Below are 72,089 nucleotides of genomic sequence, written 5' to 3'. Positions count from 1 at the left end.
TGTATGAAATTTGTATGACAAAATATATGATGTGAAATAAAAGTGTTTGTTTTAGAAAATACCAAAACGATCGTGCGTGTTTTTCTTTATTGCATCATGCTTGGTGTTACACTGCACACCCAGGAGCGATTTAATCCTTTCATTGGCCCCTAGGTTTGGCTAAGCCCATTAGCCCTTTTGCTGCCCGAAACCACATATCCACTACCATAACGAACCGATTTACCTCTGCACATAGTGATACTGCTAAGCCAAGCCTCTCCACAACAAAGATACTTTACATGATTTCATTTCATTTAAATATCTTTCAAATACTACAAACATCTCTCCAACAGTATGACATGTCACACTTTGCAATTTCAGTTCACCTGGAAAAATTATCAATATTTCTACAACACTGCAAACAATACCATCAATACCACAGACCACACCAGATGAATTGCAAGGAGCATAAACATTCTTGCATATTAATGCCATAGTAACATTAGTATTGATATTCCAGACTATACTTACCCTTAGAAGTGTCTATGACTGGTTTCCTTGAAGCAACATTCTTGATTAACTCCCTAAAGTCCAGTTTCTTTACAATGTCACTCTTCTTCAAAACTGGCATTTTGCAATAGGTAGATCTGCATGTCGACTTCTTGGCTAACGCCACTGTCTTGAGACACCATGCTAACATCAGCGCTAGCCACCGCATAGTTGTTGAATAGCTGAGTTGCAGGACACAACTGCCACTACATTGCTTTCAGCCTCTCCCAACATTTCACTTTCGAGCACCGCTGTAGTGTCTCCAAAATTCCACCATGGCTGGGTATTTTTTCAATTGAGAGGCTCATAATGCCCAGGCTTATATAACGCCAAACTGACCAAACAGTGTCAACAAATACCCCCCTTGGCAACAAACTGGCTAATAAGATTAAATGAGGTGAGAAAACACATATATGCTCTCATACTCACGCAACAGTCGGCAGCCCTAGTGTTGGTGATGGAAGTGTTGAGTGATTGAAAAGAATCAGAGAGAGGGAGTGGGGGAGATGACAGTGTGTTGTTGCTTAAGACTAATAATGCCAATATTCCTCTGTCACCAACAGAACAGAAGGAGAAGATTTGATTGAACTGTGGTGAAACTGTGCTTCCTGGTCCTTTGGATTCATGATCCATGAGACTAAGGCTGTTAAGAATGTGTTTACGGATACATAAGTGCTACCTTTATTATTACTTCTGCTGATAAAACCAAAATTATTACAACTACTATTTCTATACATTTGGTAATGGCACTATTGCTTCTACTACTACTACTTCTTCTACAGCAACTGAAACTACGATTGGGTTAGGGTTTTGCTATTACTACCCCAACTACTATTTTAACGCGATTACTACTATATCACAACTATTAAAATTGATAATAATACCACTGACAATACTTACTGCTATTATAACTATTGGCACTACTACTACAACAACTACTACTGCGACTGCTTCTAAACATCGAACAAAAAGTTCGGAAATTAGTGTTTGGTAGATTATTTCTCTGTTGTAACAATGCTTCTTGGCAATACATTTTATTCTGTTGGAAAGCCTGTTTATTTCCCTTTTAAACGGTGCCCCATTTGTAAGGAACATGCATTTCTGGGATGAGCAGCACAGCTGTGGGTTGCGTCCATGAAAAATTTGACAAATCTTCTCTGCCAATGCCAAACAGCTTATTCTGCTGTTGCTATTGACCGTCGGGTCCGTTTGCGCTGGTGTCGGCAACACCTGTACTGGAACCTGAACATGTGGAGGAACGTTATGTTCAGCGATGAGTCCAGATTCTGCCTAGGGAAGTTGGATCGTAGGGTCAAAGTGTGGAGAAGACGGGGAGAACGCTATGCTGATTGCTGCACCGATAGAGTAACACCTTTTGGTGGAGACAGTGTGATGGTGTGGGGCGGCATCTCCCTCACTGGAAAAACGAGGCTTGTCTTCATTGGAGGCAATCTCAATGCAGAGAGATATCGAGATGAGATTCTGCAACCAGTGGAAATCCTATTTCTCCACAGTCTGGGACGGAACTCCATCCTCCAAGATGACAACGCTCTCCCCCACAGAGCGGGGTTTATCAGAGACTACCTCCAGAATTTGGGAGTGGAGAGAATGGAATAGCCTGCCAACAGTCCTGACTTCAACCCAATTGAACACTTGTGGGATCAGCTTGGGCGTGCTGTTCGTGCCAGAGTGACCAACACAACCACGTTGGCTGACTTGCGACAAATCCTGCTTGAGGAGTGGAATGCCACCCCACAGCAGTGTGTGACCAGCATGAGGAGGAGGTGCCAGGCTGTTGTGGCTGTGTATGGTTCTTCCAAACGCTACTGAGGCTCCTGACTGTTTGTTAAATGAATAAATTGTAAAATTGCCAATATGTCTTGTTCCTTCCTTGTTACTGATAGACTTCAATCATCCAATCCACCAAACAAGAGTCAATAGCAACAGCAGAATAAGCTGTTTGGCATTGGCAGAGAAGATTTGGCAAATTTTTCATGGCCGCAACCCACATACTCGGCTCTGCTGCTCATCCCACAAATGCATGTTCCTTACAAATGGGGCACCGTTTGAAAGGTAAATAAACAGGCTTTCCAACGGTATAAGATTTATTGCCAAGAAGCATTGTTACAATAGAGAAATAATCTACCAAACACTAATTTCCGAACTTTTTGTTCGACGTTTATCACTACACTATTAGCGCAATTAGTAGTAGCAATCCCACTACTATTACCAATGTACAACTTTTAGTAGTATGATCCATGATTACTTCTCATAGTGCTACTGTTGATAACAAAAATGTCACTATAACTACAGTATACTACGTGTACCAATAAAGTATATACACATAATAAACCATTTTCTCTCCGGGAAAGTAATTGAGATCCTACAGTGTTTGAGTGTGTGTGTGTGCACCAGAGAGATTAATTGCAAGGGGATTTTAATGAGCTTGGCTGTTTTATGACATTAGGATTCAGTTGCAGCTACCTATGTACATTCATTCCAGTTGTAGAGAGAAAGCAGAGAAAAAGAGGACAGGAAAAAAAGAGGAGGAACGTCTCATATAAGCTCTGCTCCAATTGCAAATAACAAAACCTCTCACAAATGAAACATTTGAAACTTTTTTTTATCTTGCAACCAATCTAGTATCAACAACATTTTCCCAGCCACCATCCTCTCACTCATATTCATCCCTTCCCTCTTCGTCCCTCCATCTGTTTGTGGTTAAAAGAAACATGCTCCCTTCAGGGCCAGAAACCTGGAGTATTTCCTGCCTTGCCAGAGAGCAAGGGGGAGAGAGGCAAGAGTGGAGGAGGAGACAAAGGGGAGAACAGAGAGGCACTGAGCATGAGGAGGAAACCTACATAGAGAAAAAGAAACAGAGAAGTTGATAGAGGGAGGGAAGGGGAAAGGAGGTTGAATGGAAGCCTCGTGCTCATACATCTGGTTTTGATTAGCCAGACAGAGAGGGTGATGGTAAGAGAGAGGAGAAAGAGGGGCTTTTATTTTTTACACTTTTGGGGATGACCTATTTTTTCTCCTCTATCGTTTTTGTTCTTTTTTTTTTACTCCTACACAGTTCATCCACATTTCAAATCCCTGGATTCAACTTTCTTTAGTCTCCAGTCTCCGTAAACAAAGCAGCACAAAGGCAATTCAAGATTTATTTTCTTTTTCCCCTGCTCCACCTGCTTAACTTTACTTTACATGCCATGTCTTTACTCAGGATTGAAATTGAAGGAGCCAGCCAGAACCAGCCACAAATCCGTACTTCATCATTAACCATGTCTCGCTTATTTGTAGCTACTTTACAATCTCTGAGGATAGGAGTTTATTTAAAATACAGTATGAAAATATTTTTTTTAGGGCCCGAGCACTGACAATGTCGGAGCGGAGGACCTATTGTTCTTCTAATGTTTATTAGGGCCCGAGCACCGACGTCGGGCCGCGAGGTCCCTATTGAAACTGTAGGAATTATTATTTATTATTAGGGCCCGAACACCGACAACGTCAGGCCGCGAGGTCCCTATTGAAACTATAGTGATTATTATTATTCTGCAAGTGAATCGCCTTTTAGGGGGCTTTATCATGTCCGAAAACTCACCAAAGTCGGCATGAATATCAGGACTGGTGAAAAATTTGATATTTTATGGGTCCCACGCTCGAATATGAAAAAATTGCTTGCTGGCGACCCCTAGAATTTAGCCCCCTCATCCCGTATGTCCAATTAACTTGAAATTTTACACAGGCAAATGAGGTCTACAAAAAAGCCTCTTGGACCCCTAAGCTCCGCCTACCAAAATTTTCTGCCATTTCAAATTTTTTGAAAAACACATTTTAGCAAACTCCTCCTACACTGTAAAATGTAATAGTTGTCCAGACTTACATTTAATTAGTTAACTTTACTTTGTCATCCAAAATATGACTTCTTACTAGATTTTACTAAGTCAGCGTTAATTGTGGGTGGAAAAAAACTATTTACTTTATTGTTTGGAGTTAAGCTAACTTCAAACACTCAAGTAACAAAAAACGGCTGAGGTCTGAGCATGCGCAGAAGCCCACATTCAGTCCATGTGTGCGCTCAAGATGGTGGATCGGCGGACTCGGTAGCTGAGGCAAGAAAGACAAACCACTTGGCTTTTGTGAAGATTAATTTTGTCTTTTGGAGAATATTAAGGTAAGTCATCAAGCAAACAGTAACTGTGTGTAAAATGTTTATGTTTCTGACTGCTGTCAATGTTAGCTAGCGTGAGCTAACGCTTGCTAATCGTTAACTAGCCGACGCTAGCTGACTTAGCTAACACTCACTGCACATTTCGTCTATTAGCTAGACTTATTCAGGCGTGTCTTGGCGGTAGCCTAAAGACTAGCTTTTCCCACCACTGCCCCAGGTTCGCCTGCAAACATATTTTAATTGTTAACTAGCCAACGCTAGCTGACTTAGCTAACAGTCACTGCACATTAGCTTAGCTAAACTTGTTCAGGCATGTTTTAGCGGTAGCCTGAAGACTAACGTTAGCTGTTCCCACCACTGCTCCAGGTTCGCATGAAAACATATTTTAATTTTTCCATAACGAAAGTGGAAAGTCCGATGTACATTTTAATTGTTCGGTTTTCTTCGAGTTGAGACAGCCAACGTGGAAATTCCGAGTTACAAGTGAATGCAGCATGAACCGTGCTTTGAGAGCGACGTTAAACACGGTGTTGTTGAAACGTGCAGTTTGCAGCCGCGTTAGGTAGACAACTAGAAGACTATTTAACAGTACTGTTTGTTTCGTTCGCGGTGGAGTTATATTATTTTACGTCACGTGATGGGTGTATGACGTTAGCGGACATGTTTTTATATATCATGCAAAGTGTGGTTGAAGGAAACGATAATATCACGGGAGTGAACGCAACAGTTAGGTTAGACTATGCTACGTCTGTGTATTTAATGACTAGTGCCGTTGTAACAGTCTTTCCAACACACCCATAGTTTTTCACATGGACGCGAGTAGCCACCGGCTTCATTCAACGTTAATTCGATTCCAGTGAAAGTGCTTAAAAGCTGCAGCTGCGCGCGCACACCGCTCTTTAGCCTCACTGAATGCGCAAATTAACGACCTTTCCTTCCCCCTCTCGAGCTGTTAGCTACATTAAGCTGTCAGTGACTGATAATGAAGGAGAAATCATCTCAATCTCCATTTTATGGTAACTTAAAACAAAAAAATCCCACAATTATATCGAGGAGGCTTGTATACGTTATGACCCAGTCATTTATTTTGTCTGTCAGGGATATTGGTGGTCTGAGCTAGCTTCTTTGACCTGTGTCAAAAAGATTAGTTTAACAAAATCAAATGTTTATTCCTGTGATGCCGGTAAAGCATGCATTTATCAAGGGATTTGTCTCTAAATAACAACATAAGTACAACTTCCTTTTAACTTAAATATTCTTTGTCCTTTTCAGAAGAAGTGCTCACGGTAACTGCCTGAGGGCTCTTAAAGAGCTGCTTCGTCAACACTGGATGCCGGTTCACTAAAGGTGAGATGCCAGTAGCCTATAATTTGGAGGATATTTAGGCTTAAGGAGTTATAATCAGCGGTAGAGCAGTTTTTGACAAAGCGTTAATGCTACAATTTTATTAGAATTAATAGACTAGCTCGCTGTAGCAAAAGTTAAATCAAAATCAATTTTCAATCAATACTTTGTCCTGTCACTCAGCCTGGTGACTAAATAGCAGTATGCTATTGATTTAAATTTGGCAATTGCAGTGATGTCAACAGTTGTGATGGTGTTTTTGTTTGCAGAATGGTTTTCAAAAATGTCCACATTGGTCCAAGCCGATTTAGTCACTCTATGTTTTTTTTTCTGTGTGTTCTAGGTGTTTGCAGAGTTTAACTGGAGCCACCACAAACCTGCAGAATGACTTTTTTGATGCTGTGGACCACTACAAAACACCGCACTTTGTCACAATCTTCAAGTCCAAGAACGGAAGTGTTGGAGAGACATCTGCTGAGTTTGTGCAGCAAATTGATTCACGGGTGAGTCCGTACTGTCAAACAAACATTCTGGTGACATTTGTTTCATTGACAAACATATTTGTATGGTCAGATTTGAATGTTACATAATCTTGAACTTTTTTTGTTAATTATCCACTTCTAGAAACCAGATGTGACAGCAATGTGCACCCTTGTACTCAGAGGCCTCCCTGTTCTACTTGGTGATGACCCCAGTCACTTCTACCACACCTGCTTTGTAAGTTCTCATAGTTACATCTTATCCTAGACATTTGTGTGAAATAGTCATAATTAGCATATGAATTATTGAGTTATGGCCAGAAATGTGTTTTGTGAGGTCACGGTGACCTGTGATCTTTCACCACCAAAAGTGGACCTTTGTTCCAAATTTGAAGAAATTCCCTCAAGGTGATCCTGAGATAAACATAATGCCTCAAGACGTATCACAGCAAGGCTGAGTCCCAACCACAGCGGCCGGAAGTTGATTTGGATGGAGGCCTTCGCTGCATGTCATCGCCTCTCTCATCCCTGCCTTTTCTGTCTCTCTACTGTTACTGTCTACTGTTAATGCAGAAATGCCCCCCAAAAATTTGTTACAATTTTTTTTTAATGCATATGGATAAAGGTGTGTTTTCCTGGCTTCACATGAGCTAGGCTGGTAGCATCACCCATAAGGTGAAGCAGCCATATATTGAACTAACTCCGTTCGCAGTCCATGCCACCGGGTTGCACTGCTCAGCTCAGCTCAACGGTGCTAAGCCTGCTTGCCATCTCCGGTTGTGTATAATGCACAAGAGGTAGATCATATCTCTCCCTCGAATACATTAGCTAATACAATCTAACGAGGATGGCAAAGAATATTTAGTGTGAGGAAGACTTCAATACTTAATTTCTTTCATCTTCTTTACTGGACATCTGTAAACTGGTCAAAACTGTTTTAGGCCCACTAATGTGGATACAACTACTAAATGCAGGTGTGTGTGAAAGGAAAACGTTATGGGCAAGGCTGGAAGGCAGCGTAGACGGGACATATGACACAGTGACAATTTATATTTCCTTGTTGTAATGTTGTTTCCGTTTGGTCTTACACAGGATTCTGACAGGGATGATGCCTGGGCACAAGTATCTGTTGGGGTGCTGACGAACATCAGTGAAGATGTCTCTCTCTCCAAATCAACTCCACCTTGACCCAGTGTCTACTTCCATCATTGTTGAGGAAGGTATTGTAATGGATGATCTCCTGAACCTACCTCAAGCACTTTGCCTCTTGTTTGGGTTGTCATTTTCTTTACACTTGGACTGAATACCCTAAAGCCATGAAAAACACTTTCAACTTCATTCAAAGAGTGACGCTTGGCACAAGACAAACTCCCACCAAAACTGCAAACTCTTAAAAATAGTTAGAACGTAAATTACTGTATAAAGGTGTTGACGTTTGGCATTGGATTCAGTTGCTTTTTGTTACGTTAACTATATTAAGGCACTCGTTTCAAATAGTTAGCCCATGGATTCATCAGCAAGTCATGTCCAGAGGCTGCCAGTGTGCCAGTGTATGTTAAAAAAGTGTGTGATCCAATGCCAGAGTCCTTTCTCTTTCATACTGTTCTGCTAACTGAATGAAGCCACTTTGTAGTTGTCAGCCCGTTGGTTCTTTACCAAGTTTGGTCTATCAACAACGTTTTATAGCTATTACAGTATTAACGGTGTTGTTTCAGGACTGTATGTTAGGTTAAAGATCAGGGTTGGATTTTTCTTTTTCAGTATTATAATTGCATTTATTTTTATAAAGCCCAATTTATAATACAGCTGGCAAGTATTGATGGCAGATAACTGTACCATCACTGATTTTGATGCTGGCATATGTAGGCTGATGGGGAAAAAAAGACAGTCCAGCAGACTCAATTGTTCACAATACTCCTATAGCAGTGTAACATAGCTGAGCATTTGGTGTTTTAAATTGCTATTGTGAAAAAGTTGTTCCTCTGTGAAATATAGAACCTCCAGTACATGTCTATTTGATGATCAAATTGTACATTTTACTAAATGTTTTTATCTGAACCAAATCCTAATGTTAAAATAAAAAAATCAGAACTTTGAACTGTGTCACTACCTTGATTTATTATGTGTAAATGTGATTGTTTGAAGACAATGGAACCTGTTTTTCATTATTGTTTAAAGGATGTTTGACATACTTAAGATAGACGAGTAACATGAACTTGGTTGTTTCAAGGCAATCGGTTTGCATGGTTTTACCAAGTAAATGATTTTAGTGTTCAAGTAAATACAACTGAGAAATATTAAGTAGCAGTAAATGTCACATAAGTTAGCCTGACTTAAATAAATGTGTTGCTTGGAATACACACAAAGTATATTTCACTTGAAATTATTTAGTTGTTTGAAATAGTAATTCTGAGTAGGCTTTACTAAGTCAAGAGTACATCTTAAGTAAAGTTTCAAGTACTCTTCACTTGTTTTTTTTAGTTACTGAAACTCGAGTGTAAGTATACTTATACTTGAATGAAATGAGTACCTTACTTTACTTGCTTTTTTCAAGGCAATCGGTTTGCATGTTTTTTTTAAGTAAGGTTAACTAATTAGATTTTACAGTGTACACGCCGAGTCCGATTGCTACTAAATTTGCTGTGGATCATTATTTGATCTATATAATACAATTTTATGTATTTCGTTTAGAAGATATGGACCTATGAACTTCATAGGGCGTGGCTTTGTTTTTCAATACTCATAACTTCAAAACCTATAATCGCAAAATTTGTCTCATATGTGCACATCGCATATTGTCAGGTACCCTACAATTCTCATTCCATTCAACCACTAGGGAGTGATACAGTAGTTAAGCCATTTTTGGCTTTTTTGTCAATTTTCATTGTTTTCAGGCGTTGTACTTTAATGAACTCCTCCCACAAAATTCATGCGATCGACTTCAAATTTGGTTTGGATGATCTAAAGATATTAATGATGAAAAGTTACTGAAATGGTCTACTGACATTCAACGACCTTCATTTTATGTGGCCCCCATTGCTGTGGCAACTCGTCATTCGCCATGAAAAAGGAAGCTTATTTTTCTGCAGCTTAGGATGCTTAACAAGCCTTGGATCTTTGCACAGGTGTCATAGGTGATGGACATAAATGTTTCATATGGGTTTTTGGCTTGACCGTTAAAGATTGCCTCGATAGCGCCCCCTACAAATATTCAAAAACGCAGCCTCAGCGCTACGTTTGATCTACGTGTATGAAATTTGGTAGGTCCATGTACGTATCACATAAAGACTTAAAAAAAAGTGTCTTGGGACAATTCTCAAAAAGTATCAGGAAGTCTGCCATTTTGATTTTTGTGTTAATTTTCCCTTGTTTTCTAGTCGCTATACGTTAACGAACTCCTCCTTGGCATTTTGTCAGATCCACTTCAAATTTAGTCAGTACAATATAAAGACCTTTGCAATTAAACATTCCTCAAAGCTTTACGTTTGATGGAATGGCGTAGCCGTGGCATGGCGGCCATTGTACATGATTCGCCATTAAACAACAAGCTGATGTAACTCCACTGGACTTGCTCAAATCTGTCCCAAACTTGCCATACTTGATAACAGTCATGGCCTGAGGATATCTGCAAGCCAATTTTCACTCAAAGTAATAGCGCCACCTACTGGCAACAGGAAGACAGCGTTATGTGACAAACAGAATCCGATTTACATGATGTGGACTATACTTGATATAGAGCAACATAATGCATGTTTGCGCGTGTTATCTATCGACACATAGTGGATACAGGAACTGGTAGAATATTTGCATTACATAATTTCCAGCATCACAGTCCACGCATTAATAATACGTCTTACTTGTGGGAACGCTGTCTGATGGTCGCAGATATTTATGGCCGCGTCTGCGGGCATACCGCCAGTACCCCCGATACACAGGAAGGTGCGAGGGCCCTATTGAAATCCAAAGAATTATTAGGGCCCGAGCACCGACGAAGTCCCTATTGAAATCCAAAGAATTATTAGGGCCCGAGCACCGACATAGTCGGAGCGGAGGACCTATTGTTGTTCTAATGTTTATTATTAGGGCCCGAGCACCGATGTAGTCGGAGCGGAGGACCTATTGTTATTCTAATGTTTATTATCATTATCGTACCAGTTTCATCAAAAAAAGGAGGTGATACTGGAAAACTTTAGAAATTTGGCACGCAAGCCAGAATTTGTGAAAATTGCAGTCTGATTGGGGTGTCCAGTATGAAATATTGGCCCGATAGAGCCCCCTATTGAGTAGCCACAACATTGGGTTTCAGCTAGCTGTATGAAATTTGGTAGGTAAAATCCTCTTGAAATTTTTCACTAAACCAAACAGGAAGTCGGCCATTTTGAATTTTATGACGTTTTTGGACCGTTTCAAGGCATCATACTTTAATGAACTCCTCCTAGAGATTTAACCCGATTGACTTCAGATTTGGTCAGTATGCTCTTGAGACCTTGGCAGTGAAAAGTTATCGAACTATGGATCCGTGGCGTGGCGTCAAAAAAACACCATTCACCGCGAAACAGGAAGTTGTTCCTCACAGATTAATCAGATCCCTCTAAAGTTTTGTCAGAAAAGCCTTAAGACCTTGATAATGTTTCATTGTGAAGATTGTAAGAAGTTGTTGAAGGGCGGGCGACGTGGCGGCTCGGCAAATTTCAATCCTTCGCCATGAACAAATAAACCGATGTAACTCAACTCCACATCATCAGATCTTTACCAGATTTCACGTTTGATTAGACTCCAGTCTTGAAGACATCTGCAGGCCAATTTTGAATCATAGTCATAGCGCCACCTACTGGTAACAGGAAGTTAAAGTCTCTATACTTTGGCTTGTTTCTCTTAGTAAGTAAATCAGATCAACATCAAGTTAGTTCCACACAAATGTAAGAAGTTCTTAATGCCAGTTCATGAAGCTTTTGATGTTTCGTCGAACGCCGTTGCCATGGCAACGCAGTCTTCGCCGTGAAAAACGAAGGTGCTTTTGAGAGGATAAAAATGCTTGAAACATAAGCAAACTTGGCACACAGATTTGAAGCCCAAAATGTAGTTATATAATATGATTTTATTGGTTCAGAGGGACAAATCAGCTCAATAGCGCCCCCTACAATATTTCGACGAAGCAGCCCTCGCAGTACATTTCACATAGATTTACAAAATTTGGGAGGCACAAGAATGTCCCTTGGAGCCATGCTCAAAACCCAGCCATTTTGAATTTAATATGAATTTCTAGTGTAGTTTTTATGATTTCCAGGCACTGTACTTTAAAACTTCTTGTTAACGAGAGCCCCCTTTAAAGGGGGCTAGAGGGGGGCGGGGGGGTGGTGTACATGTGTACAATTCACTTTTGCGAAAGGAATAAAATAATTTAAAAAAAAAATAATAATACCTGTGTAACAAAGAGATTCTGGGCGAAACAACCATGGGATTATTAAAATTATTAAAATAGACCTTGTAGTTGCAGAAATACACTCTCTTTAGTATGGGTATGCAATTTTCGACCAGAGGCCTAAAAATAGGGCTCGTGTTAAAGAGGTTTAACAAACTCCTCCTAGTAAATTAATCGAATCAACTTCAAATTTGGTTAGAACAATCTAAAGACCTTAGCGATTAAAAGTTACTAAAAGCTTTAGGTAAAAAGTTACTCAAGGCTTGTTTCGTGAAAAGCCGTTGCTGTGGCGACGCTTTGTTCGCCATGAAAAACGAAGGTGTTTTTGAGGGGCTAAAAATATTCAAAACATAATCAAACTCGTGAAACACATTTAAAATCCTGAATGTAGTTATCTGGTGTGATTTTAATGAGTGGCTTTTTGATTGTTGACCAGATCCAGTTCATTTTTGGTGCGACTGGAAAGTCCAGCGGTCTGGGTCTCCCCTGAAAACATCTAACATAACAGTAGCAAGTTCATGTTGCCTGGTCTTAAGGCTCAAATGTTTTGTGTACATCCGATATAATCATAAATGTAAGCCTTTAAAGATCATTAAGAAAATGAATGTGCGTGAATGCGCTTCAGTGTTTGTAATATAACAGACTGCCAGTTTACTGGGATGGGGTTCAACTCAGTGCAGTGTCCTGCTGATTGGATTTGGACTTACATGAAAGTTAACAAAATAGTGCCATTTGCTTTTACTTGAACACTTTAATTTAACACTGTTTTCATTTTAAGTTCTTCTGCAACTTTAGATTGTAGTGTGAAGCATTCATTGTAACGTTTAACCTGATTGTCATGAAGAAGCTCTGGACAGATCATTTATACTAATGCCCACTGACATGGTTTGAAAATCCACTGTTATCTAACATTTGCTCTGATGTGGATTTGAGTTATATCAGTTTATTCGTTCATGGCGAAGGATCGAAATTCGCCAAGCCGCCACGTCGCCGCCCTTCGACAACTTCTTACAATCTTCACAATGAAGCATTATCAAGGTCTTAAAGCTTTTCTGACATTTGAGAGGGATCTGATTAATCTGTGAGGAGCAGGATGTCAAAGTACAAAACGTACAACTTCCAATTGCCACTAGGTGGCGCTATTACTATAATTCTAAATTGTCTTATAAATGTGTTCCGGGTCAGGATGTTATGACATATAAGAGATTTGGAGCAGATTAAACAATGTATGGCCGAGTTACAACAACTTCCTGTTTCGCGGCGAATGGTGTTTTTTTGACGCCGCAAACATACAGAGATACAATCATTTATCAATTTACAACATCTAAAATGATAAATTTAATATGGTTTCTAAGAAAATATTACAATATTCATAATTTCATCAAGGCCACTGAAGGGTGAACATGATGTTTTACAGAAATTGACGGACACATTAATCGCATTGACAACATGAAGGGAATACTCAGTAAGGGTTTGCCAATAAAATGCATTCCAGATCAGACAACACAAATTCAATATAGTGAGTACACTTCTGTTTCTACCTGTTCATGTATTCCAGCAGTTTATTACAGTACAGCCCCAAATGTTAGACTGGAAAATGACTTGTTTAACTAAGGTATCTGTAACCGGTTGTATATGGACCCAAATGCAACACACAAGATTCCAGGAATCTTTGGCTTTTATTACAAACTTCCAAACTTTCCCTGTGTCCAGAAGTTATGGCCATAACAAATTTGGCAAACCACGAAGGGACTTGACGAACTCTAAGACGGGGACGTGGAACCGCGGACACTTTCGGAGTGCACGCGAACAAAAGGTGAGCAAAGCAGTTTTAATAAAAATCTGTATAGGTAGACTATAGGAACCTTAGCCGAAAGTGTTCACGGACCGCATGGTCCCTGAAGGCCTCATCTGGTCACGGGGAGAGACCGCAGAGTAACCTGAAGCTGTAAAAGTGCATTCTCCTGAAATTTGAGGTAAATCAGGAAGGTACGGGAAGACGGTTACAAACGGAATACGAATACTAGTATGTGATGTTTAATTTGGTAATCTAAACAAGGTGGTTTGGTGAGTAGTAGCTCTGCATGGTGATATTTGAGTGAGTGGTAACTCTGAATAGTGCAGTTCAGGCGAGATAACAGAGCCTTGAGTGAGCTACGGCGGACTGAGATCGCGAAGCGAGGTCTCTTGGGGTCTTTCATTTGCGTCTTGGGTCTAGTAAACTAAAGGCTCAAATATACGGGAGGGAATAAATTTAATAGTTCCAGAGGGTTTTGGCTAGAGTTCGCACCGTTACCACTCTGTGTAGTTGACCAGCTGGGCTGGCCTATTAGGTGGGCCTTGTGAGAACTCTGCCCCACGGGACATATTGATACGAGCTTAAACAACCGAAAAGAGCGGGGTCACGCTTTCGTTAGCACACACACACACACACACACACACACACACACACACACACACACACACACACACACACACACACACACACACACACACACACACACACACACACACACACACACACACACACACACACACACACACACACACACACACACACACGATTTTAAATTTTAATCTCTACATGAGACAACGTTGTACAGATGTATTCTAACATTTACTGCTGAATTTTGGGTAGTTTTTGTTTTGTTTGTTTTTAGTCGAGGTACATTGTCGAGTGGATCCAGATCTGGGGGCTTCGCTGCCCTATGCTTCCCAGCCACAAACAACGTGACCGACACCCACCACTCAACACGCCGAGGATGAAGAAGACGAACGAGACACATCAAAGTCTACAGTGTCAGCCCTGACCGAAGGCTTTCCGCCATCCATGAGCCTGGAAAACGTCATGCAAGAGAATTGTGTGACATGGACAGAGAAGTTTCGTCAGCACAGATGCAAGGATGCCCGGCTGATAATGTATCAGGCCATGAGAGGAAGCTGAAAGACGGGGCAGAGACTTTGACACACATCAACTGAAGACGTTGTGTGCCATAAATGTGGCAGCTTGAACATTAATGAAGAGGCTGCTCATTCTCCATGAACAAGGAGTGGGGGAAGGTCTCGACAATCAGCCATCAGACTGGAGCGGAGTGGACCCTAGTTTTGGATCAACGACGTGCACACATTACAACACAAAGGGTGAGTTAACTTTAGATTCTTTAGATGACAAACTTGAACATTTAATACACACATTAGAAACTAGACAAACACCACTCACACCCACATAGCACATGTATTCGAATGAAATTGAAGGATTTAGAAAGTTAGAGTTTATTGGACAGAAAATACTGCTGATGTCTCCGTTTCTCTGTCCCAACACAATCTGAGTTGTAAAAGGAGGAGATTCCACATATGTTCTGGTACGAGGACCAGGAATGGTGTGGAAGGACATGTCTGACTGGCAGCAAGTCAGACTCAATTCACTGACTTCAGAAACACCGAGGATCCTGGCAGCAGAGCTGGTTACACCCACTGAGACAGCGGTTGCGTTAACCCCCCTTCCCCCAAACCACTCCACAACCCCCAACCGGAAAGGACAAAGGCACTGGCAAGCTGAGCGGTGTCATGGACAGTTCTCTTCACCACCCACACGAGAACGAGCTACCTGAAAACAGTCACTGCACCTACAGACTCACCTGAACTTTTTGACAGTGATACACACCTACATGAGTGAAAAGCAAATTCACCACCATTGGACGACGATGAAACACCCAGAACGATGTGACCTTAGAGGCACAATGTGTTGTCTGTTTTTTAGCATGTAAATTGTAACACCTATTCTGCTTACACATCATGATGACATCTATGTGTAAAGAATAATCCTTTTCCCTGCACAGCTTGTACTTACTTTGGTAATGCTACACGAGAACTGTTAAAAATGCCATACAATGACTGATGTATATGTAATCAAGGCATCGTTGACTTAGTAATTGTTAATAGTTAACACAAAGAAATAAGAATAAAATTGAATATGATTGTCTGATTTATGTTTGTTCAAAAAAATCTAAGAAAACACTTTGAATCTGTAGACTACTGCCTAATAGTCTTATTATTGCCATTTGATGACAATTGCTCATATACTGTAAGCCTAAATAAGTATATTTATTATTTTGAACAAAGGTTAAATGTTATTTCACAAGTTTCAAAAAGTGCCCCAATTCTTTTTTAAATGCCCCTGGATTTCAGTCAGCGGGGGCAAAAATTGCCCCCTAAAAAAATATGTAAATTTCCTACCCTGACTGCAACTCACTACTTGCCGGAACCCCGGCCATCAGACCTCTGGAGCTTGTCCAGAAAGCTGCAGCTCGCCTGGTGTTCAATCGCCCCAAGTTCTCCCACACAACTTCCCTTCTCCGTTCTCTACACTGGCTCCCTGTAAGAGCTCACATCCAGTTTAAGACTCTGGTGCTAGTCTACAGGGCAGTGAAAGGAACAGCTCCTTCCTATCTCCAGGCCATGGTCAAGCCTACACCCCCGCCTGACCACTTCGCTCTGCTGCCTCGGGGCAATTGGTTGCCCCGTCGCTCAGAGGTCTGTACAGCCGATCGACCCGATCGCGGCTTTTTTCTGTCCTGTCCCCACAGTGGTGGAATGAACTCCCCACTGACGTCAGGACAGCAGAGTCTCTGCCCATCTTTCAGCGCAGGCTGAAAACTCACCTGTTCAAGAAGTACTACCCTGAGCCTTCCACTTAGCACGTATTGTATTCATATTAGTTTGTTGCACTTATTGTATTAGTTTGTTTCTACACTGTACTTTTGCTCTTAGATGCTGGTGACTTCTGGTGACTAGTTCTCTTGAAAACCTATGTTGAATACACTTATTGTAAGTCGCTATGGATAAAAGCATCTGCTAAATGACTAATGTAATGTGAGTTCCGTCAGCACAAACAGACACAACAGGCTGCTGCTAACAGTAATACCTTTATTCTTGTAACTGATCGGAAACGTTTAACACAAATATACAACTCTTTGGACTGTGTGCCTCTGGTTGCCCTGCTTCTCTGGTCCAGTTACTTCTAAACTCACAGCAAAACAATGTTTTCAGTTCTCCGATCCTCGATGCCCAACGGCCAGCGTGACCGTCTTCCTTGTGTGTGTATGTGTTAGCTATCCGAGGTCCAGCACCTACTGCATTTAAATGTATTGATCTTTAAAAGTGTGTGGAAATTTGTTTGTACTGTGTTGGGAACGAAAAGGAGCGTGTTTGGATTATCAGCATCAAAGAAAACTAAATCATTGACATCAATAGAATTATTAATGTCAGTAAAATTATTAATGATTATAATAATAACGGGGCACCACCCTGCGAACAGGGACCAATAACCAAACGATAAACTAAGTCTCATAATTAGTGTTCACTCACAATGTCAATAGTCTGAGTACTATTACACATTCAGAATGAAAGTGAAAGTTTAAGTTCAAGCAACAGACCACATATACAGCTATTATCACAATACACAAAGTAATCACAGACAGCTGCTCTTTAAAATATAACAGAGTTTATTAAGTTCTAACAATAATGATCTAGTCAACTAATATCTAAACTAACAACAACTATACATTTATGAGCACGCTATCTAAAACCAACAGACTATGGAAAGAGGGGGGAATATGTGTGTGTGTATGTGCAGTGTGTGGGTGTGTGTGTGTGTGTGTGTAGGGGGGAGGAGCGAGGGGACAGCTCAGACCACGTATGACGTAGTCTCTAACGTGGCGACGCCTCTCACGAGACCACCAGATGACTCGAGACTCTAAAATGGTGGATAGCCAAAAGGGAGACCCGGTGTCTACACGTGCCTGTAGCTACATTAGCTCAAAGCTATATGTGTGTGTGATAGTAAAAGAGGGGAGCAAGCAAACAAAACTAAATAAAACCTCCAAAAGATTAAGATTAAGATCCTCCGCACCGCGCTCGGAAAACTGTTCTCTTAGTCAGAGGAGCAAAAACAGTGGCTCTTTGTCACAGATACGGTTCTGACCTTTGACTTGATGAGAAGCAGTTCCCGAACTCACTGCGGCTGTCTCAACACGAATCACGGTAGCATGGAATGCACGGTAAGAACTCAACACTAGCAATCTCAGGGATCTTCAGTGTCGGCGATCATAAAGCATACACCACGTTATAAAAATGAACAGTACTTTAAGCAACACAAACAAAGATGAAATAAACACAATGAACTCTACTTCTTCTCTGCCCAGACTCTATTTCGCCTTACTAGTGAGTTGCAATCGTGGAGATTGTGGGGGGGGGGGGGGGGGGGGGGATCCTTCTGAGTTCGGTGGAACTCAAGCATGCGCGGCTGCATGCAGCGCAAGGGGGGAAGATAAATGCGTCTCTCTCTCTCTCTCTCTCTGAAGATACAAGCTTCTTCACTTCTGCAGGAAAACTGGTTCGCGTCCAGGAATGCGAACACACAAAGTACAAAATGATAAACAGCTGGTATATTCGTCCCGCGAATATAAAACTGTTTAACCTAGGTTTTGGTAAAAGGACAGCAACGTTGCGTTCGTGCTCCCTTGTTGACCGAGATCGTTGGAAAAGCGTGGAGCTGAGCGCGCTCCGTGGTTTTGTAAACAAGTTTGCAGCAGGACTTGGCACCTGCCCACACTGCCAAAAGTACCAATACCTGGTTTAATGACCACGGTATCACTATGCTTGATTGGCCAGCAAACTCGCTTGACCTAAACCCCAGAGAGAATCTATGGGGTATTGTCAAGAGGAAGATGAGAGACACTAGACCCAACAATGCAGACGAGCTGAAGGCCCCTATCAAAGCAACCTGGGCTTCCATAACACCTCAGCAGTGCCACAGTCTCATCGCCTCCGTGCCACGCCGCATTGATGCAGTAATTCATGCAAAAGGAGCCCCGACCATGTATTGATTGCATACTGTACATACTTTTCAGTAGGCCAACATTTCTGTATTAAAAATCCTTTGATATTCGATGATATTCTAATTCATTGAGATACACCTGTATATGAGACTGAAATCTGATTATGCAAACAGGTTTAGAATACATATTTTCAGATTCCTGTACACATTCATGAATCTCAGTATGCATTTAGAAATCATGCAAATAATAAATCTGCAAATAGTTCTGCTACAATCATGGCCTCATAGACATGTATTTACTTTAAAATCTTGCAGATTCCCTATTTGGTATCCTTATCTTGGAGTTTTCTAATCTACTACGGCATCAGCAACTCTGTCGAATGATACATATGAGTTATTTGGAGGAAAGTCTTTGGCAATAATCCTTATGTAAAATAAATAATGAATGTGTGTTGCCAGGACAGCTCACCTGCTAATCTGAATGTAGGAGGCCTTGTGTTGCTGCATGCTCACATGTTACATCAAGGCTTTGTTTGTAAATGAAGGTGACACTAAGCTTGTCAGCTTGAAAAGCAGGTTTGCACTTCAGTCTGAATGTGCAGTGTTGCGTGCGTCACTGAATGAGACACTGTGGGAAAATGAAGGGAGGGGAGGAGAAAAATAGGAGTGGTGGGGGGTGATTAAATAAAGGAAGCTGAACCAGTGACTGGCAGGAAAAAAAGAAAGTGACTGACAGCATAGACTGGTCAACTTGCTAAGGCATTCGGAATATCTTCTTGTTTTAATCTTCGGGGTTTAAAAGATGAGCTGTATTCCTGCCTCACACAGGTAAGCTACACAACTAAAATACACTGTTTAAAATGTCTCTTTAGAGAGTAACTACTCAAACTCTCATAGCTGTAGGAAATTAAGTGTGTTGTATCATATTTTTAGTAGTATGATGGTAAAAATGAGGCCCCACTGTTGAGTTAACAAGATAGCCTTACATTCACTGCAATGAGAAACACACCAACACCCTGGGATAAACATGTCAATCATTTCAAAAGGTCACGATACTGTAGGTTCAATTAGTATTGTGATATAACTGAAAAAGTATTGTTAAGTATTGTGATTGTAGACTGGCATAAACATCAATGTGTCCCTTTTTTATTCCAATGCTCCATGCTTACATCATCAATGTCAGTGTACATTTACAGTATTACATATTATGTACATTCCTTCATCTGTATTTATGCCTGTAAGTCATAAAAAATGTAATGACCTGTTACTGTCACGGGGCATGATGAGGACTCAAGCGGACAGTCAGAGTAGGGAAAAAAGGTTTTTAATAACTCACGAACAAAAACAGGTAATCCAAGGACAAAGACAAAAGACGAGGGGGAAAATCCGGCAGGACAGGACAGGACAAGGCAGGGCAGGCAGACTGGGAAACCGGGAACAGGACGAGCAAAACGGGCGGGTAGGTAGGAACACGAAACAATGATCTGGCAGTGGGTGTGTGTGAGGCAGGGGTTTAAATAGTGAAGGAGGCAGAGTGAGCAGGTGAGCGTAATGAACTGATGAGGTGAGTGTGACTGGCAGGTGCACTGAATGAACTGATTAGGTGAATGAGGAGCTACAGAAAGAAACACACAAAGACACAGAACACACAGGGCAAAGCCTGATCGCGACAGTTACGGTCTATCTCTTTTCCTATTACGGGCAAGTCATCGACTGGAAAATCACTTTTGTATACTTCTTATAGTAAAACCAAATGCTCTTATTTTTCTTCGTAATTTTCATCCTACAGGGCCTTCTTTCTTTATCCAGTTCCCTCACTCCTCCTTCATCCTTGGAGTTGAGTAGTCACTTGTTTAGGCCTGTTATGTCATTAAGGGCTTACCTGCAGATTAGCACAGCAGGAGAAATTCTTTCCCTGCCCCCTTTCCCCTCATCCCTACACTTGTTGTCAATACCGCCCAAACATATGAAAACACAATCTTTCATCCACTGGTACTTGTGGAGTCAAGCTGGAAATCCCAGAGATATGCCTGTTTGATCTTAGGTCATATTAGACTTTCACATCTGTACAACTACTGTACAAAGCTTTCTTTTAACGGTGTGGATAATACCTTGGATTGGGATCAGTTGGAAGCTATAAATGTAGACGTTGTTGGGAGAGTAAAGACTCATCTGAGCTGTGTGGTGAACAATTATACATTTCAATCAGGAGAGACAAGTGAATGATTAGTAGTTAACATTTATTATGACAGATGCTGCTTGAATGAGTTACACAGAAATTCTTTGGCACTTGAACTCGACGAGGAGATTTGTGATCGAGTTGTGATTGCCCTGAGCGGCAACAATATAACCCCCCCATGGAGTCCAGACACTGGTGGTGATAGAGGCTGATGAGGTTGACAGAATGATGAGTTGATGAAGCTGATAAATCTGCAAAGATTGGGCAGACATGGGGAGGTGGAGGGTTGCGTAACAGCAGCCTGAACGTACTGAAGGTAGAGAGACAATCATATTTAAAAGAGACAGCAGCAAGATGATAGGCTAACGATGTCCTTGTGTCGTTGTGCTATTGGCTAGAGAGACCAGCTGATCTAGACAGCTGATCATGATTGACAGCCCCAAACAATAACCACAAGGAAATGAGGAGTGTGCCTGCATGAGTGATGGCAGATGTATGGTAAATAAGCTATGGGCTTAGGCATGCAAGAGTATAGTCATCCTGTCTGAACTTACGCTAGAGCTTCATATAATGCAGATTTGACTGTCTTCCTTTGTATATAGAATTGTCAATCCAGCTCAGGACAGCAGATACCGTTTTGATATCACAAGCTTCAAGAGCGTTGTCAGAACACCAGTCTGTGTGTATTTTATGGTTATTGTAAATGGTTTCTAGTTCTGGAGACAAAGCTTCAATTAATTGCTGAAACCTTCAAATAATTTGACTGTTGACAAAAAAAGGCATCTTTGGATTCTGTTCTGCTGAAATTCAGTGAACCAGTCACGGTATTGATAAGGTTGGATAATAGACATACCACAGAATAAATGTACCCAAATGTATCCTAAATGTGTTGGGTGTGTGTTTTTTGTGTGTTCTCAGTCAAGTGGAATCTCAGATGGAGGGGACTCCAGTTCAGAGAAGAGGGAGCAAAGCCTACCAGGTACAACAGACATCTTTTATTCAAGTAGCTTTTACTTCACTTTAGTGCAGTGACCTGCCTTATTTTTCCTTGTTTAAATAGCATCACTTCTCTTCAAAATAATTTAGTTAATAAGGTTTGTGCACAGGTTGCTGCTTTAACAAGGATGTGACGTGACTCTATATGATAGCACTGTCTCAGATTTTAACTTGTGTATTTCTTTAATAACCTCAAGTTTCCATAACTTTAATAATCAATATCAAGTTTATTTTTTAAGGCCAATACAAATCATTAAAAATCTCCTCCCTGCACCAGATTTTCCCTGAAGCCAACTTGAATGAAGAGTCAGATTCCAGCTCCTACCCTGAAGACTTTCTTTACAGGAGGGAGCGTCTTCCCTCTATAGTTGTGGAGCCCACAGAGCACACTGAGTTGGAGAGCGGCAAGCGCTGTCCGACTCGATGCCTAATGAGCAATAATGTAGAGGAGGAGGACAGTAGTGCTGACCACTCAGACGGATCTGTCGATGGAGAGCAGCAGGAGGACGTTGGGATGGAAGAAGGGTAAGAACCAGAGTGTCATAATCGGTCCCCACAATTAATCACAGTCTGTCAGGGTTAAAATGATAGCTGTTTGAGGACTGTTTGATGCTAGCAATATTTTGTGTTGCAGTGACATAAAATGACAATGTGGTGGTATTACATTTGATTCTGCCTTTCAGAGATATTTTGACAAATTATCCCAATATTTTCGCTATCAAGGGACTTCAAGGCTATACATTTGCATTTAAATTCAATGCACATTTGCATTGAATTAAAATGGAATTATAATTCAAAGAAGTTTACAGATTTACTGAAACCCATCCGTATCCAATGTACTTCCTGACTGTGTATTTCCATTTCCACTGTTGAAGCTTGGTTGCGAGGAAGTCTTCTATTGAACCGTCTCAGAGTCAACGGCCCCTCTCCCGGCTAACCCCACCTGCCTCCCCAACTCCCCCTGAGGCTGCCCCACCCTGCCTGAGGAGCTGAACCAGTACATCCAGTACGGACTGATAGCACTGCAGTTCACCTGAACTGTGTGTAACCTTTAAAATGTGTAACCTCTGCATGTCTGACTTTCCCAATTAAAGAGAAACCCTTTGGAAAGGTTGAGATAACTACACATGTAAAACTATTTGCACTAACTATGGTCCATTTAAAAAAATTAATACTAAGCTGATTCCAGTACTGCTATCTTGGATTGATACTTCTAGATTAATATAATCTATGGTTAACTTCTGCAGTTTGCTGGTACTGTATCTAACACTGTGGACTGAAGGTAACCAGAGACTGTAGCTACAACCTCCAGGACTTTCCCTTTGTCTCACAAATCTCAGCCCAAATCAAATAGGCTATGGTTAACGACAACCAGGGCCAGTTTACTAAATATAAGCATGAAAGCCCGGCCCAGGCCCACTGTTATAGTTGAAGTGGCCTATATGGGTGTTTGTGAAATAAATACTTTAGGAAGACTGTCACAATGGTCAAGGTGTAAAATCCTCTTAAGTGGAACATGTTGGACACTACAGTTCTAAATTCAAGCAGCCGGCATCATTGAAAAGATTTACTGCAACAGTTATAGACCTGATTCTCAGATACGTGTGCAGTCCCTTAAAAAAATTAAACATTCATACAGGGAAGTCACATTATTGTCAACATACTGTACAGAAACAATTACAGTGATTAACTGATATCTATCTTTTACTAAAATGTTGCTGGATATAACAACTTTATAGGTTCAGCCCTATTTCAAAAAGGTGAAAAGAATATTGTAGCTGCATGAGAACATCAGTGTTAATTGTTTTTACAACCAAAGTTGTTTGGTGTGCTGCTTTTTCGTCCTAAAAATATTTAGAAATTCTTATATTATATGAATATTTAATAGTTCCCGAATTACAACAAAACATTTTAGTTTTTCACAAATGCAATATCATCATGTCCTTGTCATGCCTGCTTTGTTAACTTGACTTTTGTAAGGATGAGTATGATGAAAGTTATTTGCTACTGATATGAGAAACAATAGTGATAGCATAGGCCTATGCCCCCTTCCTTTATGTACTGCCAGGTTAGTCTGGATAGATATTGTACAACAATAAAGTTGCTTTTATCCCTCTATGGTTCTCATGCAAAGGTTCCAGTATTTCCCACAGGATTATGTCAGACTTTGGTGGGGGGACCCCTGTCACTCTTGCGGGGTCCGGGGTCATGTTTCCCCAGAAGAAAATTTTGTAACATAGAAAGTTAAATGCATCAATCTGGTTTACTTCAAGAGCAAAATTAAAAAGGATGGATGAAGACTGATGAAGAACTTTATTGTCTTGTAAAAAATGTTGTGCTCTTGTTCAGGTAGTGGATTCAGGTAGCTAAGTATGTGTAGGCTACTCAAATACTGTACTTAGGTACAATTTTGTGGAACTTGTATTTTACCTGAGTATTTCCATTTTATGTAACTATATACTTCTAGTTCACTACATCTCGGAGGGAAATATTGTACTTTTAAATTCACTACATATATTTGACAATATCAGTTAGTTACTAGTTAGGTAACTTTTTGAATCCTGATTCAGATTAATACAAAATGTAAATCAACTAATAAACTATGATGTATTATATATATTAGTATAAGGCCTCCAAAGGAGGCTCCTACCGATTGATCCAGGAGGAGAAATGCGGATTCCGTCCGGTCGTGGACAGTACCAGCTCTTTACCCTCGTCTGTTGGAGGGGTAATGGGAGTTTGCCCATTCAGTCTACATGCTTTTTGTGGACTTGAAGAAAGCCTATAACCATCTCCATGTCCAGGACATTTATTAGTATTTTCACACTGTGCTCTATAAATAATCTAATCATGAACACAATGGTTGTATAAATATAAATGATGATGACACAGTAAAAGAAGCACGCCCTTAAAGTATGGTAAACGAGATGCTTGGAGAGCAAAAGTTAGATAACAGTGGATTTTCAAACCATGTCAGTGGGCATTAGTATAAATGATCTGTCTAGGTCTTCTACATGAGAATCAGGTTAAATGTTACAATGAATGCTTCACACTAAAATCTAAAGTTACAGAAGAGCTTAAAATGAAAACAGTGTTAAATTAAAGTGTTCAAGTAAAAGCAAATGACTACTGTTTTGTTAACTTTCATGTAAGTCCAAATACTATCAGCAGGACACTGCAGGGAGTTGAACCCCATCCCAGTAAACTGACAGTCTGTTATGTTACAAAAACTGAAGAGCATTCACACACATTCAATTTCTTAATGATCTTAACAGGCTTATATTTAGGGCTGCAACTAACGATTATTTTAATAATCGATTAATCTGGCGATTAATCGATGAATCGGATATTAATGGGCCAAAAAAGGCGAGTGAATAAAAACGTGTCTTTAGTCTTGCAAACTATACGACCCCTGCTTTACTACTGTTATTAACGAGCTAACGCTAACTTGTCATGGTTGTCAAGCTGGATAACGAGTAAACACCAGCACCAGAAGAGCTGCTGGAGGGACGTTACGTTCCTCACTTCAAAACGGAACAAAAGTAGGATTCTGTAGTGACTTACCCTGCTGTTGAACTCTCTTCCTCCTCATCAAGGACTCCAACATGTTTACGTTTTAGGTGCTGAATCATCACCGCGGTGCTCCCGTGCCATGCCATGTCGCTTTTGCATATCTTGCAATTAACACACTTTTTCGATTAACTAGTGACTCTAGTTTGAAGAACGTGAGACAGCAGTCGCCAGTCCTCTCTGAGATATTGTGCTGTTATAGTCACATAGGAATCCACTGCGCTTGACGTCCACGCATCGCAAGTTAATGCAACTAGACACCCACAATTGGGCCGCGAGCGCCACCTAGAGGGCAGCAAAAAACTTTCAGTTTTGCACCTGTGGGCCGCGGGACTGCATAAGTTATCAATTGAAGACACCAGAGATATTAGTTATCCATTAGACGCTCAGTTACAATATAGCTTCCCACCACCTGGTGGCGGTAATGCGTCATTCAGTTGTTTAACAAGCTCCAATAAGCAGAAGACGACACTCAGCTAGCCGCTAGCCTGTAGCGAAAGTTATGGATACGTTTTTAAAAAGAAAAAATGAAGACGACAGTGGTGCCATACCCCCCAAAAAGTCGAAATGTGTGCGCAAGTACAATCCTGACTTTCTTAAGTACGGCTTTGTGAACGGAGGCAACGAGGCAGAGCCGAGGGCTCAGTGTGTGGAATGTGGGCTAATGCTACCAAACGAAGCACTGAAGCCTTCAAAAATAAAGCGACACCTAGCGCCAAAACATCCAACGCTCGTGGGAAAGCCTGTTGGGCTTCTTGTTGTGTATACAGGTTTACATACACATGATAAATAAATGTCTTTGTGATCATGACATTGTATCATCTCATTTATTTGACAAGGGTTTTGCCTGTTCAACTCCGCGAGGACGCCGGCGTCCTCGATCCCCTCCCCTTCCGTTCCTACGGCTTGCTTGCGCAAACTACGTCACAAAACATGGCCGTGTTTGGTATCCCAGCATGCCCAAAATCCTCATCTTTGCAAATAAATCATCGATTTTCTTTCATTTCTTATGGATTTTTCACAAAAGGAGCCCAAACACACACGCTCCAAAGTCGCCATAACCGCTGCAAGTCAGATCTTGCAGCATTTCGACGGAAAAAGACACATTACAGACCCGACAATGTGCTAGTGGATGTTACCATGGAGCTAGTGGCTTCAGCAAACGCTAGTACTTATAGTACAAACCTTATCTTCCTCTTACATAAGCCGTCAACCAACGTATAACCTTGCGTTACTGAGCTACCCGCATACTCGATCGTGTGCTCGGTCACAGCCTTTACGCACAAAGTCCGCTACTCACACACCACGTCTTCGACCATATATACATAGATTTTGCAATTTGCAAAGGCTAAAAATAAAAGGAAAATAATATAATATCAAAATATAAAGGGAGAAACACCTTTAGTGTGTCAGAATATCATTTGGTTACCATGTGTCTATTTGGGTCTCCAAATATCCTTTTAGAGCTCCGCCTGGATCTCTTCATGGAAGAAACACTGTAGAATGGTCAAACTTTGTCAAATCTTCTTCAAATTTGAGGCAGTTGTTCACTGATAGTGTAGTTACAGCCCTATACTGTCCTTTACCTGTACAGATACAGCCACAGGCAGTTATTTATACTGAAAGATACTTTTTTATTTTATGCGGACAAAAATCTTCAATTTATACTGACTCCAAAGGCCCACTGCTCTGTTTCTGTATGACCTACAGGTTTTCTGACACTTTTGATGCATATAGTCAGAGTGGTTCAGAAGCTACAGCCATTTTAATTTGGGTATGTCATTTTAGGCGGTTTTGCACCAAAATAGGGGTGGAGTTGAACAGGTAACAATATAGTTATTGAATACAAATCAAATCAAGAGTGAGATCAATTAGTTAAACTAATAGTGTTAATATTTGAATGGGCCCCGGGACACTACTTGAAAAGTTGCGCCCCGAGGTCAAAAAGGTAAAGAACCCCTGATCTGGACTGAAAAAGCAATTGATTAGATTCTTCAGGTAATTTTTTTTTAATAGTTTATATAATAAAAGGTTGATACTTGGCGTCCGTGTATCGATACAATATCGCCACGCAAAATATCGCGATACTATGCTGTATCGATTTTTTCCCCCACCCCTAGTATACAACGGTGTAGTCGCCACTCTGACCATCCAGCTGCGTTGATTTGAATGGGAATGGCCTGAACAACCTTCTTAACCCGAGCGAGGACCATTTGGGGTTCCAGCGAGAACGTTTAGCGAAGAGAGTGTCGTAGAATGCACTTTTCAGAAACAAATATAATGAATGTTACACACATGTTATATACCGAGTTAAAGAAGAGATTCTGGGCAACAATATCCTGCAAGCCATGTTACACACTCCAAACACAATTCTACACAACTAATGAAGCTCTAGCGCAAGTTCAGATAGGAAGACTATCCCTGCACGCTTATGCTCGTAGGCTCTTCTCTCATACTGCTCCCTCACTAGCAGCACATTCTCTATTCCGGCTGTCACTGTCAGAGGTGTCATAGACTCTATCAGCTGTTCAACAGCTGGGCGCTCCCGGCTAATAGCGCAGTGTCACACCCTCTTCGTTAGCCTATCAGCTTGCCGCTGTCTCCTCTTAAATGTGCTGTATCCCCGCCTCCAGCTTCCTGCTGCTGTTTCATGCGACCCTCCTCCTCCCCAGCCCCATCCATTTTCACAGATGCAGTACTCCATCAGCAGCTCCAGCCAACTCCAGCAGCACCACTAGCCACCACCACCAGTAGCTATGTCCCAATTCAGGGTCTGCATCCTTCGGAGGCTGCATTCGTAGACCGGTTGCGTCACAGCGCTGCGACTAGGCTGTCCCATTTCGCATGTTTGTTGAAGACTCCTTCGAATGCAGCCGACGAATGCAGCCTTCTGCCCCCAGATTGGGAGGACACATCTGATGGATCCTTCGCGGCCCACCATATCCCAAGATGCATTGCGTGCCGGTGAAGATTTTATTTGAACCAACATGGCGGCGATTGATGCGGGAGCCGGAGAAGCGGCAGGATTCACTTTTAAATGTAAGTATTGGGTTTCAACTCACTCGAATGTCACCGATACTAATTTTAAAGCAAAATAAGAGATCTTATAACATCACATGTTTGCTAAAGTGATCCGTTAAGTTACGTGATGTTAGTAACTGACAAGCTAGCTAACGTTAGCCGCTGCACTATTACCCTGTGCCGGGGTCTGCTTGCATCCGACCGTAGTTAGCCTTGTAAAGTAACTTTTAATAACTTCACTTTCAAACCTCAGAGGTTGAATAATATCTTACTGAGTTTGTGATGATTTTACAGATGATTTATACTTTATATCATGTACATAAACGGACCAACGTGAGCTCAGGTAGACAGGTTGTGAACCTGAAATATCACTTTAAGTCCGGTAACGTTACAAACTTTGAGATTAATTACACGAATACACTGAATTTGAGTATTTTGCTAATTCTGTTCTTGTTTTGTGACAGAGAGCCAGGAGCTGAGGAGAGAACGATGGACAAACATTCAGCAACCATGGCTTGAATTAAGACATTAGTCCATTTGTAATATCTCCATTTGACCATCATGTACTTAAGGTTAGTTACATTAGGTTGGCATACCTTGCATAACTGCATGAACCCTTACGGCACAACACAATTCTGTACATTTTTGGTCATTACCTTACTCTGATGACTTGCACTGAATGGAATTGGCCAGAGTTGCATAATCCGGAGAGTAGCTGCTGGTAGCCCGCCTCAAGCACACTTCCAAATGATCATCAGTCATGGTGGAACGGTGTTTGGACTTAATGTTCTTCATGTGGGAAAAGGCTGACTCACATAAATATGTAAAGCCGAATAATGCAGTCAAGAAGGGATCACATTTCCTCATGTTTGGGTACTTTTCCTCTGTGAGAAAACTGTCCATGAGCCCTGGACTTCAGCTGAATGTCAGCTTGCAGTGTCAAAATCTCATCCTCCACTCCAGACGAGTTCAGGTGAAACAGCGTTGCAATTTTTGATGCATGTGAATCAACCTCAATACCTTCCCGAAATGTGCAGCACATAAGTGTAGCAACTGGCTCGAGTAAAGCAAAGTCTCGAAAGCGTTTGTCAAACTCTGACAGACACTTGTCAATCTGCTCTCTGTAGCGCGCACTGTCAAGTTACGCACACGCCTTCCGTTGAGTCTCCAGTTCTGACGCGAGGTTTTGGAAGTTTCCCAAATCATGGCGCTGCAGCTTTAGCTTCTTTAGTAGAAATAAATTGGAAGGCTAACTAATTAGCTCACCGGAGTTTTGCAGTAGCTCGCACGGTTGACCGCGCATACGTGGTGACCCGTGTGTTAGAAAATCAAGTGTCAAATGCCATGAGGAAATCAAATTTTTTTTTGAATGGCATGCGATCTACCTCCAAACAATTTCCGTGTAACTGATGAACGCTTCATCTGTCATAATAAATGTTAATAACTACTAATCATTTACTTGTCTCTCCTGATTGAAATATAATCAACTAGAAGATGTACCACAATATCACGTATTTTTCGCCATGACTCGGCGAGCTACGCACTCCGGACAAAGCTACGAACACAAAGCTAAAAGCTAACACGGACAACAAATACATCAGAAAGCACGAGAATTCGACACAGATTCTAGAGATATCTTCAGAATTTCTTTCCGTGAAACCATTACAGAGCTATGAGCAAACAAGCACCAGAACCACAAATCGCTTTATCAATAATAATCATAAATGCACCATACCGTGAGCTGATTTCGTGAAGAGAACGGATAAATTCCCGGTTATTTCCATTCAAATATGTGTTCGACGTATATCCTGTTTGTCATTGAACTGTTTCCTTGAAGAAAGGGGGGTCAATCTAGTTTAGGGGAGCTGGGGGTAGGGATTTTACTTTCGGCATATCGGATTTTACGCTTCGCGAGGGACGGCGTGGTTTTGATTCTGACTGGCTAACCATTCTGTCAATCAATACCATGTTATCCCGGCTCAATTCTATTTACTCTGACGCGTCGAAGGAGGGTTCATTCACTGAAATCGACCAATGGGCTGCTGAGGTAGGTCTCCACAGACACAGAGAAACTGCAGTCAGACGAGACAGTTCCATGGATCACAGACACAAAACAGGGCTCAGATAGGATTCAGGCTCTCAAAATGAAGCCAAACTGCTGTATTTGGTTAGATTGAACACTATTAGTGATAAAACAAGTGAAATATATAGTTATACAGTATATAAAATTACAATGGAACAGCTGGTTCCAAAATGACAATTTCGTGACCTCGCCTGACATCTGTACTAAAACCTCTCTAATTTTGTTCTGCTTCACTTTATCAAAGTCAAAATTTGCAGAGAGACTGTTCACATGTTGTGCTATGATTTGGGAGAGTTTTAAACTTTCGTTAGCATCATTCAAAAGAGATAATCATGCTTTCAGTGCTTTTTTTTTCAGGCGAACCTGAAACTTTTCAATTTGAGCTGTGTGCCATCTTCATTTACTCTTAACCAGTAACATATAGACTATTTACACATCTGAACAAATCTCACAAGTGTTACCTTTATTATAACATGAAAAGTATTGAAATAGACCTTGTAGTTGCAGAAATACATTCTTTTTAGTATGGGTATGCCATTTTCGAGCAGAGGTCTAAATATAGGGCTAGGGTTAGAAAGGTTGAACAAAAATATTGAATATGTCAATAACACAATGAAAATATAAAGAATTATTTTTGATCCTTCATTTTAATTATAACAGCAAACATAGTGCAGGAAAAGTATTTTGCATTTAAAGCTATCGTTAACAACAAACTGATGAATGAAGACAAAAAAAAAGTGGAACACAGTTGAATACAAATTCAAAAATTACTTAAAATTAACAAATGGTCTTTTCTTTTTTATGGAACAGATGTAGTTCAAAATTGGAAAGAGCCCTACATGTAGTATGCAGGGGTTGAGTACAACACATAGGGGTTGAGTTTTCTGCCTGCTGGAGCAAAGCTGCTGTTCTCATGGGCCTGGCGGCGGTAGTACCTGCGGAGGGCAGGACTGCCGGGGTGGCACTGTCTCACATGGAGGAAGTACTCATCAGGGCGGCTTGAGGTGTAACCACAATCCTCACACACAAAGATCTTAGAGCGTCTTTGGCGGTAGGCATACTGTTGGTGAACGCTGTGAATCTTCCTCATATGGGACTCCAAAGAGCAGCGCTGTGTGAAGGCTTTCTCACATAGGTCACACTTGTAGGGACGGATGCCTGCAGCAGGGAGAGACAAAACAAGTTTTTTTTCCTGTGCATGTTTGTGTGGATCGCAGGGTGTTTCTCAATGTCAAGGAAGGATCCTTCTACAACTGAATTCCAAGGATGCTACGTCATCGAATCCTGACAAAGGACTGTTCCAATGTCCAGGATCATTCAAACGAGTCCTTCATTTAGAGGATTTTGAAGAATGCATATGTGTATCCTCCACGTTTCTAAAACACCCTAAATCCTATGCGCACTATGCATTTCCTGTCCACATAATTGGAAACGGCAAATTTGCAAGTAAACTTTAAGTTATTTCACCTCAGCTGTCTGCCAAAATTTCTGAGCAAATTATAGGTACGAAATTGTCAATCCAGTTGCTGAATCTTCACTCATATTAGATCTACGAGACCTAATTCAGAAGTTTGTTACGACTTTCGTTGCGCAGCAACAGACTTCTAATTTGAGCTATTAATAGGACTGAGGCGGTGCACCGGCAGCGGCAGGGAAAGGACAGTGTGTAGAGAATAACTAGTTGCATTAAAGCTATATTTCGACCAACCTACAGTGAGCAACTGTTGGAAGTCGACTGACAGGGGTCCCTAATAGGCGGACCGCGGTCCGGATCTGGACCCAGACGTCGTTGTATCCGGACCCAGGACCTAAAACCGATAGATAATTGAGAATTATTCAATTTTGACAGAGCGCCTCTATTTTAACCGGAGCAGCTTTTTCAGCCTTTATGGCACTTGTTGAGCGGTGCAGCGGTTTTATACTTTGTACTTCCTGATTTGAACGTCTTCAGGCTCTTTCCTCACAAGATAAGGTAACTTCATATAATCTATTTATTCGTTTTTGTCAAAACAGCTTCAATGACAAAATCAAATATTTGATAAATAAATAAATATCCTCTGTTTTCATGTTTATTTTTTGTTCCATCTTTAACCCTTAATGTTTCTGAGTAAATGGAATATTCCAGGCTGAACACACGTGATCCGTCCTCTTTGTTTACCTTTTTTTTTACGTCTCCATGCATCCACTGGTTACCCCTTGTTTAACATCACATTGCAATGATTTGTGGGTAATTCCCTAAGGCTAAGTCAGCATACCATGCTGACTTACGGAAAGGGTTCATAAAGGGCTCAAAATGTCTGCAAGAGAGCCCTCAAACACTTGACGATTTGACAGTGGGACATCCCTAAACCCTCACGGACTTCGCGGGAGCGCGCCTCAAAGTCCGTGAGTCCGTAAGGGGGGACATTGGGATTTGGCCAATGAGAATAATTACGTGAGTCAGAGAAGTTATTTCACATGACGTTCTCCAAAGAGAGAAAAGTGGTCAGAGAGACCAGAGTCTTTAACCAAGAATGAACAGACTCTTATAGGTTAATTCTTCCCACGGACAGTTTAAAACCAGTGTGTCTCATATGTTCAGAGACCGTGACGATTATTAAAAGCAGTAATGTGAAACGCCACTACGAGACAAAGCACAACTGTTTTGAGCGAACATACCATCTCACATCTGAAATGAAGTCACAGAAAATAAACCTAAGAGCCCAATATGATCAGAATCCTAACACATTAATTCACTTCACAACAATGATGTTAACAGAGAGGATAGAGCTGAAACAAGTGATTTAGAAACCACAGATAAAGTCCATGCTCACAACTTTCTCTTTTTAGATGATGAGAAAAATATAATATTGTGTCTTTTTTGATTGACATCACTTCACACCTGAATGAACTGAATTTAAAGCTGCAGGACAATTCAGTGAAATTCATTTTTCAAAAGCTTTCTGTTATGTCAGTTATTCTTTAATCCAGCCCTTATTTTACTTGAAATGAGAAGAACAATTATTTATATATTTCTATGTATTATTTTTAATCCATCCAGTTAAATTTGAAAACTGAGAATAATAATTGTTAAAATATAATTGATGAGTACTTTCTTTATTTGATTTGACAGTTGTTGACTACACAGAGACGTTACTAGTACTAGGCTTCTTGAATATACAGTATATATATATATAGCACTAAATAGTGCAAGTTAGATATTATTGGAAAGTTCCAGACCTTTGCCCAAGGAGATTTTCTCAATCTGGACCTTTTGGAATTTTAATTGAATACCCCTGGACTAAACTAACCAAGACGGAGTTTTATTTTGTTTTTGTCGACTTTGAAAGAAGTAACAGTCTGCAATGTAAAATTGCTGTGTTTTTCAATGGAGCCGGTAGGTTTGAGGAGAGCATGACAGCTGTTTCTTTACACATCCAACTTAATTTTTTTAATGATTGTTGGAAAAATAGCATGCATTATAGGTCTAAACTAATATATATGGCTGGACCGTGCATGGTCAATTTGCTGAATTGTAGCCACATTTTTACACAGTAATAGTGCTACCATCTATAATATGAATTCATGGAAGTTTCTGACCTGTGTGTGTTCGCATATGCCTCTTGAGGTCGAAGGTATCGTTGAATCCTTTGCCACAAAATCGACAAGGATGTCTCTTCACCAAGCTGTGGCACTTCAGGTGTCGAGTCAGCATGCGCTGCAGAGGGAATATCTTGTGGCACACTGAGCACACAAAGTCACCTGATCCGGGGGAGGAACGGGGATGGGGCTGGAAAGACAAAAGTGCTTGATGAATATGACAATATGGGTAAGGCATCAGCATCAGGATTTTTCACTTACAAGGAACAATTTCTTGTCTGAATAATTATCAATCCACACTATGTGCCAAGCATTCCTATGTAAGCCCAGTATTCATATTAAATTATGTTTGACCTATTACGCTTTGACCTATTACACCCTGCAGTGGATATCAGGCTGTGCCCTCTGACAGGCAACACCATTCTCTAACTGTGATCTTATGTTGTTTGAAGCTGCCTTAACTCGGCAGCTAGACACAGCCTACTGCGGGCGACTGTGGCTCATCGACATGGACTAGCGGACCGGGGATCGAACCGCAGATCCTCTGATTAAAAGACGACCCTGCTCTACCACTGAGCCACAGTCGCCCCATTGTGTAGCATTGTGATGCCTATATCCAACTGCTGTCCCGCTGTAGGTTTAAACTTTGTAGTTTAGAAACATATCTGAATGTCTGAATAAAAATATTCCAGAATTTGTCCTTTGACTGTGTCTGATACTTTGAAGTACTCTATTGCCCCCCACAGTACACTACGTGGAACGGAACAAAATGTATTGGCTATTATCTAAGAATTCCACATGCAAGCCTCTTCATTCCCACTTTGCTGACTGAATTTGATGCTATGTCATGGTGTGCTCCAAGCATCCACAAAATCCTGGTATTCCGGCATTCTGCACTGAGGTGTCGATTAGCTTATTCCTTTCTAACTAGACAATCTCTGTGCCACTACACTAAATTACGGCACACCATCAGACCAAGGTATGCCCAACAGGATTGGCTGATGCTGACGTTGCTCACCAAATTACCATTTCTTTCACAATTACCCTCTTTCAAAGTGAGGGCTGAAACATCCGTTAGATGTCCTCTTACCCCAATAGTGAATTATTTAGTGGTGACGCTAACTCCCTGTCCCTGCATCTGGATGCAGCTTTACTTAGTAAGCCTCTAAAACCCTCTTTCAGAGTTCCACAAGTCCTTACTGAATAATGCCTTAGCAAAACAGCTTCCATAGCTCCTTCCTTTTTTCTTTTTCTTTTTAAAGGCTTTCTGCTTTCTTTAAAATTGCCAATTTAGCTTTAACGTCATTCTGCAGCAGATTCAAGTCCTCTGTCTTGCTATTTGTAGCCCTCCTCCACTGCCTCCAGAGTTGCCTTCACTGTCCCAACGAGTCAGTCGATCTCCAGTTACCACTTTGACTTTACTACCTCTAAAACTACCATTTGCCTACTCTAAATCCATGCCATATTCATAGATTAAATCCCCCATCTTCTCTGACTTATTTTTAATTGTCCCTTTCAGCACCTGAATAAACAGTTGCCCATATGCCCTTCATTTTAGCCCTAGGCCATTATATTTTGGGTGTCTGCCCATCACTCCTGTCTTTCCTTGGCTGCCTACTGTCCCCTCTCTCCTGCCGTTCAGACTTCCTGCTTTCTTTTTAGTAGCAGGGATGTTGTTAACCTCGTGAACTTTGGTTACTAACCTGACGCTAGACTTAACACTCATTTAAACTCTATCTCCAGTTGTGTTTCCTCTATCTTTTATGGCTTCCACTGAAGTGCTCTCCCTGCTTGTTGGGAATTTCGTCCCATGGTCAATAGCCGGGCTTTTTGCCATCCGGCCATGGATTGCCAGCCCATATTTTCCTGTCCAGTCCATCTCCTCCAGTCAGCTGTCTTTCCAGTGTGTTAGCTGCTCTATTCACAGCCATCACTAGCTTATGCCAGTTATGACACTCATCAATACACAATAAAAAAGTAGGTAGGGTGAGCATATTCTGATATATATGGAAGCCCAGTCAACTTGCTATATTATAAGAATGACACTACACTTAAGAAGAAAATGGGACCTATAACCTTTGCTCTGTGAAGTCCCAGTGTAGTGGGATGGTATACGGAGCCCCGGAGCATAACTGTGGACCAGTCCAGCCTGTTGTCAGCCCCTGGTCCTCCTGATCCTGCCAAAGGTACTGACACTCTCATTCCTGCTGTCCCACATCCTAAGGTGACTGACTGAGCCACAGTTGAAGGCTGTTGGGTGTCAGGACAGCAGGGTGTCTGCTCCATAGAAATTTCATTAACTTTAAGGCACAAAAGGAAACAATTGTTTGCTTAATAAGTGAATTAACAAGGTCAAATTAATTACATAAAAATACATACATACATATAAAAATACATGAGACAGCTTAAGAGGAATAAACTAACTTGGATGTTACTGCTTACCTTTGACAGTTGAAAAAGCTATCTGAAGATACTTCTAATTCTTACCTAGTGTATTATCTTCTTTCCACTCAAGCTGTTCTGGCTCTTTCCATTGCCATGCTCCACATGCCCCACGTTTCTTTTTCACAAGGAAAGACCTCGGCATCCTTTGAATTTTATCCGTCTTAGTTCTCTTTTTCTTCTACTTCTGTTGATCTTATATCTCACACTCAACCTCTGATCCTTGCAGCCCCACCACTTTTAGTTGTGTGGACCAATCTAGATATCACCTTACCTCCAATCCTTACATCCAAGCCTCATCAGTCAACAACCTGCACCTACAGTATGTCAGCAAAATCACAGTGCTAATTTCCATAACACTCTCTGGGAAGAGTTGGAAGGTTTGGATCTCGAGAGAAGGGGGGGGTGAGAGGCTCAGTATTTTGACTTATGTACACCTGTGTTGATTGTGCGCATGCGTCATTTTAACTGGTCCCCACTGGTTTTGCATTTCAGGTAGTGAGAATCCGGAGAGCTTCGCATTCAAGTGGCCCTTGGCATGCAAATTTTAGCCCCGGACCAAGCCCTGGCCCTGGACAAAGGGGACGGTTTGAGTAACAGGAGCAAGTACAGAGGAGCCACAGCCTTAACTGCTAGGTAAATCAGCCCTTTCTCTTTTTAGCCTCTTTCTGTTGCAATTGTTTGGTGGGATTACAAAGCTTTAAAAAACCGCACAAAGGCCATTCACACACATATTTAAGTACTTGCTGTCAGTTGACAGTGTTCTTTACATGATTGCAAATACATGATGGTACTTTCCATCTTGATGTGTTGTTCCCTGCCACTGGCCCAGTGCATGCTGGGATAGGCGGAACTGAAAAGGGTGGTATAGAAAACGGAGGGATTGATGGATGTATTACTTTTATTTCCATTGAAAAGTTCTGCCAATGAACAACACATTTTGAAAGAAAACTCCACAACCATGTCTAATTGTCTGCACAGTCAGTGCATGCTTCGGAAGAAAATGAACTGCACGCATCTTATTTTACTGGACTCTGCATGGCAAATACAAATGCAACTCGAGACTAAACCCCATCATGCAAATAGTAATAGAGGTCACTCCAAGAACATCAGGAGGATCATGTACAAACTGTACGGTAGGATAAACACACTTCTGTCCTGCATTACTGCTGTATTTAGCCAATGTATGTCCCATATTTCAGCTGTGCCATTCAGTACAATATGGACAGTAAATAATATAAAAAATAAACCCAGTTGCTCCTTTAAAGTGCTGTTCAAAGCTCACTGGGGAAGTCTCTTTTTGTAGCTCACTGTATATGGGTCTTCCGACATCACATTATCATTAACAGTTCATAATATTTACAAAATGAATTTGTGTATGTCTTTAGATGAGGTAATTAAATGTGCCTTTTGATAATAAATCTCTTAATACTGTGTGATATACTGTATGGTATGTAGTGTTACCATTTCCTAAAAGGCCTGCTAAGACTGTTGTCTGTACTGTGTGTTGTTGCCCTCCAGAGCTGCACTCTAACTGTATGCAAAACAGCAGCCTGTGTGCTGCAGCATGGAAATTAAATGGTAAAAAGGTAGCTTCAGCATTTCTTTGTGCTAGACTAAAAACTGGCCCTGTCACCTGTCTAATTTCAAGCTTTTTGTCCACTGACTCAAGTCTTAGCACTGGACACTGTGAGCTATGTCTTCTTTTGATAGTGACGTGCTGTATTTACTGAGACGATAAATAAATACATTCAGTTGATGATTTCATTGACAGTCACCACTGTCAGTCTTGGCAAATGCTGATTCAACTATATTTAACATATTTGCACAATTCAATGAGCTCTGGGCATCTACAATGGCCTGACAGAGGGTTTTGTTTGTTTGTTTTGCTTTAGGTAAATGTGAACACACTTGACTAACCGTTGATGTGTTCTTGCTTGTCACTGCCTTGTTGCCTCTTACAGATAAAAGTCAGTGTGAGTTGATTTGTTACTGCTATTCTTTAGTTGTATTTATTGTGTGTATTCTGTAATAGATAACATTAAAAATAAACAATGATAAGTAAATTTTATTTCAGAGGCTAGATTGTGAGATTACATCAACAGCTGTATTCACAGCTGAAAATGAGTGCAGTTCTCTGAAATCAGGCTCGGCAGATCTGAATGAGAAAATAAAGTTATTTTAAAATCACCCAGATTTCCTTCATATTTTGGGGAATGAGAACTCCCAGTGTGTCGTGCTTGCCTTGTCTGTTTTATTTATTGCTGTGCTTTTAATCAGCCCGACATGTCATACCCCTTCTTACATATTTCCAGCCTGCCTCTTCACTGTCAAACTGTTCAAAAAAGGGGAAAATGGCAAAAAAAAAAAGAAAAGAAAATAAATCACTGTCCTGGTGTGTGTGAACTAGATGCAAGTTGAGCATGCATGTATATGTTCATGTTGAGGGTGGGAGGCAACATAGAATGTCCTCTAGATGGGTTGGCGACCTAATCCCATACTCCACCCACTCTCCGAGCTGCAAACACATGAATGAATGTTTGTACACAGCAGGCACATTGTCCAAGACTTTATAAATTACATTGGACCTTCTCTTCTCATGAATTTTGATTAAACTGTTTTTCAATAGCTGTTGTATCACTGGCTCAATCCTCCTAAGGCTGGCTTCGACAAACTGCCTATTGAACTCAGATAAGAAGCTTTCTCCGAGGTATATCATCCCCAAAACTAAAGGCCCTTCTGGTAACACTTTATAATAACTACACGCTATGAAGCATTAGTTAAGTATGAGTAAACACTTAATTTATCATTTATCAAGCATTGTTCCTACATTAACACTCATTAGTATGCAATTCATAACAACAGTTATAAACGTTTTAGTCTTGATTAATAAGCTCGTCTATTATGTGTTTTGTGATTGTGTTTTCACTTTATAAATGATGGATTCCCCATTTGTAAATGAAGCATTATATATATTACAAACCAATTATTAAGGAGTTGTAGATGATTAATAACATCATTTATAAAGTGTTAGTAAATGATTAAGAACTTATTTAGATATTCATACATTTATATATATATATGTTTTAGATATGCACTAATGGTTAGGAACTATGTTAATATATGCTTTATAAATGTGTATTAATACTGCAATTCATAATTAATTTAGGTAGTTAGTAGTCTTACCTCATCTAAAGTAAGGACTATCTATGCCTTACAAAGCATTTATAAATGACATTGAAAGGCCATCAGTGTCTCAAAACCCACAAAAGTCTCAGTTACCTTCTCAACAGAAAAGTCAAATAAGACACAACACAAAGTGATCAAGAACATATCAATATTTATTGCAAGATGCAAACAATGTACTCGTAAATACATGAGGTCCCACAAAATACTTAACTAATGACTAGTAACTACCTGAATTAATTATGAATTGCAGTATTAATACGCATTTATAAAGCATATATTAACATAGTCCCTAACCATTAGTGCATATCTAAATCCAGTGGTGGGCCGTCAGGGCCAGCAAGGCCTTCTCTGCTGGCCTAGACAGAATCACAAAGTTATAGCTATTTTATAATTTAATTAATTTTCATAAATACACTACAAGTATTCTAAATATTTTTTCCCATTAGCTTATTATCTCATTGCACAGCTACTGTCTTCCTCAGTTGCGCTGGAAGCGCAGCTTGTTTTAAGTAGAGCTTTTATCCAATCAGATTTCACACCTATGCTGTCTCTAAGTAAAAAAAAATCTGCCCGGAGGCCTTGAGACTTACAAGTGAATCCCTTTGCAGTTTAAGTAAATGGGGACGATATTGTTGATTGTCATAGTCTTCAACCAATCAGATTTTTAGTTTGACATGTTGGACGTATTCTTTGACGTGCCAGAGCTTCTAGCTGGCCTACAAGTACGTCAGCATTAACATGTGGTTTGATTGGTCAGTGGGCTAGCGTGACTGTTGTGAAACTAGCTAGCAGAACTTTGTATTAGTAAGAGTTAGAGTTTAAAGATATGTAAGATGTTTTTACATGACATTACCTTTTTAGCATTTTGGGATGTTTGGTGGTGACAATTCCAATATCTATTGCCTCTGTCGAGCGGACATTTTCAGCCCTCAAATGCATTAAAACGTATTTAAGAAATACAACGGGAGGCTCGACTGTCTTCACTGGAGTTCATGAATCGAGAAGGACCTCTTGCTGGAACTGAACTGCACCGATGTACTGTACAACCGTGGTATTAAACTCTTTGTAATCAAAGAAAGGAGGATGGACTTTTGTCTTTAAGTAGTGAACAGCAGCTTTGGTAAGTGAACTGCTTTGTTTTTACATCTGCAGTAGCGTTACTACTGTGTTCATTTTTCTATCATGTCATTTTTATGATATGGTTAATATTGTTCCCTCTGATGTGAATAATATTTCAATGGCATGTGCTCTTTAGTGTGTGGCAGAATGCGTGTTTTAGCGCAGCAGTGTTGCTGGTATGTGCAGAGGTATAGAGCTAAATCCAGGTCAAAAGTTTTGTTAATTTGAAAAATAAATTTGAACCTGAAAGTTCAAGTTGTGGTCTTGAACATTGAAAAATACATCAATGTATTCAAAAGTTTTTTTTGGTTGAATATAATTTTGATTCAGTTCTGGAATTCTTTTGAATACATATTTTTAAAAATTTTTCACTTTCAAATATCTTTTGATATTTGAGTTCTTATATTTTTCAGTTTCAGATTTTATATTTTCAGATTCAAATCTTTTTTTTTTCGGTTTCAAATCTTTTTTTCACTTTCAGGTCGTTCTTTTCAGTTCAGATCGTTTTTTTGTGAAATTCGTTAGCATAGCCGTCATCCTCCGTCAGTTTAGTCTGCTGGTGTAGTTGCCATGGCAACAAGTGCCAACTGATGTTAGCCTACATTAGCTTAGTTTAATAAAAATGAGTAGCCATACTATTACAATTCGGCATTTTTTTTACTAAACCGATTACAATTACCAACAGTCATACCTTCAAGGACCTTAATGCTTTGTCACATATTGTCAAATGACGACAAATAAAGGCTAAACTGCCGCGGCACCTCTCCCAAACAGTGGCACAACTTCCCGCAGCAGCGGAGCTTGCAACAGGAAGTGCCTCTACTAGCTGCCGCTGCCACATTCTGAGCTGGCCCTTTCTCGCGGACGCCATCGCAAGGATACTACGCTGCGTTCACAGTGGTGTGTGGAAGTGCAAAACGTCAGATATTAAAGTGTGGTAGTTGAGTCAATATGGCATAGTTTATTGCTCTTTTATTGTGAAAACGACCTGAAAGTGAAAAAAAGATTTGAAACCGAAAAAAAAAAGATTTCAATCTGAAAATATAAAATCTGAAACTGAAAAATATAAGAACTCAAATATCAAAATATATATGAATGTGAAAAATTAAAAAGAAAAATGTATTCAAAAGAATTCCAGAACTGAATCAAAAATATATTCAACCCAAAAAAACTTTTGAATACATTGCTGTATTTTTCAATGTTCAAGACCACAACTTGAACTTTCAGGTAAAAAATTTTTTTTTCAAATGAACAAAACTTTTGACCTGGATTTAGCTCCATACAGAGGCCTGTTGATCGTGTTATTTAGGTTTTATGTTATTCTACCTGCTGTGTTGTCATATAAATATATGTGACTGGTTCTTGTGAGTTTGTTCTTGTCGTGTTAATTACATTGATTTCGACTATATGCATTATCCGTTAATGATGCAGCATCCCTTTAATGCGTGTATTCATGAATCTGCACTCTGCAGTTAGTGTACTTGTAGCCCTCATAGGGGTTGAGCTTCATGTCACACTTTATTTCACTTGTCAAATGTTGCAGTGTTATGTGAATATGCAATTTTGACACAAAACAAATAATAAACGGTAGGTGTCATAATGAGGTTAATGGGAGGTGGTTCAACTGTAGTAGGACAGCACTGAAGGCCCAGGTATAAAATACACGGCCCGCCACTGTCTAAATCCATCCATCCATTTTCCTCCGCTTATCTGGGGTCGGGTCGCGGTGGCAGCAGGCCAAGCAGGCTGACCCAGACTTCCCTCTCCCCGGCAACATGTTCCAGCTCATTCTGGGGGATCCCAAGGCGTTCCCAGGCCAGCTGGAGATATAATCCCTCCAGCGTGTTCTGGGTCTTCCCCGGGGTCTCTTCCCAGTTGGACGTGCCTGGAAAACCTCCAGTGGGAGGCGTCCAGGAGGCATCCTAATTAGATGCCCGAACCACCTCAGCTGACTCCTTTCGACGCGAAGGAGTAGCGGCTCGACTCCAAGCTCCCTCCTGATGAGCGAGCTCCTTACCCTATCTCTAAGGCTGAGCCCGGCCACCCTACGGAGGAAACTCATTTCGGCCGCTTGTAGCCGCGACCTTGTCCTTTCGGTCACGACCAGAGTTCGTGACCATAGGTGAGGGTAGGAACGTAGACCGACCAGTAAATTGAGAGCTTTGCTCCCTCTTCACTAAGATGGTCCGGTGCAGCGCCTGCTTTACTGCTGCAGCCGCACCGATCCACCTGTCAATCTCCCGCTCCATCTTACCCTCACTCGTGAACAAGACCCCGAGATACTTGAACTCCTTTGCTTGAGGTAGGCACTCCGTCCCCACCTGGAGGGAGCAATCCACCGGTTTCCGGCAGAGCACCATGGCCTCAGATTTGGAGGTGCTAACTCTAATCCCCGTCGCTTCACACTCGGCTGAAAACCGCCCCAGTGAATGCTGGAGGTCACAATCCGAGGAGGCCAACAGGACTACATCATCTGCAAACAGCAGAGAGGCGATCCCGAGACCCCCGAACTTGACGTTCTCCGCCCCCAGGCTGCGCCTAGATATCCTGTCCATGAAAGTCACGAATAGGACTGGTGACAAAGGGCAGCCCTGGCGGAGGCCAACACCCACCGGGAACGTGTTGCCGAGAATGCGGACACAGCTCCTACTGCAGTCGTACAGAGACCGGATCGCCCGTTGTAACGGGTCCGGCACCCCATACTCCCGCAGCACTGTCTAAATCATTATATATAAATGCATGAATAATGTACATCTAAATAAGTTCTTAATCATTTACTAACACTTTAGAAATTATGTTATTAATCATCTACAGCTCCTTAATAATTGGTTTGTAATATATATAATACTTCAATTACAAATGGGGAATCCATCATTTATAAAGTAAGAAAACACAATCATGAAACACATAATAGACGAGCGTATTAATCAAGACTAAAACATTTATAACTTTTTGTTTGTATACTGAGTGTTAATGTAGGAACAATGCTTTATAAATGATAAATTAAGTGCTTACGCATACTGAACTAATGCTTCATAGCGTGTAGTTATTATAAAGTGTTACTGCTCTGGGTAAGGCTATTATATTTACAGTGCAAACAGGGAAATATTGATAAGGAATGTGTTCACTTTTGTATAATTGCATAGTTTATAATGTATTAACCTGATATCTAGTGATATTATGCTCAGAATTGTGTAGCCTGGTATAGAGACATTAAGAGAATGAGGAACAGCAGAGAGATTGTGAGCTGTAAGAGGAAATTAACAACATTTAGATGTGGCTAGTGATGGCTATTAAAGGGACATAGCTAGTTTCACAAGATGTCAAGTTATTTTCACACTCTCTCACACACACACACAGGCACCCAAAGTTACATGTTAACACGCACAAACACTATGGATACAACATGTACAAATACGTCCCCAACAGCAAAGATATAATTCTGGCAGTTCATACCAGATATTTTAGAGTTTGTTGATGCAAAGGAAACTTTTCTGTTCTGCACAAGGAAACATAATATTATTGTATGTTGTTCAGATATACAGTTGTGTGAAAAAGTGTTTGCCCCCTTCCTGATTTCTTATTTTTTTTGCATGTTTGTCACACTTAAATGTTTCAGATCATCAAACAAATTTAAATATTAGACAAAGATAACACAAGTAAACACAAAATGCAGTTTTTAAATGAAGGTTTTTATTATTAAGGGGGGAAAAAATCCAAACCTACATGGCCCTGTGTGAAAAAGTGATTGCCCCCTAAACCTAATAACTGGTTGGGCCACCCTTAGCAGCAACAACTGCAATCAAGCGTTTGCGATAACTGGCAATGAGTCTTTTACAGCGCTATAGAGGAATTTTGGCCCACTCATCTTTGCAGAATTGTTGTAATTCAGCCACATTGGAGGGTTTTCGAGCATGAACCGCCTTTTTAAGGTCATGCCACAGCATCTCAATCGGATTCAGGTCGGGACTTTGACTAGGCCACTCCAAAGTCTTCATTTTGTTTTTCTTAAGCCATTCAGAGGTGGACTTGCTGGTGTGTTTTGGATCATTGTCCTGCTGCAGAACCCAAGTGCGCTTCAGCTTGAGGTCACGAACAGATGGCCGGACATTCTCCTTCAGGATTTTTTGGTAGACAGCAGAATTCATGGTTCCATTTACCACAGCAAGTCTTCCAGGTCCTGAAGCAGCAAAACAGCCCCAGACCATCACACTACCACCACCATATTTTACTGTTGGTATGATGTTCCTTTTCTGAAATGCCGTGTTACTTTTACGCCAGATGTAATGGGACATACACCTTCCAAAAAGTTCAACTTTTGTCTCGTCAGTCCACAGAGTATTTTCCCAAAAGTCTTGGGGATCATCAAGATGTTTTCTGGCAAAACTGAGACGAGCCTTTATGTTCTTTTTGCTCAGCAGTGGTTTTCGTCTTGGAACTCTGCCATGCAGGCCATTTTTGCCCAGTCTCTTTCTTATGGTGGGGTCATGAACACTGACCTTAATTGAGGCAAGTGAGGCCTGCAGTTCTTTGGATGTTGTTCTGGGGTCTTTTGTGACCTCTTGGATGAGTCGTCGCTGCGCTTTTGGGGTAATTTTGGTCGGCCGGCCACTCCTGGGAAGGTTCACCACTGTTCCTTGTTTTCGCCATTTGTGGATAATGGCTCTCACTGTGGTTCGCTGGAGTCCCAAAGCTTTAGAAATGGCTTTGTAACCTTTTCCAGACTGATAGATCTCAATTACTTTGATAAACCACAGTTAATTTATGTTTTAACAGGGGGGGGGCAATCACTTTTTCACACAGGGCCATTTAGGTTTGGATTTTTTTTTTTCCTTAATAATAAAAACCTTCATTTAAAAACTGCATTTTGTGTTTACTTGTGTTATCTTTGTCTAATATTTAAATTTGTTTGATGATCTGAAACATTTAAGTGTGACAAACATGCAAAAAAATAAGAAATCAGGAAGGGGCAAACACTTTTTCACACAACTGTATATATATAAATAAAACACATCTGGCGTTTGATATATAATGCGTTTAAAAACATGCCAAATAGCATTGTTATTTTATAAAAATGTGTTCATCATTCCTCTGAACTCATGTTTATTCAGTCCTTTGGAGGCAAAAATAATGAAATTCACAGTTCTTGTATAGCTATCGCAGCATTAGAAGGAAATGAAGCACTGGTTAGTAGTGCTGTGAAAGAGCCTGAGGGATAACTTTGTCATAGAGTAACATGAACATCAAGTCCAGTGCATTTGATAGCATATGCAAATGCTTCTGTGATTTCCATTTAATTATACAAAAACCTTAATGGCTGAATACTTTTTCAGTATTCATAAAAAACATCAATAGTGAGCTACTTTAATAGTTTGTCAGTTCCTTCTTTTGGAGATGACATTTTGCTGTGGCTTCCATTTACCCTTGAGTAAAATAAAACTCTTTACACTGCTGTTGTATATTGTAACTAATACAGTAATATTTTTTTTGAGCCAAGAAACACAATGACATGGAGAGTTTTACTGAACCACTGCATGTGACGCCTCCATGTGACTCTTTATCTGAAGTAGTCTAAATATTTATGTGAACAAGACTCATGACTAGAGTGCAAATGCAGTGAATCTTGTCGTCCTTCACCCCCCAACACACACACACAGATTCAGCAGGGAACCACTTGTACTAAAAGGTATTCCTCCCCAAACAAACAAAACTGAATGAAGGAAAGGAAGAAAGCAGACAGAAATCAGAGCATGCCAAAGAGAAACAGCAAAAGAGGGAGGTGTGAAAATAAGAATTTAAAAGAACGAGTGAAGGAGACGAGAACAGGAAGAGAGAAAAAAAACCTGTCTAGGAAATGAGAATATAAAGGCAGAAGTGCAAGTGGTTAGTGCTAAACAATGTCATGAGAGAGAGCATTGGAGGTGTGCAAGAATGACAGCAGGTTTGATTGAATAGACAACAAATGTACTTGTGAGAGGGGGGATTCAAGTTGATGAGAAGAAGCAGATTGCTAAAAATACTGAGTACAGCTGGAATATGGGGTGAGTCATTCTTTAATAACAGTGATAATGTTAGTCTACTCTACTGTGTTTTTCTCCAAAATAACTTTGACTGTCTCATGCTTAAATAAGTGAAAATATGTAGAACAGTAGGATACTGCTTTCTATCAGCTATTCATTTGACCTTGCTAAACAATCTGTCTAGTTCTGATCCATTTCCTGCTGTATGTCTGGAACTCATAGCAGCTGTTCTGTTTCTACAGTTGTCACATATAAATTAAAATATCAGAGCTGGGTTATCTGTATTTCCTGTGTACAGAGTAGATAATTAAATCCAAAAAAAGCTTTTGAGAAAATGGTTTGTATCGCTGACAGGTAAGATATGCAGTCCATATTAGGTAGCATTGTGCTGAGCACAGGAAGTGGTCAAAACATGACAACCGTTTCTGCAGGAAGTAAATTGTTCCCACAGGTTACAAACCTTGCAAAAACAAGAAGACTGAAATTCTCCTAATGATTCATAGAGTATAGAAATAAGTATCTTAGGTAGCCTAGTACTGCAAACATACCTCTATTTTCTATTTCTTTACTTTTTCCTGAAAACAATCAAAAGTATTCAATATAAATACATTTAAGTCTTACAAAGGCCTGACTGCATACGAAATATCCGATGCCAAATGTGTATATAGAACCCCAGAGATCGTTTTAATGCAGTCATAGACAAAAAATGTGAATACTTATGTCTCGTAATTTTACAGGGGTTGAATGTACATCTACTGAGGTTCTGTACTTATACTGAGATACTTGTACATTTGATTATTTCCATTTGATGCTCGTTTAAACTTTTAATATTTTACATCATTTATTTGACAGCTATTCTTTTAACACAAAACATGCAGTTTCAAACCGGTTCAAATGTGTATCGTGGTAAATGGACTTGTATTTCTACAATATAGTACATTAGTACATATAGTATAGTTGGTCATCATTCACCCACATGCATACATCGAACACAGCCTCGGGAGCGATTGTTGCCCAAGGACACATGGACTGGAGTAAGTAAGTAAAATGTATTTATACAGTGATTTTCACAGACAAAAGTCACAAAGTGCTTAACAGGGCATAAATTACAAGCATAAAAAAACACAATGTGACCATAGGGCCAATAATTTACATACACACAGAAATATACTAAATTAAAACATAGTTTAAAAGCAGGTATAGGACATGGGTTTTACCAAAACACCAGTCTAAAAAGGTGCGTTTTGAGCTAGTTTTTAAAAGTGTTCACAGAATCTGCGAGGCGTAGAGTTGCAGGCAGAGCATTCCACCGCCTCGGTGCTACTGCCTCAAAAGCTCGGTCACAACAGGTCTTAAGGCGAGTGCGTGGGACAGACAGAAGACCTAAAACGTTTGACCTGAGAGCGCGGGTGGGTGAATATGGGTGAAGTAGATCAGCTACACATGTAGGAGCCTGACCGTGAAGTGCTCTGTAAGTGAGGGTGAGAATTTTGAAGTGTATCCTAAATGCTACAGGGAGCCAGTGGAGAGATCGGAGTACGGGGGTGATGTGAGACCGTCGATTTGTTCTGGTGAGTAATCTGGCGGCAGGGTTTTGGATGACCTGCAAGCGGTTAAGAGCAGATACACTGAGTGATGTGAAAAGTGAGTCTCAGTAGTCAATGCGTGAAGAGATAAATGTGTGTATGATCATCTCTAGTTCAGGTGTTGATACTACAGATCTCAGTTTACTGATATTTCTTAGGTGGAAGAAACATGATCTGGACAGCTGCTTATGGGGGTCAAATGACATGGATCGATCAAAGAAAATCCCTAGATTGCGCAGGTTGCAATGGGCAGCAGAGGAGAGTGGACCAATACTCTGCCTGATCATAGGGACAAACTCATCTGGTGCAATAACTAGAACCTCCGTCTTATTGTCGTTAAGTTGTAAGCAGTTTTCCGCCGTCCAGTCTCTGATGGCATTGACACAGTCCAGGAGCCTAGTTAATGTGAAGGCCTCGCTGGGTTTGAATGACAGATGGAGTTGGATATCATCTGCATATAAATGATAGGACACATTGTAACTTTTTATAATCGGTCCCAAAGGTAACAAATAAAGGGAAAATAACAGAGGCCGCAGAACCGAGCCCTACGGTACACCACAAGACAATGGAGAGGTGACAGACACAAAATTACCCACAGAGACATTAAAAGTTCTGTCAGAGAGGTAAGATGTAAACCAGTCTAACGCTATGCCAGATATGCCAACCCAATCACGTAGCCTCTTAATCAGGATGGTATGGTCTACAGCAGGGGTGTCAAACTCATTTTCACTCTGGGCCACATCAGCATCACGGTCGCCCTCAAAGGGCCAGTTGTAAATGTAAGACTGTGTAAATGTAACTACTCCTAACATATTGGTAAATAACTGTCTCTGCATTTGATTATTGTTTATTCAAGTGTTAAAATATTGTACATGCAGTTATAGAAATGTAAAAATATATTTAAGCACATTTCTGTTATAACTTAAATCCTTTTAATTTAGGGTTAATAAACCCACATTACTCTATCAAAGATCAAACTTTTAAAGAAAATAGCAAAGACAAATATCAAACACAAGTTATTACAATAACTTTGTTCAATGCGTAAAATCCTTTCAAGGGTGCGTTTGCACAATCCCACGTGAAGTATTTCATGTGTTTTAAAGTAGTCTTCAATGTACTCACAATACATTTCCATTTCAAATGTAGGGTAACCAGAGCTGCTTATGACTGTGTGTTTAAGTATCATAATTATGACTTTCTATCTCATAATTTCGACTTTCTATCTCATAATTTCGACTATGGAGATATTTTTATTATCAAATCTAACTTTAAATTTTTATTTTTATTTTATTTTATTTTATTTTTTTATCTGGCGGATTCGCGGGCCACATAAAATGACGTGGCGGGCCGTATGTTTGACAGTTTCGAATACAGAACTGAGGTCCAGAAGTACTAACACAGACCTGCATCAGAAGACATGAGAATGTCATTTGAAACCCTCAGGAGAACGGTTTCAGTAGAGTATTGTTTACGAAACCCAGACTGGAATTTGTCGTACATGTTGTGCCTCTCCAGTGCAGCAGTAAGTTGGTTGGCGACCACTTTCTCTAAGATTTAGGATAGGAAAGGCAGTTTTGATATGGGCCTGTAGTTCATAGGCAATGTCGGATCTAAGTTGGGTTTCTTTAATATAGGCTGGATAGTGGCATGCTTAAAATAGGACGGGACAATTCCTGTAGACAATGAGGAATTGACAGTAGATGTTACTGCAGGGCCAATAATTAGCAGAACTTTCTTAAATAGAGAGGATGGTATTATATTCAGAGGGCAAGATGATGGCTTTGTTTTCTTAATTAAGTCCATCAGGTATTGGAGGCTGATAGGCTGGAAAGAGTCCAGAACAGTAGGAGATTGAGAGGAGCTACATGTAGATGAACAGATCCCAGGCTGAATACCAGACCTAATAGCTATTACCTTATCAATAAAATAGGTAAGGAACTTGTTGCAATCATCAACAGAACAGCATGGTCATGTAGAGACAGACGGTGAAACAATTCTCTTAATTGTGTCAAACAAAATCTTGGGATTTCTCTTTGAGGAAGAGATTAAGTTGGCAAAATAAGCAGTTCTAGCTTCCTTTACTTCAGCATTAAAAGAAACTCTGAGGTCTTTGAAATACGAGCGATGCACTTGTAGCCCAGTGGCTTTCCATAGCCGCTCTGTCCTGCAACACTTCCGTCTCAGGCTGCAGATAGCGTCCGTCATCCACGGAGAAGTGTTGTAGGCAGCCATGGTCCTTTCCTTAGAGGTGCCACTTTATCCAGCAATGTGGTGCAATGTTCATTAAAAGACTGTATTAAGAGTTCAACATCATTGTGATTTGTGTTACTATCACAGCAAAAGTGCATAGAGAACTGACCAGCTGTACTCTGAGTAATAATGCGGGAGTGGAATGTTCATTTCAGACAGAAGGGGTCAGCATTTACAGAAAGATCAAAGAAAATACAGTAGCCGGGAATCTAATTGACAATCTTACGATTGATGAGGACCCGCTCCACCTCTAAGCTACAGCCGTCTACATCAACATGGTGCCCCATAAGAAATTGGGCCAACTAACTAACAACCAGGCAATAATGGTTGCTGGTTGGCAGTAGATATCTCTGCAGGACTACTTCATATTTTTTGAATGATAAAAACTCAGATTCTGGCCAGATCTTTTACATTGCACTTTTCAAAGATATAATGTATTATTTCAGATTATGTTATATATAATTTATTAAAATAAGCTAAATTGTGGCTGCTAATATGTATCGGTAATAATCATGAAATAATTTGTATAATTTATCACTGACAGCAGCCTCTCTGCTGCATATTGAGTACATTTTCTTTGATACTTCCTTACTTTTACTTACTTACAGGTAATGTTTAATGCAAGACTTTTACTTGCAATAGAGTATTTTGACATAGTGGTATTACTTAAAGTAAAGGCTCAGAATACATCCTCCACCAGCCGACCGTGAAAGAGTTTTGTTTTCAAAACACTGGCTGTTGAGTAGTGCTCTGTATTTATATATATTTATTAGTGCTGGGCAACGATTACAATTTTTAATCGCGATTAATCTCATTGTTATGCGCAAAGTTCAATAATTAATTCAAAAGTAGTGTATTGCGCACTTTTATTTTAAAAGTACTGCTATATGAACAAAAGTGCAATAACATTTGGTTTGCAAACACTTTAAACAAATAAGGTGCTTTTTAACAGCAGTATTCCCTTTACACAGTAGCAGTTAAAATACAGTTATAATGATTCTGATAATAGATATTCAGACGGTGTTCACAACTTTATCTTCATGTGTGTAATAGATGCAATTTGAAATATACACCTTGAAAACTGCAAACCTATCTACTTCTTTTTTATGTTTGTTAAATTCTCAGTAGCGATAACTAAATGATATGCTTATTATACATATTCCAAACAAAAACACTTAAAAAACTCGACAATATGTATTTTTATATTGTCACTGTTGTAAATTGTTTGATTGCATGATTTACTTTTATTGTGAAGAGCATGAAAATGGAAGTGCTTTTACTTTGAAGAGACAGGAAGTAGAATGGTACGTGTTCTTGACGCTAACAATGATGATGATACGTAGAAAACCACATGTCAGGTGCAAGAGCGCGCGTTCTGTTCACTGTAACACTGTAATACTGCAGCTCAGACAGTAAAGTATTCCGTTCAAACAAGACGTGTCTTGGTCCTCACTAAAAGCTCCACTTCACAACAGTTTGATCCCGTAACGAGACGATCGCGCGCGTGTGTGTGTGTGTTTGTGAGACAAGAGTGAACAACGGTGACGGAGTGTAGGAGGGTCCGGACCCGAGGGGAAGAAGGAAGTGATGCCACACAAACACAGCTGTTCCCTGCTTGCTTCATACTTGGTGCCTGGTTCTTGTGTTAAAAATGTCCGCTTAATAATAAATAAATAAAACTGCGTTAATATAATTGTAGGCTGCACGGTGGTGTAGTGGCTAGCACTATCACCTCACAGCAAGAGGGGCCCGGGTTCGTTCCCCGATCCCGGGTGGTCCTTCTGTGTGGAGTTTGCATGTTCTCCCCGTTGCAGCGTGGGTTCCCTCTGGGTTCTCCGGCTTCCTCCCACAGTCCAAAGACATGCAGCTTAGGTTATTTGGAGACTCGAAATTGCCCGTAGGTGTGAATGTGAGCGTGAATGTTTGTCTGTCTCTACATGTGCCCTGCGATGAACTGGCGACCTGTCCAGGGTGTACCCTGCCTTCGCCCAATGTCAGCTGGGATCGGCTCCAGCGCCCCGCGACCCTGAACAGGATAAGCGGTTTGGATAATGAATGAATGAATAATATAATTGTCGGCGTTATATATATATATATACATATATATATATATATATATACATATATATATATATATATATACATATATATATATATATATATACATATATATATATATATATATACATATATATATATACATATATATACATATATATATATATATATATATGCTGACACATTGCTGTGAGAAACAGGAATGTGTCTACAAAAACGTATGTAAGAAAGGGAAAAACTACAAATCTGACAAGGCAAGTTACCACTAGGTTGTAGGACTTGACATTAACATTGTGTTTTACACCAAAAGAGTATTAAGGTTTGCCACCCACCCTGTTGGATGGGTCTTTCCTATGTTTCATGTTCAATAAATAGATGAACTGGTGAACCTTTAGCCTTCATGTCTGAACGCTTGTCATTGATCTATCCAGACCAGTATCCTAGGATTTACTGTACATCCATATTTGTATTTGTGTTGCCTAACCTTGACCATACCTTGACCATATTTAAAAAAAATTGAATCACCCAATATCAATGTTCTATTCATTATTCTATTAAGCCATCCATTCATACTTTCTTACATATAGGCAAGGTACACAACAGGTGACCAGAGATCTCAGGGAGAACCTCTTTAAGGTGTCTATATCTATACTACTACTACACACAACATATCACACTATACACTTCTTTTGTTGCTCTCCACTTTCTTCCACCCTTTGGTCTTGTACTTTGCATCTCATCATCTTTTCCTCATCATTTCCCACAGTGAGTCCAGTATCTGCCAAGTGAGGGCGACAGTCATGCTGTACAATGACGGCAACAAGCGGTGGGTGCCGGCGGGATCTGACAGTCCTTCTTTCAGCCGCGTCCAAATCTATCACAACCCTGTGGCCAACACCTTCAGAGTGGTGGGCCGCAAACTGCAGGCCGACCAGCAGGTACAAGACAAGTGTACACACACACACACACATACAGACACACACAGCCAAACAGACAGTCACCTTCACGTTGTACACACACATAGTATAGTCTCTCTGGTAGAAGATCACACCCACCGAACTTTGTAAATACTTAATTTGCCTGTAAGTCACTTCCCTTAAAACACAATGAAACAAACATACAAACTAGACAATGTAGCTTGGCACTGTAGCTGGAGTTTCTGATTGTTCATTGAACAGATTTCAAGTTTAGTGAATTCTGACCATCAGAGACTAAGAGTGAGGGCTGAGTGGAGACGGCCTCCTCAGTGGATCTGTTGGCTGGCTGGGGTGTTGTTTTTGATGAGTTGGAGCTCAGATTGGAAATTATTTCCTGTTCTCCTTTTGAACAATACAGTATCATTACTACCTAGTTGATTTTAGTCGCATTACAGCCCTTACACCTTACAGGCTAATTAATTCAAGCATGAAAAATATCAAAACATCACAAATGATTATACATTAGCATGAACTCACATCTGGCCTTCGTCTGAATTGCATTTAATTGTACATGACATTCAAACTATGACCCTCAAAGTCTCAAATCCTCAATACAGTCACTATCCTGTGTTTCCTGTTCATGTCAGGTGGTAATCAACTGTCCCATAATCAAAGGGATAAAGTATAATCAAGCCACACCAACCTTCCACCAGTGGCGGGATCCCAAACAGGTGTGGGGGCTGAACTTTGGCAGTAAAGAGGATGCTGCTCTTTTTGCCAACTCCATGGTGCATGCATTAGAGGCTCTCAATGCACCGGCGGGCACAGGTAAACACGGCAATGCAAGAGGGCACTTTTCACCTCAGCCATTTCTGATTTCACTAACAAGGACCACGCCAATAACAGTATGAGTTTCGAGAGGTTTATTGCATAGTGGAAAGATTGTTAGATTCAAGAAGCGGAAGGGATCGAGGGATGAAATAGATATAGGGTAGGGGTAGAGGGATGAAGGGGAGTAGGGTAGAGGGATGATGGGATGTGGGGGTAGGGAGGAAGGGATGTGGGGTAGTGGTCGAGGTAGAGGGATGAAGGGATGGAGGGGTCGAGGGATGAAGGGGTCGAGGATTGAAGGGATGAAGGGGTCGATGGATGAAGGGATGAAGGGGTCGATGGATGAAGGGATGAAGGGGTCGAGGGATGAAGGGGTCGATGGATGAAGGGGTCGAGGGATGAAGGGGTCGAGGTAGAGGGATGAAGGGATGTAGGGTAGAGGGATGAAGGGATGTCAGGAAGAAGAAACGAGGAGGGTTTGTAGAAAGGAGGTTAGGCGATCGATGGGGGACCGTTGATGTCTGGCAACTGGCGGGAACGGGGAACTGGAGACTGTAGGGTGGGGGCCATCTCTTCGGAAGCTCTGGCGGAGCAGAGTCCCCAAAAGATAGCTCCATAAAGACTGATGCCGATGGCCGTTTCTGGAGTCGTTCGGGTTGGTACGAACTTACCTGAGGTACGCGGGGAAAGACCGACGATCGCGTATCTTGAGGGTGTGGTTGGAAATTCCTTGGCTTGTAGAGGTGGAGGCAGCGCCGAGTAAACCCGGGGGGTATTCTGGATCGGGCCAAGATATGGCGGAAGTGGTGGTGAGCCCGAGACCGCAACAGGGATCTTGCAGGGAATTCGGCTGGCTCAAATCTGGGCTTAAGTAGTCGCGGATGGGTTCGTACGGACTCGAGTACGAGTCTGGTCGGAAACGGTAGATGGTTGAAGTGGACCGTATTGGTTGGTCTTGCGGCATTTGAGCCGATGGACGACCGTGTCGGGAGGATGGATGTGATGTCGAACGCGGTGGCATGTCGGGACGGATGGAGTCCAAGGCGGTGAACTCGGAGCAGCGAAAGAAGCTGGCAAGAACGTGGACTTTAATGCTTGTCCGTGAAGGGAGACGGATGACCTGAGCTGGGGGTGAGGATGCCGCAGGTGAGGAGGTCCGAAGTGAGGGGCAGCCGTTTAGGCGCTATATTCCGAATGGATGGCAATGGTCTTGATGGACCGTTCATGCCCCAAAAGAATGGCTACTATGACTATGGAATGCATTTCGTAGATCGCGGAGGAAGGTGTGGGGGATGAGAATTCAAGCGGCTGAGGACCGATTGTCACTGTAGAAGCCGTCGAAGCTGATCGAGGGTGCTGCGTCTGTGAAAAGCTGGATGTCTTCCGGCTTAGTGATGTGTTCGTCGTGGAAGTTGGAGATGCCGAGAGGAACTGGTGTCGGTTTAGCTCGGTTTACGTGCTTCGTCAAGTGTGACGTGGTCATGGAGGTTTGTAATGGCGGCGGGGACTAACGGGATGTTTGGCAAGGAGGATTTTGTTTAATCTATTGATTCTATTTATCTGGTGGAGAAAAGCCAAGTGTTTAGACCGTGTGCTGGGTTTGGAGAAGGCCATGGTTGAGCGTCTGGGCCTGCGACATAGTGGCTGGCTACGTAATTAAATACTCTTCTGTGCCAGTGGGTGGCAGTAGGTAGCACGATAATGGCCGTGGTGATTAAGACAGTAGAATTAAGAGATGCACCGAGAGGTTGCGGTGACAAAACGTTTGTCCGGATTCAGGTAAGAAATTTTTTCCGGCTGCTCTTGGACGGACGCATGGCGGAGTAATACACGTCCTTCTGAAGGAAACGAAAAAAGGTACCGGTAGTTGGGATCGGTGGTAAGGACTTGGAGGTGCTGGTGGTGTCTGCCTTAGGTGACCAGCTTCTTCGCCTGCGAGGCGAATGGGGAACGTGGCGTGATCGATTCTTATGTACTTCGTGGAGTAGTCCGGGCTGGGAATTAGGTGGAGCCTGGTGATGTCTGCTCAGGTGGGGAGTGGCTGTTTGGGTGCAGCGACCGAACTTGTTTAGCAATTCCCAGGAGATGTGGGGATTGCGTGTGTATGGCTCGATAATTGGGCGAGGTTCATGTAGTTATCGGGATCGATAGCCTGTGTTGTGTTGAACGGAAAGGCAGGAGTGAGAGAAGTGAAAAGATGCTGGGATGAGAGGATGCGTGTGCGTGGGTTGGACGTGCAGATTGGGGAACTGTGGCTAAGTGGATAGCAGGGCCGTCTTTCAATCAGAGGGTTGGCGGCTCAATCCCCGGCTCCGGCTCTGCTAGTCCACTGGATAAAAGCGTCTGCTAAATGACTGTAATGTAATGTAGAAGTAACACAACATGAAAGGATGCCAGGATGGATGTGCCTGGGTTAATCATGAAGTTAGGGGGGAAAACATTGCAAGGAGATGTCTCTGGCGCGGGGGGAGCTTGACGGCCGAAGTCAGTATGACATGGGACGACTTAAGGCAGGACGCAGTCGACTGCCCTTCTCTAAACACATCTAAGTGGGGCCAACTGGAAGCGGCAGCCTAACTTACACTAAAACACCTTCTCCTGAACGCCGTATATCTGACTCCCGCATGCAGTTTGACAGATATTTAATCGTGACTCGTCTTGAAAAGGATCGATTCATAGCCTTGGTACCGGTCTCATTACCCTAATAGGGTACTTATTGGCCGTATTAAAATCAGATTAAAGATTCACAATCAGAGTATACGACCTGGCCCTCTGGAGGGACTGATGTAGATGGATGGGCTTCTTCCGCCGTGTGCTGCGTCATGACGTCAACGGCGCGCGCCTGACGGCGCCGGGAACCCGGAAGTGCCCTGGAGGCTCGGAGCGCGAGAGAGGTGTTGTGCTCCGGGTGCTTGAAAAGTTTGGAAAGTTGCGCTTTGTAACGGACTGATGTAAAGGACTGTTGCTTCCTTCGTTTGAGAGAACTGTCCGCTCGGAGAAGTGGGATATATAGAGACTGTCGGGGCCTCGGAATGGTGAATGAGGGTCACGGTGGTTTCACCGGTCGTTCGAGCGCCTGGACCTCCGGCTGTCGGGAGAGCGGCGTGGGTGAGGAATTGAGAGGATTAGGGTCGAAAGATGGGATTCCGAATCGGGATCTCCCCCGGGCTGTTGGACGGCGGGGGCGGACGGCTTCGGAGTTGACGGAGGATAGTTATCGAGAGCTGCGGGGAATGAGGATGGCTAAATGCAGCCGAAGTTGCTAGCGACGAACGTGGTGAGAAAACGAGGGAGCTTCGGGATATGGCTGGTCGTCCGGAAGGGTTGAGGAGAGCCTTTGTGAAAGGTAAGCGGTTTTAAGATGTTGTTATCTGTCGTGCCTTGAGTTGAAGCGTATGAAAGCTGAGTCAGGGAGCGTCGCTCGTCTGTCTTGCGTCGTATGAAAGCTTGAAGCTGAGTCGGAGAGCGTTTGCTAGTAGGGGAGCGTTTGCTCGTAGGGTTCGAGGTAGGAGCGTGGAGTAGGGATGGGACGTTGCTCGTCTGCTGAGTCAGAGAGCGTTGCTCGTCTGTCTTGGGTCGTATGAAAGCTTGAAGCTGAGTAGGAGAGCGTTTGCTCGTGGGGGTCGAGGTAGGAGCGTTGGGTAGGGATGGAACGTTGCTCGTCTGCTGAGTCAGAGAGCGTTGCTCGTCTGTCTTGAGTCGTATGAAAGCTGAGTCAGAGAGCGTTGCTCGTCTGTCTTGGGTCGTATGAAAGCTGAGTCAGAGAGCGTTGCTCGTCTGGATGTGGGGTGTAGGTAGAGGGGTGTAGGTAGAGGGGTGTAGATCGAGGGGTGTAGGGATGGAGCGTCTGCTGAGTAAGAGAGCGTCTGTCGTACGTCATGTGAAGACGAGAGTCGAAGAGGGAGTGAACGAGTTCGTTATGCTTAAATAATCTGTGCAGAGGAAATGAGCGGTGTTCTGGGCGTGGCCCCGTTCCTGAACTACGTTTATAAAACTACATTTTAAAAAAATTAAATAATTATATAAATTATATAGTATAAATTAATTTGGCTGTGCTAGTATGTACTGACACATCATTTTAAAATACATCCATAATCAAGCAATATGTTGAGTGCTGTGCTCAATTAAAAGAGTGTTCTATTATTTCCATTAAGCTAAAATCAAATATGCTTAATGACTCCCATCAAAAGTACTTGCATATAGAAATTCCATGAACTTAATAACACCTACTACAATGTATACCATGAATGTATGCTATCAAATTGATTTTGAGGCTTAAGTTTAGTCTGGTTGTTTCTGGAAGCTTGCGTGCATCGACTGCTTTCTTTTAGTTTAAATAGCCTTTACTCAGCACACTTATCAAAACAATGTTTTTGCTCAGGTACGGCTCAGACGGGACCCTCTGTACAGGAGCTTGAACACCAGAGAAGGTACCGTTTATTATAAATAATACTGAGGCTGCAACTAATCTTCATTTTCATCAGGATTGCTGTCTTGATTTGTTTTCAATTAACTGTTTAGAACATTTTCAGAAAAGTATGTTCCATCACCCAAGTGGATGTCAACAGTCAAAACTTGATTGAAAAATGCAAAGATATTCAGTTAACAATGCTGATAATGCTCAGAAGAAGCTGGATCCTGTGTATGTAACCTCTGTAGGCTCTTGTGCTTCATAAATATTTGAAATGATTAATCAATGAATCAACTAATTATTCCAGAGCTGAATGGCACTGCTATAGATTTAACTCAGCTGTGGAGTAAGCCAAACATAAATATGAAAGAGCTTTTAACACTAACATTAGAACCATCTGACGATGTCTGTCCAGACTAGAGTGCCAGAGGCAGGACCAGCAGGAGAAGGAACGTCTGGAGAGGGAGATGCAGACCTCTGTTAGTCCTCCTGCACCACCGGCCGCTCCACCCGCCCCACCGGCACCACCTCCACTCCCACCACCTTCCTCAGGACCATGCCCACCTGCCCCTCCACCACCTCCTCCTGGGGTCATGGTCCCACCTGCACCACCCCTGCCCCCTGCTGGAGGAAGTGGAGGTAGCGGAGGTGGAAACGATCTGGCTGCAGCTCTGTCAGGAGCCAAACTGCGTAAAGCAGTCAAGGTAAGGTACATGCATTTTCACCTTTTTGTACTCGCAATTACCATGATGCATACTTGCTCTGCTGTATAGACTGTACCAAAGATGTAGCGCAATTGATGTGTGATTTTGGTTTCCATGCTCTAGTAAATGACGGACTGAGTACGCTGATCTATGAACCAAATTTCTGTGAACAAGGTGACTGGAGGGGTTTTTGTGTTTCCAGGATGAGGGAGCAGTAGCAGCCTCATCCCCCAAACCAGAACCCTCATCTGGTGGAAGTGGAGGTGGAGGAGGTGGTCTAATGGGAGAGATGAGTGCCATCCTTGCTAGGAGGTAAGTTCTTACAAACAAGACATGTAAGACAGATATGTATGTGATGATCTGAAGCTAGGGACTTCTGAATTTCTATTATGCAACTATTTTAAATAGGAGGAAAGCTGCTGATAATCCTGCTTCAAAAACGGTAGAACCTCACAATGTAAGTGTCATGTCAGTGATTTTATTGGACTTCCCCTCATAATTCTATAATATTTGTGGAAGGAGCAGCATGATTTAAGATAAGAGTCAATGATAACTTTGGTTAATGTCTGTATATGACTACAGGAGGATTCTGACTCCTCAATATCAAAACTGTCAGGAGCAGGAGGTGAGTTGTGTCCCTTTCTGCCCTACGGGACTGTATTACAGCCACATTAATTGTTGGAATGCTGTTAAGCATTCCAACTATTGTTCTTCAAATCTTTATACTTCTTATTATATTTCTTCCGTACGCTTTTTGAAACTCTTCTGCTCCTGCATATTTTAAGCTACAGAAACCGTTCAACTATCAAAATGTTCAGCTCTTTCAGCAGAGGGGTGCTATGACTTTTCATATTTCTAACCTTTAAACTTTATGAATTATTAAGCTTTTTGCAATTTTTTCTTTGAATGGGTTCCTATGGAGAAAATGTTCAAATCCTCTTCAACTTTCAAATCCTTCTACTTCCTCATACTTTCAGCTACAGACACCATTTCAACTTTCAAATGTTGAGAAAACCCTGATCTATTGCCGCATTATTCAGCTTTTTGATATCTTTTATACTTTTTGAACTGTCCCATTTTAACTTTTATGATTTTCTCACTCCTTTTCTGACTTTATAATGGGTGTGTATTGCGCAGCTTAGAGTGCGTGATGTCACCGCTAGAGTGAAGAGCAGCTTGAGATTCTTGTGAAAAAAAGATTTGTGTTTTGCCACTGTGTCCACAATCTTCACTCTTCATGCATAATTTCTGGATGTAGAAGTAGCTAATCTTGTCCTTGTCGTAGACAAATGACTGTGGAATCCCACAGATTTACACATTTGGCACAGAAGCCTGTAATTGAGAGGAAAACCAACTTTCTGCTCCATAGAGACCAATGTTAAATTTTGCTTCAAAAACATCTTCCACAGAACACGGGACCCCATTTCTAAATCGCCAGTTCAGCCACATTTTTTACACTACAGACACAATTTTTACAGGATCTGTTCTTCAACTCATCCTTCCTCTCATTTATTAATATCGGAGCAATAGGAGCTACGGTTATGGGAGTTTTGAGGATTTGTTTGAGAGGTGTTTCCCTGTTTAATCTCCATGAAAAGGCTGCAAGGACACAGGTGTTTCTGATTAAGCTCATTAGTGATGTTGATAAACACAGACTCACAGACACACACGCACTCCTCTCTCTCTCTCTCTCTCTCTGTGTCTCTCTCTGTGTCTCTCTCTCTGTGTCTCTCACTCTCTGTGTGTCTCTCTCATACAGTCATTCAGGTTCTTAGAGATCTTGAGAGGAAACACCCCCCCCCCCCCCCCCCCACACACACACCCCATTTTAAAATAAAAGCCCCACAGAATGAATTCTAACTGAAATGCTTATGATGAAGCCTGACATTTAATAACCTGTTTGTGTTTATCTAACATTATGAGTCCATCTCTTCCCCCCCCCCCCCCACACCCCATTTCAAAATAAAAGCCCCACAGAGTGAATTCTAACTGAAATGCTTGTGATGAAGCCTGTCATTTAATAACCTCTGTTTATGTGTCAAACATTATGATTATGTCTCCTCTCCCCACCCAGCCCCACCCTTTCAAAATAAAAGCCCCATGGATTAACTGTATGTAAACATTAAGCTCAAAATTAGACTTTTTCAAATACTGCCATTACTATTACTACTACTACTACTGTTATATTATATACTACGACCACTACTACAGCTATTACTACTACTACTTCTACTACTTCTTCTAAATACTAATACTTCTACCACTAATGATACTTCTACTACAACTACAACTTCTAGTACTACTACTACAAATATCACTACTGTTGACATTTTTTAAGCCACAGAAACCATTCGAATATCAAAATGTTCAGCTCTTTCAGGAGAGGGGTGATATGACTTTTCATATTTGTAATCTTTCAATTCTTTGAATTATTAAGCTATTTGCAATTTTCTTTTGAATGGGATCTCTATGGAGAAAATCTTCAAATCCTGTTAAACTTCTTCAACTTTCAAAGCCTTCTTCTTCTCATACTTTCAGCTACATATGACTTGATATTTGTAATCTTTCAACTTTTTGAATTATTAAGCTTTTTGCAATTTTTTTTAAATTGGATATCTATTTTCAGCAATGTTTTTGAGATTCATTTCAGCTTTCAGCATTCCAACGCATTTTCAGCAGGAAATGCATTTTCTAGTTGCTTTTCACTGTACCTTCTCATTGCCACACCAAATCATACTTGGAAAAAAAAAATGTATTCTTGTTCTATTCTTTGTCAACAACCAAAACATTGGATCAACTTTAGAATAAAATATGCTTCATATATTAACTCATTTATCACATTTAATTTGATCTTATGGCCATGTACTGTAATAATACATATAATCATATTCCATCAGAAATTGATGGAAAGCCCAAAGAAAAAGCCGCCATCAATCCAAGGTAAGAGCCTAATCAATAAAGCTTTCACTATCCACATGATTGATCATTACGTTACATAACATTCCACAGGCACCTCTCACTTGGTGCTAATTAACAGACTCCGCTGAGACATCCATACAAATTCAAAAATCTTAGCAGTTGCCTAAAAGGATCTGCATGTTTTTTTAAACAGGCCCAAATCCGTAACCAACAATCAGAAGGACTCCAGCCCCAGCTCCTCCACCTCTACCTCCTCTAACTCCACCACTACCCCAGTATCCAGGTATCAGTCCCCCCTCTGTCCCCACCTGCCAAGGTTCTCTCCCGTCCTGAGAGTCTCCGTCTCAGTGCTCTCTGCTTTGAATACTGACTACAGTATGAGCCAGTGAAACGAGCTCGGCACTGGTATCACTGCTGTTATCGTTAGTGTTGTGTTGCTTGCAAATGACTCATTACATCAAATAAAACATTCGACATTCAGTGGTTTCTGTCTGAGGCTGTAATTGTAGCAAGAGACTGAAACTGAGACGTGTTACTAAGCTGCTTTGGTGACAGTTTTCTACTTCACTGTTTCACTAAACTGGGGGAGGTTTTGCTCATGAAGTCAGAATGTCAGAGCAGGTATGAGTATTACTATTGGTCTACATGAGTCATTAGTCATTGCTCCACTAATTCCACAAACTCCAGTCTATTGACAAGCAGAACAGGACATTTAGATTTTCAGTGAAATTAAACTAGCTGAAGCGGACTTGTTCAAATGTCTTTATAAAGACTTGAGGATGTGGTTGCTCCTGCTGAAGTATAAGTAGCTGTTGAGACAAGACAGCTAGATTGAGATCTAGCTGTCTCTAAACACTGATTGCATTCACTGTTTTAACTGTCTGACTGCTGCTGTTGTGCCTCCCTCTTTCTCTCACTCTTATAAGATTTTTTAATACCTTTTGTTCTTTCTGTCTGAAATAACTTTCTGCCTAAAATAACGTACGCTGCTTCTCCAGGCAAGCTCTTTCTTGATCTCAAAAAGTCTGTTTTGGCCAAGGGTAAACATGGTTCTTTCTGTTTTAGGATGAAGGTGGTGAAAACGAACTCTGATGGTGCAGGAAATAATAGTGAGATGGAAAGAATCAAAGAGGTTGGTTGCTCTTTTAAACATAAAACACCATCCTGCAGCTAGACGAACAGTAAAGTGTTATGACTGTGTTATAACTTTTTCATCTTCTTGTTCATTATCAACTTTTAAGTAATCAAAAACCACATCATTTCCATGGCACAGGAAATGTTGTGGCTGTTGTTTATAATGAACAAAGATGGAAAAAACGATGTAAGATTCTGCATGTGTTTCCCAGTCGGGAATTTGCAAGCAACAGGAAGTAATGTCATCAAAAGCACAACAGGATGCCACTAATGTGCCATGTTATTGCATAGAGTTGAAATACTGATTGACTGTAATTATGATCAAGGATTTGGCAATTAACAACTTTTTAATACCACGGTCTTATGGTTTTGCATATGTGTTTGAAGGAAATTCTTGAAGAAGTGAAAAAAGAACTTCAAAAAGTGAAGGAGGAGATTATCACAGGTGAGCTCTACCTTGTATGTTGTCCATTGACATTAAGTTTATTTATGAAGCTTATGTAAACTATTAATATTAAAAGAATGATTTTGTGTTTATACCCTTAGCTATATTACTATTTTTCTCTTCCAGCACTGATTCAGGAGCTGCACAGTGCACAGCCAAAAGGTGAAGACTAAAAGACGGAAGAATGGATCAAGAAAATAATTCATAGATGTGAATGTGTTATCATACAATGCCTGGACAATTTATTTTACCTGATAGAAATTAGGCTATTTTTACAAATCCCGACCAATATTGGATTTTTGAACCTAATTTTGATATTTAAGAGTAACACAAATCTGAAGAAGAGATACTGGTCAATATAAAAAATGTTTAGATGAACATGTAACATTCCCAAACTTTTTTTTTTTTAATATATATAAGAATGCCTCTTGTGTTTTAAACAATTGTGGTTTCAAGATGTACTAACAAGGACATATTACATCTGAAAAATAAACTTCTGGTGTTCTCTGGTGGACAAATGTGATGGAGACACCGTTTCTAAATGACCTCAAACACATCTCTGACAATTCAGTACTACCATTTCTTATTACCCAGTACATTATATGCAACAGGAAGAACAACAACTGCAGCTTCCACCCTGTAGGATTATTGTACTTTGTAAAAGTACTCAATTACAAGTAAAAGTCTTGCAAAATAATGCAACTCAGTTGTCAATTGTTGCCCCGGTAAATATTCACATAACCTGCCGCCTGGAGAGCAGTCAGACTCCAGTGTCCGTGAGGTCAGACAGAGGCAGCCTCCTTTTGTCACTGAGCACTTGATTTGTACCGTAGTGAAGCTGGGCGCTTACTGTCAAACTCAGCCATTTATCCCTTTTATCCATCCTAACCGGCTACTAAGACTCTTGATCGCCGACGACACAGACGCAACACGTGATACCAACTTGTTAGAAGCGGCAACCAAGCGTCAGATATCTTACAAAGAGATAAACATTCATTATGGACAGTCAAAAACATTTTCAAATGATTAATTTTTTTACATTTATCAACATAAAAATGTTATCGATAAGATGTATTTTTGGCAAAAAAGTAATACAACCCTTTCAGAAAGCTATATTATTGGTCATGATTATGGATGCTGCTGTAATTCTATTAATGTGAGGCTTGACCAAACTGGAAAAAAACAAGGACTAATATACAGTGGGTACGGAAAGTATTCAGACCCCTTTAAATTTTTCACTCTTTGTTTCATTGCAGCCATTTGCTAAAATCAAAAAAGTTCATTTTATTTCTCATTAATGTACACTCAGCACCCCATCTTGACAGAAAAAAACAGAAATGTAGAAATTTTTGCAAATTTATTAAAAAAGAAAAACTGAAATATCACATGGTCATAAGTATTCAGACCCTTTGCTCAGTATTGAGTAGAAGCACCCTTTTGAGCTAGTACAGCCATGAGTCTATTTGGGAATGATGCAACAAGTTTTTCACACCTGGATTTGGGGATCCTCTGCCATTCTTCCTTGCAGATCCTCTCCAGTTCCGTCAGGTTGGATGGTGAACGTTGGTGGACAGCCATTTTCAGGTCTCTCCAGAGATGCTCAATTGGGTTTAGGTCAGGGCTCTGGCTGGGCCAGTCAAGAATGGTCACAGAGTTGTTCCGAAGCCACTCCTTTGTTATTTTAGCTGTGTGCTTAGGGTCATTGTCTTGTTGGAAGGTGAACCTTCGGCCCAGTCTGAGGTCCAGAGCACTCTGGAAGAGGTTTTCTTCCAGGATATCTCTGTACTTGGCCGCATTCATCTTTCCTTCAATTGCAACCAGTCGTCCTGTCCCTGCAGCTGAAAAACACCCCCATAGCATGATGCTGCCACCACCATGTTTCACTGTTGGGATTGTATTGGGCAGGTGATGAGCAGTGCCTGGTTTTCTCCACACATACCGCTAAGAATTAACGCCAAAAAGTTCAATCTTGGTCTCATCAGACCAGAGAATCTTATTTCTCATAGTCTGGGAGTCCTTCATGTGTTTTTTGGCAAACTCTATGCGGGCTTTCATATGTCTTGCACTGAGGAGAGGCTTCCGTCGGGCCACTCTGCCATAAAGCCCCGACTGGTGGAGGGCTGCAGTGATAGTTGACTTTGTGGAACTTTCTCCCATCTCCCTACTGCATCTCTGGAGCTCAGCCACAGTGATCTTTGGGTTCTTCTTTACCTCTCTCACCAAGGCTCTTCTTCCACGATTGCTCAGTTTGGCTGGACGGCCAGGTCTAGGAAGAGTTCTGGTCGTCCCAAACTTCTTCCATTTAAGGATTATGGAGGCCACTGTGCTCTTAGGAACCTTGAGTGCTGCAGAAATTCTTTTGTAACCTTGGCCAGATCTGTGCCTTGCCACAATTCTGTCTCTGAGCTCCTTGGGCAGTTCCTTCGACCTCATGATTCTCATTTGCTCTGACATGCACTGTGAGCTGTAAGGTCTTATATAGACAGGTGTGTGCCTTTCCTAATCAAGTCCAATCAGTTTAATTAAACACAGCTGGACTCTAATGAAGGAGTAGAACCATCTCAAGGAGGATCAGAAGAAATGGACAGCATGTGAGTTAAATATGAGTGTCACAGCAAAGGGTCTGAATACTTATGACCATGTGATATTTCAGTTTTTCTTTTTCAATAAATTTGCAAAAATTTCTACATTTCTGTTTTTTTCTGTCAAGATGGGGTGCTGAGTTAATGAGAAATAAAATGAACTTTTTTGATTTTAGCAAATGGCTGCAATGAAACAAAGAGTGAAAAATGTAAAGGGGTCTGAATACTTTCCGTACCCACTGTATGTCAATCCCACTCCTGGACAATCAAGATTTCAACCAAAAGTCTCTTTTTAATTTTGAAAAGTAGGGGAAAGGGAAATGGAGAAGAAAAAAACAGAAATCCTTCACGGGCCGGGCTAGTTCAGTCTCTGTGACCTGAGCTTCTTTGTCTTCTGAGGAGTGACACACAAGACACACGGTGAGTGACAGCCAACAGGGAATATCAGCTCCAGCTGGTATGGCCCCCAGGATCGTTTGGCATAGTCCATGATGAATCGGTGTGCGCAACTGGTTCTTGGTAGAGGCAAAACTATATCTATGGTGAGTCGTTGGAAGGGAGTTTCAATAATGGGCAGCGGGATGAGTCTGGTACTCTGGCTTGGGGGCACATGCGACAATACTCCTGGACAGCTCTCAGAGGTGGGCCCCGAGCAGGTGGCCCACCTCTTCCAACCAGGAATAGGTACTTCGAGACATACTGGCTGTGCACAAGCAATTGGTATACCCGTTCATCTCTCATCTTTAATACTCTGCATATCAAGCTATTTTTTGACAGCAAAGTAAGGGTTAGTTGGTAGACCTAGAACACTCTGGAGAGATTACATATCTCGTCTGGCCTGGGAACGCCTCAGGGTTCCCCAGGAGGAGCTGGAAAGCATGGATGGGATTTCTAGAATACCCTCTAAGCATGTTGCCTCCGCGACCCGGCCCCGGATAAGCGGAAGTCAATGGATGGATGGGTTAGTTATCTTACCTAGTGCAGTCTGTACGGTTCCCTCTGTATATTTTATGTTTCGTAGGTTCTAGGCCAGGTTTGAGTCCTCTCTCTGGGCTGTAGCAAATCGGTCCAGGCTGGATGGAATCAGTGGGTGACTGTAAGGGAATTCAGAGAAGACCTCACTGGAGTCAGCTCTGTCATTTTCCCGACTGCCGTGTCCGTAGCTCTTTCTCTTCTCATATTTCGGTCAGAGCAGGCTAAAGACTCAGGCCTGCCTGAGTCAATTCCTGATTTCTGTGTCCTGATTTCCCACTCGTAGCAAGTGCTGTGGTGCCTCAACATATTAATGTTACCAGCCAGAGGTGACTAGTAAGCATGAGTTGCCTCCCTTGTTTGATGGTGCGGTTGGCATGGGAACATCTCTCTCCTGGCAGCTCCAGGCAATATGCCCCTCTTACCCACAGGTAAACATAATTAGTGGTCCACAGGGCCTGGGGCAGTCCCTCTCTTGGGAGGTGTAGTTAGTAGGTGAATCTGGTCCTGTCTACTGTGCCTCAGGCTCTCTCCCATTACGAGCTGCAGGTGTATATCCTCACTGATTGATTGCAGCCTCTCCTTCGTAACTTGGTGGTTATCCAGTAATAAAACAAGCAACCTAACCAAACTAGGTTCTGTCTGGGCCCCGTACCTTTTGGCGTCAGTGGGCAGGGTAGGGATACATCGGCCCAGCATCACTCGCTTCAAGGGGGAGGGGCTCATTCCCTTTATTGGTCAGGATGTGTTCTGCGTGAGGTCAGCCAGCTTTGCTCAAGCTGATAGTGTAGGGTCTTACTTCCAGTCACGGAACCGCTGCATTTGCTGCCGGAAGTCTTTATACATACTGGGCTCTTATGTCACTCTCCTCTCAAACTCCTCCATATATATTCTTCGACATCATCATTGGGAGTCAGTTTGGTAAGTACATCCCTAAGGCCTCATTCACTAATATGGGCATAGCAATGTTCTAACTTTGTGCACAAATTAATTGCACATGCATAATTACTGTTGGATTCATGAAATGTCCGCACTGGCCAATTTTGTTCTTGGCACCATGTGAATATAAGTGAATCAGAATCATTCTAAATTGACGGGCGGGTGCCTGGTATTCGCAGTCAGAACACTGCCACGCCCCCATTTCTCTGTACAGTCTTCCTCCATATTCCAGTGGAATAAGACAGAGGCCTAGCAGATCAGTCCTGATACCGTCCTCTGTCCTGCCTGAGGCTGGAGAGAGGCCTTTTAGACCAAGCTGTGCTGAATGGCGATGAGCCACAGCTGGTTCTCCCCATGATTGAAGCATGTGGCAGGGGAGGTACTGATGAGCTATTCTTACAGGGTTGTTGGCTGTTGCTCTGGTTCCATCTCCTGGTTTTTGTTGATCCAAGGTATGATCAAAAATAATGCATTGAGGTGTGATAAGCGTTTTAGTGTTGTAGCTTGTTGAGGTATTCACCTAAGGAGTCTACTTTATAACAATGCATTATGTTGTATTTGTTTATCATATGTTTTGTGTGTGAAAATGTAATCAACAAAGTCATGAGTAACATGGCTGTCACCTGTTGTTGAGTAAAACGTGCAACATTTCCTTTTGAAAGGTAGTGAAGTACAGGTAAAAGTAACATGAATTAGAAATACTCAAGTAAAGTACAATTGCTTCAAAATTGTTCTTAAGTGCCGTATGTGGGAAATTTCTGCCGCTGTATTCCATATGTCTGAGATTGCCTTGGGGCTGGTCCTGATTTGTTTCACTTTCACAAACTACATTATGTGCATTTATTTATTAGCTAATAGCTCCACAGACCTCTTGTTTAGCTGGTGCATCTATGTTGCCATGCCATGGTTAATAATAGTTATGTTACACTTTTTAAAGTAATATTTAGGAAAATATCTTGGTATGAGTTTGCAATGGAAAAGTATGAAAACTGATTGAGTTTTAGTGGTTTTCACACTGATGTGGTGGGGTAAAGTTCTGCAAATAGGCAAGAGAAGAGAGAATTCCAGCACGCTGTATTGTAACTAGCAATTACCTTTAATACAATGTTTTGGTCCTGCTCAGGTAAAGAAGAACAAGGAACATTCCAGACAGATTTAGTCAACACCTCCTCAGGTGAGGCCAATCAGGGACCCTGAGCTGTCAAGCCTTACTATTTGCATTTACTGTATTAGAAGGTGCTTCCCACCATCAAAGATACCACAATCTATAATGAACAGCAACTACAATATGTATACAAACATTGAATAATAAATAATTAAGCAAAAGTCATCTCCAAAATCATCTCTTTCATAATGGCATTACTATTATTACGTCAATGGAAATCTCAGGGTAACATTATCATAAAATCACTGTTTAGGCTACCCCATACATATACTTCTAAATAGGCATTCATGTATATGTTTTTCCAATTTTCTATTCCTACTACAATATGATTTAATGTGGCTATTTATTTGTTGCATTGTGGAAGCCTATTGTCTATTATACGGTTTGGGGTAGCCTAAACGCTGATGTTCTGATCATGTTTCCCTGAGATTGCTGCTGCTGCACAGCTACCACACTAACTAGAGATTAATTTGCGCCGTCTTGTCTGCAGATGGCGGTGTGTGTCCAAAGATCAGCCACCATCTATCTGCTACCAAGAAGAAGAAAGTCCACGGTGTTTTTCTGGGTGGACGGCCTGCTCTGGATCGAGCCTGTCAGAACGGCATTGAAACGAGAGGAACGTGGGATAAAGTCAGTGAAATATGCGTTAAATCCTGCTGTGATATCATTAAATGTAAAATATATCAGATTGTCGTGATAAATTATGGAACCTGTAACTCATATTTAATAAGAATAATGATTTGACTAACGTTAACGTACTTCGCTATTAGCAAGGCTACATCAGTAACCTACAAGAAGGCATATGATCGCAAATGTAAGACATGTTTACTAATAATAAACAAACATTTCCAATTTATGACAGATATATAATTTGCTAGTAACACCACGGTAACGTTAACTACAAGTATAGTCACCGTATGGAAGCACAAATCTGTCTTTTTCACTGTAAAACACTAACGTTAGCTAAATATGTGATACTAAGCTTTAACGTGAATTAGCAAAGTGACTTCTAACTTTGATGACATTTAACGTAAAATGACTTGAAATTTGGGATATTTGTTCGGTGTTTCGATGTTTCAGGTGCACAACTAATATACCGTTAGATTAATTGTCAGATATTTGTTTGGTTATTAGTTAGATTTACATTTCTCCAACTTAATTTATCATTGTTAGCATTGAGCTAACAGCTGTCAGCGTTAAAGTGCTAACAGCTCGTTAGCTAGCTAGCTAACTAATGTTTACGTTAACTGCCAGCCTTCAATGTAATAACGTTAGCTAAACACTGTGATTTGGTTGGTGAAATCAAACATTGAACCAGATTTGCTAGCGATATAACGTAAAAGTCTCTAACTTACTTGTGCCATAAGGTTAACGTTATATTGTCCCGTAAGGTTGGCGTTATTAAGACACTGGACATTAACATTAGTTTTACATGTCGCACTTCTCCCACCGGTAAGTCTGCCTTCTCTGTTCGATGGCCAGATCACACACGAAACTCGGGCTTTACGTTTCGTTACATGTTACATGTTACACGCTTCTCCAAAATGATATTAAAATGTGGTAACGTTGTGATACGTTGTTTCCTACTCAATTCTCCCTACAAATGATGTTGAAATCTAGTGCATTATAATGAATCAGTTATGGACAGCCGTAAATCACCATATAAACTAGATGTATATTCTGAAACGAAATGTGATCCATAGCTATCCACAAGTGAGTTATTTTTCACATGTGTCGCTAAGCTATGCAGATACGCGACCAGCATTACCATTTTATGTAGCATTATGTCAACTCAATTTTAGACTTTTGTAACACTAGTTGTCACCAGTAGCTAACATTCACCATAACTAACTAAAGATTATTAAGATATTTGAATACTTAATATGCAGTATTTCATTTGTCAAACGTTATTCCTGTTTAGGATTAGGTGATTGAATTGAAGTCCTGTTAAGACAGGGCTGATCTATGATCAAAGGTTAGCAGCTTGTCATCTACAGATGTCACACTAATGGTAACATTCAGAATGACACAACTGATCCATTTCAGAACAATATAATAAGTAGAACTAGGCTATTAGTTAGTGGTGATGACGACTTTATTCACGTTTAGTTATTTACAGCCATGCTGCTACTGTCCTACTGTTTTAACATCATTATATGGTATAGCTTGCCATCCAAAAGGGGGCCGTGTGCAGTT

General features: G+C 41.1%; 3 protein-coding genes across 8 annotated transcripts in view; 2 read left to right on the top strand and 1 right to left on the bottom strand.

Annotated features, from left to right (window-relative positions):
* Nucleotides 1–31,466: 31,466 nt before the first annotated feature.
* Nucleotides 31,467–36,797, bottom strand: LOC142959801 (putative transcription factor ovo-like protein 3). The gene is made up of 4 exons (XM_076101268.1): nt 36,698–36,797; nt 36,287–36,510; nt 34,211–34,400; nt 31,467–31,789 (listed from the first exon to the last, which is right to left on the bottom strand). Exons 1-4 carry the CDS (start codon nt 36,795–36,797, stop codon nt 31,467–31,469), a joined length of 837 nt encoding a protein of 278 aa, XP_075957383.1.
* A 9,939-nt stretch (nt 36,798–46,736) lies between these two features.
* LOC142960211 (vasodilator-stimulated phosphoprotein-like) lies at nt 46,737–64,781 on the top strand. The gene is made up of 13 exons (XM_076101923.1): nt 46,737–47,001; nt 53,641–53,812; nt 54,439–54,619; nt 59,004–59,052; nt 59,449–59,737; nt 59,940–60,049; nt 60,146–60,194; nt 60,320–60,362; nt 62,635–62,677; nt 62,850–62,939; nt 63,722–63,788; nt 64,178–64,235; nt 64,362–64,781. Exons 1-13 carry the CDS (start codon nt 46,997–46,999, stop codon nt 64,406–64,408), a joined length of 1,203 nt encoding a protein of 400 aa, XP_075958038.1. The 5' UTR covers nt 46,737–46,996; the 3' UTR covers nt 64,409–64,781.
* A 5,610-nt stretch (nt 64,782–70,391) lies between these two features.
* Nucleotides 70,392–72,089, top strand: part of LOC142960673 (RAC-beta serine/threonine-protein kinase-like) — a 15,528-nt gene continuing 13,830 nt past the window's right edge. For 5 of the 6 annotated variants that reach the window (XR_012956350.1, XR_012956348.1, XR_012956349.1 and 2 more), the window contains exon 1: nt 70,392–70,523. The gene's annotated coding sequence lies outside the window, so the exon portion shown is untranslated. The remainder of the gene's footprint in view (nt 70,524–72,089) is intronic. The other variant, XM_076102625.1, reaches the window with a different exon arrangement.

This window comes from Anarhichas minor, unplaced genomic scaffold (genome assembly GCF_050575085.1).
Source record: "Anarhichas minor isolate MPS153535 unplaced genomic scaffold, ASM5057508v1 ptg000027l, whole genome shotgun sequence".
Classification (NCBI taxonomy): Eukaryota; Metazoa; Chordata; class Actinopteri; order Perciformes; family Anarhichadidae; genus Anarhichas; species Anarhichas minor.
Note: the sequence above shows the minus strand (reverse complement) of the source record. Positions and strands in the feature narration are given on the sequence as shown.

Coding starts and splice junctions, on each gene's coding strand:
- LOC142960211 (XM_076101923.1), top strand. Junction 60,195..60,319: donor AAACGGTAGAACCTCACAAT/GTAAGTGTCATG, acceptor ATATGACTACAG/GAGGATTCTGACTCCTCAAT. Junction 63,789..64,177: donor AGATGGAAAGAATCAAAGAG/GTTGGTTGCTCT, acceptor ATGTGTTTGAAG/GAAATTCTTGAAGAAGTGAA.
- LOC142959801 (XM_076101268.1), bottom strand. CDS start 36,797: ATGCCGAGGTCTTTCCTTGTGAAAAAGAAACGTGGGGCATGTGGAGCA. Junction 36,511..36,697: donor GAAAGAAGATAATACACTAG/GTAAGAATTAGA, acceptor TGTGCCTTAAAG/TTAATGAAATTTCTATGGAG. Junction 34,401..36,286: donor TGGGACTTCACAGAGCAAAG/GTTATAGGTCCC, acceptor TTGTCTTTCCAG/CCCCATCCCCGTTCCTCCCC.